The following is a 72,089-nucleotide window of genomic DNA, read 5'->3' as shown; positions in this document are numbered from 1 at the left end:
AGGAAGTTTATAGATGGCCTCAGTTTTCAGCTTCGATTGCTTATTACCAGGGAGAGAGTACCTGGGGCTACCTTTGATGAGGTTGTCGACATTGCTCGATAGATTGAGATGGTTCGAGGTCAGGAGAGGGTTGAGAGGGAGCCTAAGTGGCCTCGTGGTTAGGGTGGTTTCAGTGGTGCTCCTCAGGGAGGTCAGTTTCAGCAGAGTCAGTCATCATTCAGTGCATTGCCAGCGCAGGGTTCTTATTATGCCCCGCACGCTTAGGTATCATCGGGTAATTCTTTTGGCATCAGGAGTAGCAGTTTTGTCAGAGGAGGGGTTGTTTCGAGTGCGGGGATTTTGGTCACATTGCGAGATATTTCCCTAGGTTGTTGGGTGGGACTCCACAGCAGAGTACTCAGCCGACGGCACCAGCACCACCACTCTCCCAGCCAGCTAGGGGAGGAGCCCAGTCAGCTATGGATCGTCTGAGAGGGGGGAGGGGTAGATCAGGGGGTGGTCAGGCCCGTTTCTATGCCCTCCCAGCTAGGCCATACGCTATTTCTTTATATGTTGTGATTTTAGGTATGTTCTTCTGTTAGATTCGTTCGAGGATGAATGTTTGTTTAAGAGGGGGAGAGGGGGGGATGTAACGACCCGGTCGGTCGTTCCGAGAGTTGTAGCCCCATTTTCCTCATTTCTGCTTATTTATGTGTTGTTCAGTTGCGTTGAGTTGCATCGAGTTGGTAGATTTGGGTCCGGAGTAGTTTTGGATTGAAATGAACACTTAGTCTCTTAGTTAGAAAGTTAAGTTAGAAAAGTCAACCATAAGTTGACTTATGAGTAAATGAATTCGGATGTGGATTTTAATGATTCGGTTAGCTTCGTTGGGTGATTTTAGACTTAGGAGTGTATCCGAAATATAAATTGGAGGTCCGTGGTAGAATTAGGCTTGAATTGGCGAACGTTAGAAATTTGGCGATTTTGGTCGGCAGTGAAAATTAGGTATCGGGGTCGGAATAGAATTCCGGAAGTTGTACTAGGTTCATCGTGTCATTTGTGGTGTGTGTGCAAAATTTGAGGTCATTCGGATGAGGTTTGATAGGTTTCAGCGTAGTTGGCTAATTTTGGAAGTTTAGAAGTTCTTAGGCTTGAATCTGGGGTTGATTTGGTGTTTTGGTGTTGTTTTGGGTGTTCTGGAGGTTCGACTAAATTCGAGTAGTGGTATATGACTTGTGGGAAGTCCAATTTGAGAGACCAAACGAAGTCCGATTTTGATGAATTTTACATGGCTAGATTCGGAGCTTTTGGAGATCGAGTCCAGAGACGAGGGCATCCCAGAGTAGAATTTTTCACTGTTAAGGTAAGTAACAGTTTTAACTCTGGCTTTGAGGGTATAAACCTGGAGATTTGACATCACATGATTGTTTGGAAGTGATAGCCACGCTAGGTGACGGGCGTGTGGGTGTGCATCGCGAGAGATTGAGACTTGGTCTGTTCCGTGAGGCTGTGAGGCCTAATGGCTATTATCTGTGGTTATGTGTTTATTTATTGTTGAACTTGTTTGCCTTCATGTTAGAGATCATGCTTAGGCTTTATTCATGCTCACATTATTTGCACTCGGTCATAGATATTATTGTACATGTTTATCTCAGTCCCTATTATTTTTCTGATATGCTGTGATACTTGACGTGGGCTGTGTTTCCCTTATTTGTTGATGATGGTGAGGCTAGAGAGGTACATGACTGAGTGAGGCCGAGGGCCTGTTGTGAGGTATTTGATTGAGGCATGTGAGTTGTCCGTGCGGATCCAGGTATTTATACCATAGCGTGTGAGTTGTCCACGTAGCACGTGAGTTGACCGTGCATATCCAGTGATTGATATTATGGCACGTGAGTTGTCCGTACAGCACGTGAGTTGTCCGTGCTTAGCGCTTGGGCTTTGGGATCCCCTCCGCAGTCTGTACACACCCCTAGTGAACGTAGGTACCTATTGAGTATTGAGGGTTGAGTGCTGAGTGCGAGTGCCGAGAGCCGAGTGCTAAGTGATGGAGTGACATTGCTGTGAGGATTCATTGCTTTTGCTGTTGCTACATTTTACCCGTTAATTTCTTTGTAGCATTTATTGAGTTGATGGAATTTACCTGTTTATTTCTGTTTATTTTAAATTGTGATAAAGAAATAATTGAATTGTTCTACTTAGCTCGTCACTACTACTCAGTTCCTTAGTTATTTCTGTTACTACTGAGTCGGTTGTACTCATACTACACCCTGCACTTTATGTGCAGATCCAGGTGAGTTAGAGCGCGGCGATCGTTGAGTTTAGGCCGGCTATCGTTGGAGACTGCAAGGTAGCTACTAGCGTCCGCATGACCATGTTTGGGGCTCGTTTTCGTATTTTCTATAATTATATTTAGAGTTGATTTAGTTTATGAAAAATTCAAATGTTGGAAATATTTTATTAAATTCTTATAATCGATTTAGTAGTAATATTTTGGGAAATAGGCTTGCCTTGTAACACGATAGGCGCCATCACGACCATGGTTAGATTTTGGGTCATGACAGACCCTTAGCTTTGTGTATCTTTTTATATTTTTTGCAAATTATTTATGTATACATGTAATGTTTGGTAATGATTTTCATTTACCCTCCGTCAATTATTTGGTCAAAAATTACATACAATGTTATCTTTTAGTACCCCGGACTAACGAAAATTTTGTGGTTCCTTTTTAAAGTGCTGGTATCATTTTATTGGAACATGTGGCATCTTTGCCCGGGTTGAATTATATGCGCACCAAATTTAGACCCCCCCCCATCGTATTGAAAATATTTAAAGAAAAAATAAAATAAACAAGAAAGAAAACACCAAATTTTGATGGACTCTTCTTACCCAACCCTATCTTATTCTTTGTCACAACCCAAATTAGCCCTCCGTAAGGTGTCGTGATGGCACCTAGTCTTTACGACTAGGTAAGACTAATATTACGAAAAATATAAAGAAAACACAATATTTTTAAAGATAAACAACATATTGTGAATAGCCAAGAGTAGTACCACTCGACATATACAAAATAATTTCCCAAGACCCGGAATATCACTAAGTCACAAGCTGCTATAATCTATGTAGCTCTATACAAAAGTCTGAAGATAATAAAGAAAGTCTCTAGGCGAGGGAGTAGAAGGGGACTCCGAAGATTTGTGGACGCAAGCAGTAGTACTTTGAAGTCTCCTAGAGTCAGCAACACGCACTAACCCCGAGGCTGATGGCTCGCACATGGATCTGCACACGAACATATGTGCAGGGAAGGGCATGAGTACACCACAATGGTACCCAGTAAGTGCCAAGTCTAACCTCGGTCGAGTAGTGACGAGGTCAGGTCAAGACCCTACTGGAGTAAATATAATAAATTAAAAAGTAAAAGATATAAGTAAAATTTACGGTAACACAATTAAAGAAATTCTCGAAAATTTAATAGTTAAGAGAGTCCTCGACTCAGAACAAGGTAAACACAGTGGGGAATCTCCCGGGATACCGTCCCGTAGTTCCAAATGAATATGCAATATAGGCGGATCTCCCGGAATACGTCCGTAGTCCCAAAGTAAATATGCAGTGCTGAGAGATCTCCCGGAATACGTCCGTAGTCCCAAAGATAAATATGCAGTGTTGGGGGATCTCCCGGAATACGTCCGTAGTTCCAAAGTAAATATGCAGTGCTGGGGGATCTCCCGAAATACGTCCGTAGTCCCAAAGTAAATATGCAGTATATGGGGATCTCCCAGAATATGTCCGTAGTCCCAATTTAAATATGCAACGCAAGATGAAATGGCAGGTATGGCATCGAGTTATACAGTTTATACTGAACACATATAAGAAAAGTAGGGACTTAACTAAGCATGGCACACAGAATGTCAAATAGGCAGTTAAAACACGTAAGCATGCTTTTCTAGTCTGAGTTTAACAATTAAACGTATTCGTGCAATTTAATAAGGAAAAACATTTTATGATTTAGAAAGGAAAAACGAGATTTTTGCAATAATAGCCCGTGTACGTACTCGTCACCTCACGTACACGGCGCCCACACATCAATTAATATCAAACATCTTAAAGAAAAGTCCCGAACACAAGATTAGGCAAGCCACTTACCTCGAACCGCTCAAATCAACTTGATATAACATTCTTGCCATGAGTATCCGACTCCAAATAGCCCGAATCTATTCAAATTAATTGCATAATGTAAATATAACTACAAGTAACTAATTTAGCTAATTAATTCGAAGCTAAAGCGTGAAATTAGGAAAAACGCTCAAAAAGTCTCCCCGGGCCCACGTCTCGGAATCGGGTAAAAATTATAAATTATGAACACCCATTCACTCACGAGTTCAGTTTTACAAAAATCATCTAAATTCGACGTCAAATTCCCATTCAAATCTCAGATTTTCAATTGGGGAACTTCTTCCCCCATTTCCAAACTTCTACCCTCAATTTCCTTAATTAGACGAGGAAAACAACAATAGATTAATGTATTATGATCAAAATAGAGTTAGAATTAGTTACCCAATAGTTCTCCTTCAAAATCCCTCGAGGAATCATCTCCCACCGAGCTCTAAATCGAATTGGTGAAAAATGAGGGATGAACCCTCGAAGCTGCCTCTTCAACCCAGTGATTTCTGCACCTGCGCTCATGGGGCCGCATCTGCGGTCATACACCTGCAGAAAAATCATCGCAGGTGTGATGGTCACTTATCCGGGCTGGGTCCGCATCTGCGGGCAATTCCTCACACCTGCGGATACTGCGGTCCAAATCGGCGCATCTGCTCATTTCACTAAGGCAACCAGGCTCCGCACCTGCGGGGTCGCAGGTTCGTCAAACTTGCGCACCTGCGTTCCATCACCAGCCCCACCATTTCTGCATCTGCGTACTCCCTCCGCACCTGCGGCCTCCTTTCCGCAGGTGCGAAACACCAGAACCAACAAAGGCACCAGATTTTTCCTAAGTCTAAATTCATTCCGTTAAGCATCTGAAACACACTTGAGGCCCCCGGGACCTCAACCAAACATACAAGCCAATCCTAAAACACCATATGAACTTAGTCGAGCCTTCAAACTACATCAAACAACACCAAAATTCAGAATTAAGCACGAATTCTAGCCTAAGAATTTAAAAATTTTCAAATTCTACAAATGACGCCGAACCACATCAAATCTACTCCGAATGACCTCAAATTTTACACACAGGTCACAAATGACACTACGAACCTACAACCACTTTCGGAATTCTATTCCGAGCTCGTTATAAAAATTTCCACTATCGGCCGAAATCGCCAAAAAACTAACTTTCACCAATTCAAGCCTAAATATACTACAGACCTCCAAAACTCATTCCGTACGTTCTCCTAACCCCAAAATCACTCAAAGGAGCTAACAAAGTCGACAAAATTCTATTCCGGATCCGTCTTCATACGGTTCGGACTACGATTCAAACTCTAAGGTTTAAACTCACAACTAGGGACTAAGTGTCCCAAAACTCCCCGAATTCCATAACCAAACACTCTGGCAAATCCCAAAAGTAGAAACAAATATGGGGAAAGCAGATATTAGGGGATCTGGGCTCTAATTCTCAAAATGACCGGCCGGGTCGTTACATCCATCCCCCAACACTGCATATTTACTTTGGGACTACGGACGTATTCAGGGAGTTCCCCCTGTACTGCATATTCATTTGGAACTACGAGACGGTATCCCTGGAGATTCCCTACTGTGTTTACCTTGTTCTGAGCCGAGGACTCCCTTAACTGTTAAATTTTTGAGAATTTCTTTAATTGTGTTACCGTAAATTTTACTTATATCGTTTACTATTTAATTTATTATATTTACTCTGGTAGGGCCTTGACCTGACCTCGTCACTACTCGACCGAGATTAGGCTTATCACTTACTGGGTACCATTGTGGTGTACTCATGCCCTTTCATGCACATGTTTTCGTGTGCAGATCCAAATACGAGCTATCAGGCTTGGGGTTAGTGCGTGTTGCTGATTCTAGGAGACTTCAAGGTACTTCTGCTTGCGTCCGCAGATCTTCGGAGTCCCCTTCTACTCCCTCGCCTAGAGACTTTCTTTATTATTTTCAGACTTTTGTATAGAGCTACATAGATTAGAGTTTGGACCGTAGTCAGAACCGTGTGAAGACGGATCCGAAATAGAATTTTGTCAACACCGTTAGCTACGTTGAGTGATTTTGGGGTTAGGATCACGTCCGGAATGTATTTTGGAGGTTTGTAGTAGATTTAGGCTTGAATTGGCGAAAGTTAGTTTTTCGGAGATTTCGGCCGATAGTGAAAATTTTGCTATCGAGCTCGGAATAGAATTTCAAAAGTGGCTATAGGTTTGTAGTGTCATTTTTGACCTGTTTGTAAAATTTGAGGTCATTCAGACTAGATTCGATGTGGTTCGACGTCGTTTATAGAATTTGAAAAATTTTAAATTCTTAGGCTTGAATCCATGCTTAATTCAGGATTTTGGTTTTGTTCGATGTGGTTTGAAGGCTCGACAAAGTTCGTATGGTATTTTAGGATTGGTTGGTATGTTCGGTTGAGGTCCTGGGGGCCTCGGGTGTGTTTCAGATGCTTAACGGAATGAATTTGGACTTAAGAAAAATCTGGTGCGTTTGCTGGTTCTGGTGTTTCGCTCCTACGGAAGGGAGGGCACCAGTCCTACCAGTTCCGCATCTACGCAATTCCTCCGCACCTGCGGCCTCCTTTCGGTAGCTGCGAAACACCAGAACCAGCAAAGGATCCAGATTTTTCTTAAGTCCAAATTCATTCCGTTAAGCATCCGAAACACACCCGAGGCCCTTGAGACCTCAATAAAATATACCAACCAATCCTAATATACCATACAAACTTAGTCGAGCCTTCAAACTACATCGAACAACACCAAAATTCTGAATTAAGCACGAATTCAAGCCTAAGAATTTAAAATTTTCCAAATTCTACAAACGACGCCGAAGCACATCAAATCTAGTCCGAATGATCTCAAATTTTACACACAGGTCACAAATGACACTACAAACCTACAGCCACTTTCGGAATTCTATTCTGAGCTCGATATCAAAATTTCCACTATCGACCGAAATCGCCAAAAAACTAACTTTCGCCAATTTAAGCCTAAATCAGCTACAGATCTCCAAAACTCATTCCGGACGTGCTCCTAACCCCAAAATCACTTAACGGAGCTAACATAGTCGACAAAATTCCATTCTTGATCCGTCTTCATACAGTTTCAACTACAGTCCAAACTCTAAGACTTAAACTCACAACTAGGGACTAAGTGTCCCAAAACTCCCCGAATTCCATAAACAAACACTCCGAAAAATCCCAAAACCAGAAACAAATATAGGGAAAGCAGATATTAGGGAATCGGGGCTCTAATTCTCAAAACGATCGGCCGGGTTGTTACATCCATCCCCCAGCACTGCATATTTACTTTGGGACTACGAACGTATTCCGGGAGATCCCCCTGTACTGCATATTTATTTGGAACTACGGGACGGTATCCCGGGAGATTCCCCACTATGTTTACCTTATTCTGAGCCGAGGACTCCCTTAACTGTTAAATTTTCGAGAATTTCTTTAATTGTGTTACCGTACATTTTACTTATATCTTTTACTGTTTAATTTATTATATTTACTCTGGTAGGGCCTTGACCTGACCTCGTCACTACTCGACCGAGGTTAGGCTTGGCACTTACTGGGTACCATTGTGGTGTACTCATGCCCTTCCCTACACATGTTTTCGTGTGCAGATCTAGGTGCGAGCCATCAGCCCCGGGGTTAGTGCGTGCTGCTGACTCTAGGAGACTTCAAGGTACTACTGCTTGCGTCCGCAGATCTTCGGAGTCCTATTCTACTCCCTCGCCTAGAGACTTTCTTTATTATCTTCAGACCTTTGTATAGAGCTATATAGATTATAGCAGCTTGTGACTTAGTGATATTTCGGGTCTTGGGAAATTATTTTGTATATGCCGAGTGGTACTACTCTTGGATATTCACAATATGATGTTTATCTTTAAACATGTTGTGTTTTCTTTATATTTTTCATAATATTAGGCTTCCCTAGTCGTAAAGACTAGGTGCCATCACGACACCTTACGAAGGGCTAATTTCGGTCATGACAAGTTGGTATCAGAGAGATTGTCCGCCTTCATGGTATTCCAGTATCCATAATTTCAAACAGAGGTACACAGTTCACATCACGGTTTTGGAGAGCCGTATAGCAGGAGTTGGGTACTAGGGTGGAGTTGAGCACATCCTTTCACCCTCAAACAAACGGGCAGTCCGATTGCACGATTCAGATTCTTGAGGATATGCTCTGTGCCTGTGTGATGGAGTTCGGAGGGTCATGGCACCAATAATTGCCACTTGCAGAGTTTACTTACAACAACAGTTATCAGTCCAGCATTCAGATGGCACCGTATGAGACTTTGTATGGTAGGCGGTGCCGGTCCCCCGTGGGATGGTTTGAGCCGGGCGAGGCCCGATTGTTGGGTACATATTTGGTCCAGGATGCCCTGGATAAGGTGAAGGTGATTCAGGAGAGACTTCGCATAACCCAGTCCAGGCAGAAGAGTTATGCGGACCGTAAGGTTCGTGACTTGGCATTTATGGTTGGTGAGCGGGTCTTGCTTCGGGTATCGCCTGTGAAGGGCGTCATGAGGTTCGGGAAGAAGGGCAAGCTGAGCCCGAGGTTCATTGGTCCTTTTGAGATATTGCGGCGAGTTGGGGAGGTTGCTTATGAGCTTGACTTGCCTCCCAGCCTAGCAAGAGTTCACCCGGTATTCCACGTGTCTATGCTTCGAAAATATCACGGTGATCCGACTCGTGTATTGGATTTCAGCTGAGTCCAGTTGGACAAGGATGTATCTTATGTTGAGGAGCCAGTAGCCATTTTGGACAGGCAGGTCAGAAAGCTCAGGTCAAAGAATATTGCTTCAGTAAAGGTCCAGTGGAGAGGTCAGTCGGTCAAGGAGGCGACTTGGGAGACCGGGCAGGATATGCGCAGCCAGTACCCTCATCTTTTCACAGTTTTAGGTATGTCTTTATACTCGTTCGAGGACGAACGATTATTTTAAGAAAGGGAGGATGTAACGACCCAGCCAGTCGTTTCGAGAATTAAAGCCCCGATCCCCTAATATCTGCTTTCCCCATATTTGTTTCTGCTTTTGGGATTTGCCGGAGTGTTTGGTTATGGAATTCGGGGAGTTTTGGGACACTTAGTTCCTAATTGTGAGTTTAAGCCTTAGAGTTTGGACCGTAGTCAGAACTGTGTGTAGACAGATCCGGAATAGAATTCCTTCAACTCCATTAGCCCCGTTGAGTGATTTTGGGGTTAGAAGCATATCTAGAATGTATTTTGGAGATCTGTAGTAGATTTAGCCTTGAATTGGCGAAAGTTAGTTTTTCGGCGATTTCGGCCGATAGTGGAAATTTTGATATCGAGCTCGGAATGGAATTCCAAAAGTGGTTGTAGGTTCGTAGTGTCATTTGTGATCTGTGTGTAAAATTTGAGGTCATTCGGACTAAATTTGATGTGGTTCGGCGTCGTTTGTAGAATTCGGAAACTTTTAAATTCTTAGGCTTGAGTCTGTGCTTAATTCAGGATTTTGGTATTGTTCGATGTAGTTTGAAGGATCGACTAAGCTCGTATGGTGTTTTAGGATTGGTTGGTATGTTTGGTTCAGGTCCCAGGGGCCTCGGGTGTGTTTCAGATGCTTAACAAAATGAATTTTGACTTAAGAAAAATCTGGTGCCTTTGCTGGTTCTAGTGTTTCGTACCTACGGAAGGGAGGCCGCAGGTGCGAGAGCCGCAGGTGCGGAGGGAGTGCGCAGATGCGGAACTGGTGGGGATGGTGAAGGAGCACAGGTGTGCAAGTTTGACCGCATCTGCGAGCCCGCAGGTGCGAAGCGTTGGCGTAGGTGCGGATCCTGGCTGCCTTAGTGAAATGCACAGATGTGCCGATTTGGACCGTAGGTGCGGTATCAAAGTCCGTGGAAGTCCAACTAATATAAAGTCCATGTTGATACTTTCCCACTTCCACTCTGGGATCTCTAACCTTTGAAGTAATATTCCCGGCCTTTGGTGCTCATATTTGACCTGCTAACAGTTGAGACACTTGGCCACAAACCCAACTATATCCTTCTTCATCCTCCTCCACCAGTAGTGATGTCTCATATCCTGGTACATCTTCGTGGCACCGGGATGAATGGAATACCGCGAGCTGTGGGCCTCCTCGAGAATCAACTCCCGAAGTCCATCTACATTGGGCACACAGATCCGGACCTGCATCCTCATCACACCGTCCTCACCAATAGTCACATCTCTGGCATCACCTTGCCGAACCCTGTCCTAAAGAACTAGAAGATAAAGATCATCATACTGGCGCTCCATGATATAGTCATAAAGAGAAGACCGAGCAACTACACAAGCTAATACCCGGCCACGCTCTGAAATATCCAATCTCATGAACTGACTGGCTAAGGCCTGAACATCCAAGGCTAAGGGCCTTTCAGCTGCCGTAAGATATGCCAAACTCCCCAAACTCTCTGCCCGACGACTCAAGGTATCGGCCACTACATTGGCCTTCCCCGGGTGGTATAATATAGTGATATCATAGTCTTTAAGTATCTCCAACCACCTCCGCTGACACAAATTAAGGTCCTTCTGCCTGAACTAGTGCTGCAAACTCCGGTGATCAGTGTAAATCTCACAGGGAACACCGTACAAATAATGATGCCATATCTTCAGGGCGTGAACAATAGCTGCTAACTCGAGATCATGAAATGGATAATTCTTCTCATGCACCCTCAACTGTCTAGATGCGTAGGCAATCACCCTACCGTCCTGCATCAATACCGCTCCAAGGCCAATTCTCGAGGCATCACAATAGACAGTGTAGGACCCCGAACCTGTAGGCAATACTAATACTGGGGCTGTAGTCAAAGCTGTCTTGAGCTTCTGAAAGCTCTCCTCACACTCCTCGGTCCACCTGAACGGAGCATCCTTGTGGGTCAACCCGGTCATAGGTGCTGCAATGGATGAAAATCTCCCCACAAAGCGACGGTAATACCCCGCCAAACGATACCTTCAACTCCTTCAATTCAGGAAGAGCCAAACGATATGGAGAAATAGAGATGGGCTGAGTACCCAGCAAGAAATCAATGCCAAAATCAATATCTCTGTCGGGCGGCATGCCTGGAAGATCAGCTGGAAACACATCTAGAAAGTCCCTCACTACTGGAACTGACTCAACTATAGGGGTATCAATACTGACATCTCTCACATAGGCCAAATACACATCACACCCCTTCTCAACTATTCGCTGAGCCTTAAGAAATGAAATGACCCTGCGGGAAGTATACTATGAGGTACCTCTCCACTCTAATCTCGGCACGTGTAGCATAGCCAGCGTCACAGTTTTAGCGTGACAATCAAGAATAGCATAATAGGGCGACAACCAGTTCATGCCCAAGATAACATCAAAATCTACCATACTGAATAATAACAAATCGGCTCTGGTCTCAAAACCACTAAGAGCAATCAAACACGACCGATATACGCGGTCCACAACGAGAGAATCTCCCACGGGAGTAGATACATAAACAGGGGAACTCAAAGAATCACATGATATCCCCAAATGTGGAGCAAAATAAAAAGACACATATGAATAGGTAGAGCCTGGGTCAAATAATACTGATGCATCCCTATGACAGACAGGGACGATACCTGTGATGACTGAATCTGAAGCAACAACCTCTGAACGGGCTGGAAGGGCATAGTACCTGGCCTGGCCCCCCCTCTAGGACGACCTCGACCTCCCTAACCTCCACCTCGAGCTGGCTGAGGAGGTGGGGTGGCAGCTGGTGCTGGAAGAATGGCTGGAGGACCCGGTGGAGCACGTGAAGGCTGATAAGTCTGTGAAGGTGCACCCCTCCTGGATCTGGGGCAATATCTAACCAGGTGACGAGTGTCACCACACTCAAAACAACCTCTTGGAGGACGCGATGGCTGAGACTGACTCGGTCCTAGCCTACTAGACTGGCCGGTAATAGCAGCTCGAGTAGGAGGCATGTTGGATACTAGCGGTGCATAATAGGGCTCCTGAGGTCTAGGAGGAGCTGGAACAGCACTGGCTACTAGAAGAGCTGAATGAACAGGGCGACTAACAAAACCCCTACCATAGCGTGTTGCTGGTGCACGAGCTCCTGAATAATGACTAGTCTCTCGAGACCTCTTGGCCTCTCTCTCCTCTCTGTCTCGGGCAAACATGCCCTCCAGTCTCCTGGCAATGCTCACTGCCTGCTGATAAGTGATGTCCATTTCCAACTCCCTGCCCATACTGGTCCGAATACTGGGGTGGAGTCCCTCAATGAAGCGACGAACCCTCTCTCTGACTGTAGCAACCAGAGCCGGTGCATGGCGAGCTAACTCACTGAAATGGACTGCATAGTCCGACACAGTCATAGCACCCTGACGCAGCTGCTCAAACTCTGTGCGCCAAGCGTCCCTGAGGCTCTGAGGAACATACTCACGCAAGAACATCTCGAAAAATTGAGTCCAAGTGAGTGAGGCTGCCTCGTTCGGACTACTCAGCTCATAGGCACGCCACCACTGATATAACACTCCCCTCAGCTGGAAAGCGGTAAAAGAAACCCCACTTGTCTTCACAATGCCCATAGTGCGGAGAATATGATGATACTCCCAGAGCATCATCTGAAGCTAGTCCATTGAAAGTCGGCGGGTGGTACTTCTTGTACCTCTCAAGTCGGAGCTGCTCTGCCTCAGAAGCAGCTACCCTGGTCTCATGCTGAACCGGAGCCACTGGGGGCATATGAATATACTCTAGGGCTTGATAAACTTGGACCATCTACTCAGGAGTTCGGGCTGCGGCAGTCTGTGCCCCTCCCCCGGCCTGAGATGTAGCGGGAGCTATCTGAAATAGTCCAGCCTGAGCCAGAGTGTTGAACATGCTCATGAACTGAGCTAAAGTCTCTTGGAGGGATGGAGTAGCAATAGGGATCTCCGGTGCTGGCCCTCCAGCTGGAGCTGCTGGGGGCTCCTCTAACGCAGCTCTCACAGGTGCTCGGGCTGCACCGCGTGGTCATCCTCTACCCCGACCCCGGCCTCTTGCAGCCCTGGTAGGGGGCTCGGGTGCCTGATCGTCGGTCCTCCCAGTACAGGTCCTCACCATCTGTGAGAAAGAATAGAATAGAATTTTAAAATTTTGGTGTCAATAACTCACACGACAAGGAAATAAAAGAAATATGATTGTTCTTAACAGTTACATAGCCTCCCGAAGATAAGTATGAAGTACTGGGGGATCTACCGGAATACGTCCGTAGTCCCAAAGTAAATATGCAGAGTTGGGGGATCTCCCGAAATACGTCCGTAGTCCCAAAGTAAATATGCAGTACAGGGGGATCTCCCGGAATACGTCTGTAGTCCAATTTAAATATGCAACGCAAGATAAAATAGCAGGCATGGCATCGGGTTATACAGTTTATACTGAACACATATAAGGAAAGTAGGGACTTAACTAAGCATGGCGTACAAAATGTCAAATAGGCAGTTAAAACACTTAAGCATGCTTCTCTAGTCTAAGTTTAACAATTAAACGTATTAGTACAATTTATTAAGGAAAAACAGTTTATGATTTAGAAAGGAAAAATGGGATTTTTGCAATAATAGCCCGTGTACATACTCGTCACCTCATGTACACGGTGTCCACACATCAATTAATATCAAACATCTTAAAGGAAAGTCCGCAACAAAAGATTAGGCAAGTCACTTACCTCGAACCGCTCAAATCAACTCAATATCACGTTCTTGCCACGAGTATCCGACTCCAAATGGCCTGAATCTATTCAAATTAATTGCATAATGTAAATATAAATACAAATAACTAATTTAGCTAATTAATTCGAAGCTAAAGCGTGAAATTAGGAAAAATGCCCAAAAAGTCTCCCCGGGCCCACATCTCGGAATCGGGTAAAAATTATAAATTATGAATACCCATTCACTCACGAGTTCAGTCGAACAAAAATCATCTAAATCCGACGTCAAATTCCCATTCAAATCTCAGATTTTTAATTGGGGAACCTCTTCCCCCATTTCCAAACTTCTACCCTCAATTTCCTTAAACAGATGAGGAAAATAATAATAGATTAATGTATTATGATCAAAATAGAGTTAGAATTAGTTACCCAGTAGTTCTCTTTCAAAATCCCTCGAGGAATCGTCTCCCACCGAGCTCTAAATGGAATTGGTGAAAAATGAGTGATGAACCCTCGAAGCTGCCTCTTAAACCCAACGATTTCCGCACCTGCGCTCATGGGGCCGCATCTGCGGTCACGCACCTGCGGAAAAATCATCGTAGGTGCGATGGTCACTTATCTAGGCTGGGGCCGCATCTGCGGGGAATTCCTCGCACCTGCGGATACCGCACCTGCGGTCCAAATCGGCGCATCTGCGCATTTCACTAAGGCAACCAGGCTCCGCACCTGCGCCCATGCTTTGCTCCTGCGGGCTCGCAGGTGCGTTCAAACTTGCGCACCTGCTCTCCATAACCAGCCCCACCTGTTCCGCATCTGCGCACTCCCTCCGCACCTGCAGCTCTTGCACCTGCGGCCTCCTTTCCGCAGATGCGAAACACCAGAACCAGCAAAGGCACCAGATTTTTCTTAAGTCCAAATTCATTCCGTTAAGCATCCAAAACACACCCGAGGCCCCCTGGACCTCAACCAAACATACCAACCAATCCTTAAATACCATACGAACTTAGTCGAGCCTTCAAACCAGATCGAACAACACCAAAATCCTGAATTAAGCACGGATACAAGCCTAAGAATTTGAAATTTTCCAAATTCTACAAACGACGTCGAACCACATCAAATCTAGTCCGAATGATCTCAACTTTTACACACAGGTCACAAATAACACTACGAACCTACAACCACTTTCAGAATTCTATTCCGAGCTCGATATCAAAATTTCCACTATCAGCCGAAATCGCCGAAAAACTAACTTTCGCCAATTCAAGCCTAAATCTACTACAGACCTCCAAAACACATTCTGAACGCGCTCCTAACCCCAAAATCAGTCAACGGAGCTAACAGAGTCGACAGAATTCCATTCCGGATCCGTCTTCATACAGTTCCGACTACGGTCCAAACTCTAAGGCTTAAACTCACAACTAGGGACTAAGTGTCCCAAAACTCCCCAATTCCATAACCAAACACTCCGGCAAATCCCAAAAGCAGAAACAAATATGGGGAAAGCAGATATTAGGGGATCCGAGCTCTAATTCTCAAAATGATCGGCCGGGTCGTTACATTCTTGAAAATACTATTAAAGAGAATTAAAGCCCGTTTGGACATAAGAATTTTTTCCTTTTTTCTAAAAAAATTTATTTTTTTCGAAATCAGCGTTTGTTCATAAAATTTCCAATTTTCATTTGAAGATGCATTTTGAAAATTTTTGAAAATTTGAAAAAATCCAAAAAGTTATTTTTCAAAATTCACTCATAAAACTTCAAAAAATCCCAAAATTATATTCATGTCCAAACACAATTTTACCATTTTTAAATACCATTTTCACTTGAAGTTTTTTTTTCCTATTTTGGAGTTTTAGAATTCTTATGTCCAAACGCCCACTTAGGACCCGTTTGGCCATAGATGTTTCCAAAATAAACTTGGTTTTTATTTGGCAAACACATATTTGGCCATAGATTTTGCCTACATTTTGACCAAATCCCAAAACCAACTCAATAGCTGATTTTGGGCCAAAATATCACTATTATATTTTTTAAAAATTGACTCAAACTTTTGTATTTTATAAAAGAGCCCACCATTTATTATTTTGTAACGATGTTATTTCGTCTTCTAGGTCATCTAATAGTGTATCATGTAGTTCATTATAAAAATGATAATTTTGTATTAAATTTATTTATGTTCATGACTATGGTTTGCGATAATATAATGAATGTTATTGATAATGGTACTATTGGATATTTGTGATAGGTTCTAGAACTTCTGAGTATAAGTCATGTTTCATGTTTTTCCAAACCAAACCAAACTTCACCCAAAACAGATGTCCAAACACATTTTCATCTTCAAATTAAACTTCACCAAAATCAAAATTTTCATAATAAATTTGGGAATCTATGACCAAACGCTAGCTTAGTATCATATTTTTGAACTCCACTCCCCACTCCTCATGCTTCCCTAAAACTCTTCCTCCACTCATCCTCTTCACCTTCTACCCGAAAATACCGTTAGAAATCCCCCACCCCTATAATCTTCTTTCCTCCAAAAAATATTAGAACTCCCGACCCCAAGAGCTAAATGCTTTAAGGATGAAGAAACAATATAGAAATAGAGCTTTTTTTCAATCGAAAATAAATCTCTACTTTTGACTTGGATTAGAGGTTGAATGGGAACCTCGACTTGGCTGGGTTTGGACGGTAGTTTAGCGTGTTAAGGGATGTTTTAATGGTGAAGTTTTAGCTGATTTTCATGGTATTTAATTTTTAGCTGATTTTGGGTGCTACTTTGGGTGAGTTGTGACTGATTTTTATGGTGTTTTGGGGCTGTTTCGCTAGAGTTTTTGGCTGGATTTAATAGTAGGTATGCAGTGGCGGATCCAAGATTTCAAAGTCATGGGTGCTCACCGGTAAAAATATCAGAAGAAGAGGAAAAATGAATGCTTACTTAATACTTATTCAGATTTTTTGGTAATTACCTATGTAAATCTATTAAGTTTGGCCAAAGACAATGGGTGCTTAAGCACCCATAAGACTCCTTGTGGATCCGCCACTGTAGGTATGTGGTGATTTTTGTTGGCTGTTTCCTAGTGGAGTTGCATTTTTGAGTTGTTTTCTTTTTGTTGTAACTACTGTGAATATTACCATAATTCATAAAAAATAAGCAATAAATACACCTAAGGATTACCTAATCTCACAACCATCTTCTAGGAAGGATGCTGTGAAGAAAAATTAGGCCACTGACATAAAACTCTAATTACAAAGAAGTCTTTGAATAAGACTATTGCTAATGTGAGTTTTCCTAGTCAGCTTAAGAAAATCTAATCTTTCTATAATTTTCTTCATAACCTATGTCAAAACTGTCTCATTATGTAATATCTGGTTCTTGAAGAGTGCCCAATTCGTAGCCTTCCAAGTATGGTAGATGATTGCTCCCCATATAGATGCCACAATCTCCTTGTGACACTGCTTCTAGTATTTTCTTCTAATCCTCTCCTAAATCATTCGTATTTCACCAGCTTGAAGTTGAATAGCCAACCAGCCAATGGCGGATATCTATGGGTGCTGCAACACCCATTACTTCCAACACATATTAGTACTGATAATTGATGAAATATAAGTTAAATAATAGAGTTAGCACCTATGAACTGAAAGTGTAAATGGGTTCTTTGGTTGTATGCACAATAATAAATCTTACAACCAATATCTGATCTGCGGGAGATCGATCCCCCCTTAAACCATATTGTCTCTTCTTCATTTTATTTCTTTTTACTTTTCTTTTTTTTATTTTTATTTTAGTTCCCAATATCAAACCCTCTTTCCTAACAGAGAACCTTCTATTACCTTTTTTCTCTTTTTATTTTATGTTAATTCCCATCAAACCACTCCAAAATAGAAGATATTTCTTCTTTTCCACAACAGATTGAAGTCAATTGAATATAATTTAATACTATAATTTTCTATAAAATTTTCGTTTATTAATTTGTGTAGATAGATAAAATTTATCTTCAATCCAAGGCTAATGTTAGATTAATATTTTGTAAATAATTCTAGGGTAAGAAATGATGTTATTACTAAACAACGAGAATAATTATGAATAAATGGTATTTTTAAATAAAGGTAATAATTATCATAGTTTACATATTAGATATTGTTACCATTTGGTTCAAATAGTTGCACATTTATACTTGGTCCAAATAGTGGTATATTTTGGTAATATCTTACATTCAACATAGCACGTACATGCATGCTCGCACTATGTGTCGAAAAGGCTGGGGTCAATTAGACTCAATAACTGTGTGCTACACACGCTTATATCCACTAATATAGTGGAGCACTCATTATTTTAAAATTCTAGATTTGCCACTGCAACCAACTTGATGTGGTATTATTTCAAAGCTATTATGGACAAATGGCTTATTTTGTCCATGTGTCCTACAAACAACAAAGAGTGGCAATTGATACCATATTCTGGCAAGATGCCTGCAATATTTTTGACAACTAAGACAAATGGCAAGAAAGCTTTCAACTTGTTTCCTATAAAAGGGACTTCCTTCGGCAAACCTCAACATAGAAGAAATATCCATTCTTTCATTTACTTTCACGCCTCTCTTCTTTCTTTGTTGTCTACTATTAAATATTAGTTGTTTCCTTTCTTATTTCCTTTTCCTACTAGCTGGGTTTGTAATTTAATTTTGTCGATTTCTGTATCCTCTTAAATAGAGGTAGGATTGTTTAATCCTCGGGAGACATTTCATACTGCTGGAATAGTTTCTTAGGACAACTCCCAGCACGGCTCAAGTCAATCCGTGTACCCGCTTACAAATAATATTATAGAAGTATTGTTGTCATTTCCCTGTTTTTATTTTCCTACAATCTAAGAAACTATGGCAAACAACACTGATGCTGAAAATACTACTGATACTACCAATATTGGTGCTACCTCCGTTGTATTCCAGCTTCAGTTGCACTGCCATATGCCATGCCATTTTCAGATGTGTCAAATATTGAAAATTTCGCCAATAAAAATTTCAAGCGTTGGCATGAACGTATTTTCTCACTGCTTGATGTCCATGGTGTTGCACATGTACTGTTGCATCCACAACCTAGTGTAGACGCTAATAATAAAATAGTGGAATCATGGCAACATGCTAAAAAGGTATGCCGTCATACTATATTATAAACTATTTCTAATGAACTGTTTGACGTGTATTGCAGTTATAAATAAGCAAAAGCTATCTGGAAAGCCTTAATTAAAAAAATTCACTGCTGAAGATGCTACAAAACAAAAATTTATAGTAGAAAATTTTTATCTATGGCATATGAGAGATGATAAAGAGATGAACGTGCAAATCAACGAATATCAAAAATTGCTAAAAGACTTTAAGGCCGAGGGCATGTCTTTACCAGAAAAGTTTGCTGCTGGAGTGCTAATTGAGAAGCTGCCTGACTCATGGAGTGACTACAAAAATAACTTAAAACACAAACAGAAAAATTTTACCATTGAGAAAATTGTGACCCACATCCTAATTGAAGATTTCAATAGAAAAGAATCTGCCAAAGCTAGGATGACAACTCTTAAAAGCAAAATTAGTGCAAAGCAGCAACAACAACCGCAAAAGGTATGAGAATAAGTCTCAAGGTTACAACCTAAAAATCCTAACCTTAAAAGAAAAAAGGTTCTTATTTTGTTTGTGAAAAACCAAGCCATCATGCCTCACAGTGCAGGTACAAAGCAGGAGATGACAAAGAAAAAACTAATACTCCTAAGGCTAACTTAGCTGAAGGAGGTGATATTATTACAGCTGTCATTTCTCAAGTAAATATTATAGCACCTACAAAAGAATGGGTGGTAAACTCTGGGGCTACTCGGCACATTTGTGCACATCGAGAAGTATTTTCCTCTTATACTGCTGTAGAGGATGATAGAGAAGTGGTCTACCTTGGAGACTCAAGTACTACCAAAGTCTTGGGAAAATTTTTTAGCTCTTGTTGATGTACTGCATGTTCCTACTATGAGGGAAAACATGATCTCTTTATCCTTATTTTGAAGATCCGGAGAAAAAATGTCATTTGAATCTGATAAGATCATAATGACCAAAAATAATGTATTTGTGGGAAAGAGCTAATGTATCTGCTTCTGCTTATATGGTTGAGTCTATTTCTTTATGGCATGCTAGACTAGGATATATTAATATCGCATATATAAAAAAAATGCAGTCACTAGGCTTAATATCTGGTTTAGACTCAAACCATATAGATAAGTGTGAAATATGTGTTGAAACTAAAAGTACGAGAAAGACTTATTTTTCTGTAAATAGAGAAACTAGATTATTATCCTTGATTCACAGTGATTTAGGCGATCTAAAGCAGACTATGACTAAAGGCGGTAAAAGATATTATGTGACTTTTATTGATGATTTTTCTAGATTTACTAAGTTGTATTTGCTTAGAAATAAAAATGATGCCTTTAATGCTTTTATTTCTTATAAAACTGAGGTTGAAAATCAACTTAGTAGAAAAATCAAGAGAATTAGATCTGATAGAGGTGGAGAATATTTATCTTTAAATGATTTTTGTGAAAAGAATAAAATTATTCATGAAGTAACTCCGCCTTATTCACCCGAGTCAAATGGAGTAGCTGAAAGAAAAAATAGAACATTAAAAGAGATGATGAACTCTATGCTAGTTAGCTCTAATGCACCTCACAATTTGTGGGGTGGAGCTATATTATCTGCATGTCACTTACAAAATAGAATCCCACATAGAAGAACTGGCAAAACTCCGTATAAATTGTGGAAGGGTTATAAACCTAACTTGAAATATTTAAAAGTGTAGGGGTGCCTGATCACGTCCAAAGAATACCTCCATAGAGATGTGAAACGGTCGTATGCAATAATAAATACTCAACTTGGAGTCGGGGTCGAATCCACTGGGAACTAGGATGGGAGTTAGGGGTATATATTTCAAATGAGCAATTGGATTATCTAAATTGCACTTTCACAACAAGAATTTATTTTTTATTTCTACTGTTAATCTAATAGTTGCAAGATAAAGAAAGTATATTAGAGATAATTATTTTTATGGTTTTGTCCAAATGGGTAAAAGGCCTAGGGTTGTGACCATAACCTAGGTGTTTGCCTAATAGGATAAAGACGTTAATGTTTGTTTTATTGATTGGGATGTATTATAGCTCTCAACTCTACATTATGCACTCAATACCTCTCGGTCAGAGAGTGATTTTACCCAATTTGACTTTCTCAAGACCAAATGGGTATCACCCAAAATAATTGATAAGAACTCAAGTCAGGTTATTACTATCTCTAGATTGAACCCTTTAATTGGATTAATCAGTCTCTCAATTGACCCAATTCCTTGTTAGCTAAGTTATCCTAGACTAGGTCCCTCTTTCTCAAGTAGAGACTAAGTCAAATAGGCATGGATTAATGTTTTTAATGATTAATTCTACAATTAAAGCATGAACTAAGCTAAATAATCAACACCCAATCATAAACAAGCACTAAATTAGATACTCATAATGTAATGACCCGACCGGTCATTTCGAGCATTTGCACTTCGCTCTGAGGTTTGGGAGCATGAGTAGCTCCGTATGATGTATTATGACTTGCGTGAATCGTCGATTGTTTTTTTCAAGTTATTCGGAATCGATTTGGAAGAATGTATTTCATCGTTGAAGCTTTAAGTTGGAAGAGTTGACCAAGTTTGACTTTTGTGAATTTGACCCCCAAAACAAAGTTTTGAGAGTTCCGTTAGGTCCGGATGGTGATTTTGGACTTGGGAATATGCCCAGATTTGTATTTGGATATTTCTAGAAGGATTCGGCGCTAATTGGCGAAAGTTAAAAATTTGAAGAATTGGAGAGTTCATAAGTTTGACCGGAAGTTGACTTCGATGGTATCGGATTTGGAATTTGGTTCCGAGAATTGAAATAGATTCGTTATGTCATTTGGGACTTGTGTGCAAAATTTGAGTTCATTCCGGGTTGATTTGATATGTTTCGGCACGAGTTTTGGAAGTTGAAAGTTTAAAGTTCATTTAAGTTTGATTTGAGGTGCGATTCATCGTTTCGATGTAGTTATGTGTGATTTGAGGCCTCGAGTAGGTTAGTGTTATGTTATAGGACTTGTTAGTATATTCGGATAGGGTCCCGAGTGAGTTTCGGGCGAGGTTCGGACCATTTCTCAATTTGTGTTTGGTTACTGGTAGCTGCTGGTACTGGTGCTCTGCACCTGCGGTTGAAATTGCGCAGGTGCGATGGTCGCAGAAGCGACAAAGGGATCACAGGAATGAGTATGGAGCTAGAACAGAGCTCCGCAGATGCGTGAGATAGGCCAGACCTGCGGAAGCGCGGAAGCGGTGCCTTGGGCCGCAGGGGCGAGGTATGGCACAGGTGCGATGGCAGAGCCGCACCTGTGGTTGCGATGTGTGAGGTGAGGTTTCGCAGAAGTGATGGCTGCTGAGTTTGGTTTTCTCGCAGAAGCAAGATATGTACCGCAGAAGCGGTGGTCGCAGATGCGACGAATTGATCGCAAATGCGATGAAGCTGGGCAGAATGTTTTAAATTCGAGGGTTGGTCATTTTTATCACATATTGTGCTATAGACTTCGGAATTGGGCGATTTTGGAGGCAAATTTCATCACAAGGATTGGGGGTAAGTGTTCTACACTCGATTTTGATTATATTTTGTGATTTTATCTTCATTTTAGGTAATTGGATTATGAGTTTTAAAGAGAAAATTGGGAATTTTAGCCTAAAGTTTCATAGAGTGAGTTTTTGAGATTTTAATATCGAGTCGGAGTCGGATTTGAGTGAAACTAGTATGGTTGGACTCAAAATTTAATGGGTTGTTGGATTTTGTGAGTTTTGTCGGGTTTCGAGGTGCGGGCCCGAATTTCATTTTTGGTTGATTTTGGGTTTTTGAGTAAAGATTCGACCTCTATCAATTGAAATTGTTTCCTCAAACTTTATTTGATGTATTTGAGTTGTTTTTGACTAGTTCGAGTAGTTCGGAGATCGGTACGTGAGGGATGGCATTTTTGGAGCATCGTTTGGCCTGCTCGATATTGGATTTGACTTGTTCGAGTTAAGTAACAATTCTAAACTTGGAGCTAAGCGTATGAACCCTGATTATACGTGTTATGTGTTTGGTATTGAGGTGACGCACATGCTAGGTGACAGACGTGTGGATGTGCACAGTGTGAAATGTGACTCCGTTATTTTTATGGTACTTTATAGTTACCTGATCTTATCTGAAACCATGAACTCTCTATGTACTAGAGCTTTTGAGCTGTGATTTATGCTAGTAACCATGTCTAGACCACATGTTTATTCTGTTGGGACCCAAACGAGGTCATTGCTGCTGTTGAATTATTTGTTTACATTGCAATTACACACTCAGTCATTTGCATTCATTTGCATATCATATCTTAGTTTCTGTTACCATTTACTGATACATCACATCATCATTTTTGGGCAGATTTTCATGACATTGTGAGCCCGAGAGACTGGAGAAATTGATGGTTGAGTGAGGCTGAGGGCCTGATGGTAAGGATATTTATGGGATCGGGTTGCACGCCGTAACATATTTTATTGATTTATGCCATGATTGGCTTGTTATAGCACTTGGGCTGAAGGAGCCCCTCTAGAGTATGTACATACCCCCAATGAGTGCAGGTACCTACTGAGTGTGAGTGCCGAGTGCGAGTGCCGAGCGATTGGGAGGATTGAGTGATTGTGAGGACTGGAAGGACTGGGAGGACTGAGTGAATTGATACTCTAAGAGTATGCATATGGTTTTATCACTGAGTTGCATCGCATTGACATGCACACTTGACATGTAGGCATAAAGATGTATTTTCCTCGTGCCATATGAAAATGAAACATTTACCTGTTGAAAGATTTTGGGAAAAATTATAGTTTTAACAAACGTACTCATATTTTGGTAATTGCGGTAAAAGATTTGGGTTTTCACTGATATACTTGGAAAGCAGGCCTATTTTTCTGGAACTGTGAACGAGCTGAGAATTTTATCTTTGAGCTACTTCTTTTATTACTTCTATTATGTTTTTATGAACTATTATTGGCTATTGGTATTGGACCCCGACCTGTGTTCCAGCTGGTTACTATTTTCAACATAAGGTTAGGTTTGTTACTTATTGAGTACATGGGGTCGGTTGTACTCATACTTTACTTCTGCACCTTGCGTGCAGATATTGGATGTTGATGTTGCTATGATCGACGAGAGGTGGATTTGAAGACATACATGCATTCCAGTTGTAGCTGCCTCTTGTTCATTATAGCCTTAGATTTATAAAAATTTATTTATGTACATTTCGAACAGATGATGTGTTTATTTCATACAAGCTTTGTAAATTCTAATCTTAGAAGCTCATGATTTGTACTACCAATTCTTGGGAAATTTTCGTATAAAAGTGGTGTATTATCATTTCTTATCTTAATAAATCTCATTAAATTGGATAATTGTTAATTGGCTTACCTGACGGGTTGGGTCAGGTGCCATCACGACTAGGTGGATTTTAGATCGTGACAAGGTGGTATCAGAGCTCTAGGTTCATAAGTTCTACAAGTCATGAGCAAGTGTCTAGTAGAGTCTTGCGGATCGGTATGATGACGTCCATACCTATCTTCGAGAGGCTACAAGGCATTTAGGATAAACTTCACATCTTTCTTTCCTTATCGTGCGACATTGATTCAGATTGAAACATAGCTCTTTGAATTCCCTCCACGCATTCATGTGCGCATATGAGCGCTTGGTATCAGCCGTGCATCACCGGCTTGTGATTTCATGGATGAGGTGGGAGATGTGATTTCTGTGTGATGATGATGGGCTAGTCTGGAGGACTTAAGGCCAGGTTATGACTGTAGCTTGAGCACGAGGATTTCGGTTGTGTGAGCACCTGTTTTTGGACTTATATGTCCGGTAGCGTCCCTATGAGTGGAACTTGTGGCTCGATGAGTGGCTGGATGGCTATATGATGAGCATGATGTGACTGTGGAATGTGTTCAAATGGTTTGATTGTGACGAGAATAACTTGCTTGAGATGTAAAAAGGACTATTGGGTACAAGATTGTTGTCTTGATGTGATGTATGGTCTCGAGTTATGAGAGTGTTGAAATATTTTTCATGTTGTTTAATTGTGGAACGAAGTAGATTTTCATGCCTTGTTGTGAGTTCAGACTCAGGAAGATTAAGTCACAGCATAGTAATCGTGGCTGCGAAAGGTATATCAAGATGTCAATTTGAGGCTAAGCAGGTGGGTTATCTCTTGCGGAGCAATCTACAGAGGTGTGATCCTTATAATGTTGTGTGGAGAGTTTCCTTTATAATGTGTTGAGATTTGAATTTGAATTATGGTCGAGAAAGTTGACATGATCGTCATGTGGATGTATGTGAGCTTAGTAGATGATTTGAGGTACTATATAGTTTGTGTTATGTGAGCTTATGAAGGATTTATTTGAATCTCCTTATGGTATTATGGCAGTAACAGAGTATGGGTATGGTGAGTTATCAAATGTTCTATTCTATGGCATTGAGCTAAGTGGGGGATTCTGCTATCGATGATTGGATTGCATGGTTGCGTATTGTGTTGGTTTCGGTTTGAGGCATACTTATGTATCGATTATGACTTGCAAAGGTTGGGATCGAGGATGACTCGAGTAAAGGAATTTCTGGATACGGGGTATGTTACACTTTATGGATATATGAGAATCATGGCATGATTGAGTTATTACTCGTGAAGGATGTAGTGCGCGTGGAGTAGGAAATTGCTCGGTTGCTTAAAGGTATGGATTACTTCTTTGGGTGTTGTTGTGCTAATGGAGCACATATCATTTAGCTCGTATGGTTAGTGCAATTGAGATTTGAGTAGAGTAGATGACTCTCGAGAAGGTTCTAATGGATTCAAGACTTATATGTAGCAATTGAAAATTTTGCAGATCTGTATATGGCTTGACTATGAGATTTAAGTTGGATGGTATCGAGACTTGTGGCATTTCTATATCATTATGGATTCTGTATTTCAGCATTAAGAAGGTGAACGAAACGGCTTTAGATTCACAGAAGGTCTCTTCAGAGTGAATGTCTCGGTTGTGGTACTTTTGGGGTTCTTAAGAGGGAATACAACGGCTTATGGGCCTTAGGGTGGTGTGGTTTTATCCTAGGATCTCCGGTGGTGAGTGTTTGGGTAAGGATCGTGGTATTCTGGCAAGGAGAAGTGTCAACTTGAGGGTAATTAGGAAGGAACTCGGAGAAATATGACAACCTGGTAGTAGGTTGGATCAACATGGTAATGGATATAATCAGTTCTTTGGGTACTTATGATGTGGTGAGTCTCTACAGGTGTTTTGTGGCAATACTCTTGAGTTTGGCGACTTGCGTGGCTTGGTTGAGTTAGAGAGACTCAGTTCTGATTGTTTGGTTATGGGCAAATGGGTTTCGAAGAGTTCTCGATGGTTTCTATCATAGCTTGAGATGGATATTTTCTACCGGCGTGAGGAGCATGTTATGTATTGTGATTTTCTCCTGGATGGGACCAAATGGAAGGTTTCCGACTGATCGAGTATGTATTCTGCCTGTGACTTAGAGTTGATTATGAGATTCTCGTACATTTCATATGATGACATGATAGATGCGGTGTGTTGTGTAGGATTGAGTTTTGCATGTGCAAGGTCACAGTTCACATTTGGAGGGAAGGTCATGAATTTTGGACAACATGGATAGTTTCAGATATATAGATGCATGTTATAAATGTTTGGTAATTCCTGAGAAGGGTGCGTATTTCAGAAGGCGCACTGAGTGTTGATTTACGGATGCTTCATTGGTTTTGCAGTCCTCGGATGGTTGACCGACTGCTGATATTCAGATTTTGCTATGTGGCACGGAAGAATTATGGGAGTATTCCTCTTGGGATGGTCATGTATGGGAGATGTGTTAGACATTCGGGCGGCGGAGTTGGGAGCAGATATGGTGATTCGTGTGTTCTATGAATTTGGAGACTGGGAGTTCTCAGAAGCAGAGTGTTTCGTGGTTGTGGATTGTGAAGTTGTGGCCAAAGCTAGCCAAATGAGAGTATGTGTTATGATTCAGTCATTGTAGACTTTCAAAGGGTTATTTATCTATTTGTGGGTGACCAGAGTTGATTTGGGGTCCATTGGTAAGCCCAATAAAGATGTGTATTCTACACTGAGTCAGATTGGTTGACTTTATAATGCTATTGTTTAGGGATGTGCCATTCGGTCAGAGTTGAGCATATTCGTGTTCTGATATGTTCTATGAGTTACCCTTCTATGCCACGAGGGGTTCTGATTTGTTGGTTATAAGCACATATGGTGCGGTTCTGTTTGGGTCTTGTAGCAGGATTTGGGCGAGATGGTTATTGGGGTGTCGAATGGTTGATTGCGCCTTGGTTATGTTCTCTCCGGACTTTGGTATATTGTTTTATTTGCTTCTCCATGATTATGGTCATGCACTTTTGGTACTAGACGTCAAATTGCGCGAGGTTGTTGATTTTGAGCATTGTGACCTGAGACCTTTCATGTGGACCAGTGTCTGGATGGGGTCACGCATTGCAACTGGGCTATGTCGGGATATGATCCTTTGTGTTAGATTCGTGTGTCTTGGTTCTACTATGTATGATGGGTTCATAGCATTTTGGTCGTGGTGGTACTTGTTGAACTTGCGGGATGGTTTTCTCGTTTGAGTCATTTTTCCATGATTGAGTACATCTGGGTTATTGCTTATTGGTGCACGGATTTCATGAGTTGTGGCTTTAGGTTGTATTGATGTGGCAAGTCACTAGAGTGGTTGTGTTTGATGAGTTGAAGTCATTGGACCTAGAACAGATACTATCGGATTTGATTACGGAAGAATAATATTGGAAGATAACCCAGGATTTGGCTTTGGTTCTTGTCGGACGAGAGGGAGCTCCAAGACTTGTTGATCTGATAAAGGGGTTATGTGTTTCTGTGCGTTTCTTTCATCATCGGCGGTGTACTAAGGTTTTGAACGAAGTTTTATTTGATATGAGGTTTGTTACCAGTGTCGAGTTGGTTATCGAGCATATATTGCGGTCGAAATTATTTCTATGAGTATTTGAGTTATGTGGTATATCACGTGATTGCATCTTGGGTGATGGTTATGGCTTGATACATCTTGTTCACACTTATACAGTGTGTAGGTGCGAGATTCAGATCTTTTAGGAAATTCTGGATATGGGGAATTGGATTTTGTGGTTTACGGGTTGAAGTAATGATTTTAAGTCATGTTGCATTGCCAGGCCTATATGGAATAGGGTGAAATGGGATCATCCCCGGGTATGTGCATAGTAAGGTTACACGGCGGTTTGATGGCTTTGTAACAACTCTCGGCACGTTTGAGGACGAACGTATGTTTAAGTGAGGGAGGATGTAACGACCCGACTGGTCGTTTCAAGCATTTTCACTTCGCTCGGAGGTTTGGAGGCATGAGTAACTCCGTATGATGTATTATGACTTGTGTGAATCATCAGTTGTGGTTTTCAAGTTATTCGGAATCGATTTGGAAGAATGCATTTCATCGTTGAAGCTTTAAATTGGAAGAGTTGACCAAGTTTGACTTTTGTGAATTTGACCCCTGCAACGAAGTTTTAAGGGCTCCGTTAGGTCCGGATGGTGATTTTGGACTTGGGCATATGCCCAGATTTGCATTTGGATACTTTTTTAGGATTCGGCGCTAATTTGCAAAAGTTGGAAATTTAAAGAATTGGAAAGTTCATAAGTTTGACCGGAAGTTGACTTCGATGGTATCAGATTCGGATTTCGGTTCCAGAAATTAGAATAGCTTCATTATGTCATTTGGGACTTATGTACAAAATTTAAGTTCATTTCGGTTGATTTAATTTGTTTCGGCGCGAGTTTTGGAAGTTGAAAGTTCAAAGTTCATTTAAGTTTGATTTGAGGTGCGATTCATCGTTTTGATGTTGTTATGTGTGATTTGAGGCCTCGAGTAGGTCTGTGTTATGTTACAGGACTTGTTAGTATATTTGGACGGGGTCCCGAGGGGCCCGGGTGAGTTCCGGGCGAGGTTCAGACCATTTCTCAATTTGTGTTTGGTTGCTGGTAACTGCAAGTACTGGTGTTCCGCACCTGTGACTGAAATTGCGTAGGTGCGATAGTCGTAGAAGATGCGACAAAGGGATCACAGGAGCGGGTATGGAGCTGGAACAGAGCTCCACAGATGCGTGAGATGGGCCGCACCTACGGAAGCGCGGAAGTGGTGCCTTTGGCCGCAAGGGCGAGGTATGGCGCAAGTGCGATGGCAGAGCCGCACCTGCGGGCGTGCAGGTGCGAAGTGAGGTTCCGTAGAAGCAATGGCTGCTGAGTTTGGTTTGCTCACAGCAGCGAGATATGTATCGCATAAGTGGTGGTCGCAAATGCGGCGAGTTGATCGCAAATGCGATGAAACTGGGCAGAATGTTTTAAATTCGAGGGTTGGTCATTTTTATCACATATTGTGCTATAGAATTCGGAATGGGGGATTTTGGAGGCAAATTTAATCACAAGGATTGGGGTAAGTGTTCTACACTTGGTTTTGATTATATTTCGTGATTTTATCTCCATTTTTGGTAATTGGATTATGAGTTTTAAAGAGAAAATTGGGAATTTTAGCCTAAAGTTTCATAGAGTGAGTTTTTGAGTTTTGAATATCGAGTCGGAGTCGAATTTGAGTGAAACTAGTATGGTTGGACTCGAAATTTAATAAGTTGTCGGATTTTGTGAGTTTTGTCGGGTTCCGAGGTGCGGTCCCGGGTTTGAGGTTTGGTTGAGTTTGGGCTTTTGAGTAAAGATTCGACCTCTATCAATTGGAATTGTTTCCTTAGACTTTATTTGATGTATTTGAGTTGCTTTTTGCTAGTTCGAGCTGTTCGGAGATCGGTACGCACGGGATGGCATTTTTGGAGCATCGCTTGGCCTGCTTGGATTTGGCTTGTTCAAGGTAAGTAAAACTTCTAAACTTGGAGCTGAGGGTATGAACCCTGATTATATGTGTTATGTGTTTGGTGTTGAGGTGGCGCACATGCGAGGTGACGGACGTGTGGGCATGCACCGTATGAAATGTGACTGCGTTATTTCTGTGGTACTGTGTAGTTAAGTGATCTTATCTGGAACCATGAAATCTCTACGTATTAGAGATTTTGAGCTGTGATTCATGCTAGAAACCATGTTTATACCACATGTTTATTCTGTTGGAGCCACCGAGGTCATTACTAGTGTTGAATTTTTTGCTTACATTGCAATTACATACTCAGTCATATGCATTCATTTGCATATCATATCTCAGTATCTGTCACTATTTACTAATTTTCGTGACATTGTGAGCCCGAGAGACTGGAGAGATTGATGACTGAGTGAGGCCGAGGGCCTGATGGTGAGGATATTTATGGGATCGGGTTGCGCGCCGCAGCATGTTTTATTGATTTATGCCATGATTGGATTGTTATAGCACTTGGGCTGAAGGAGCCCCTCTGGAGTCTATATACCCCCCAGTAAGCGTAGGTACCTACTGAGTGCGAGTGCCGAGCGATTGGGAGGATTGAGTGATTGTGAGGACTGAGTGACTGATAGGACTGAGTGACCGGGAGGACTGAGTGAATTGATACTCTGAGAGTATGCATATGGTTTTATCACCGAGTTGCATCGCATTCGACATGCACACTTGACATGTAGGCATAGAGATGTATTTTCCTCATGCCATTTGAAAATGAAACATTTACCTGTTGAAAGATTTTGGGAAAAATCACAGTTTTACAAAACGTACTCATATTTTGGTGATTTCGGTAAAAGATTTGGATTTTCACCGATATACTTGGAAAGCAAGCCTATTTTTCTGGAACTGTTAACGAGCTGAGATTTTTATCTCTGAGCTACTTCTTTTATTACTTCCATTACATTGTTATGAACTGTTGTTGGCTATTAGTGTTGGACCCCGACCTGTGTTCCAGCTCGTCACTACTTTCAACCTAAGGTTAGATTTGTTACTTATTGAGTACATTGTGAGCCGGTTGTACTCATACTATATTTCTGCACCTTGCATGCAGATATTGGATGTTGATGTTACTGTGATCGACGGGAGCTGGATTTGAAGACGTACCTGCGTTCTGGTTGTAGCTGCCTCTTGTTCATGATAGCCTTAGATTTATAAAAAATTATTTATGTACATTTCGAACAGATGTTGTGTTTATTTCATACCAGCTTTGTAAATTCTAATCTTAGATGTTCATAATTTGTACTACCAATCCTTGAAAAAGTTTTGTATAAAAGCGGTGTATTATCATTTCTTATCTTAATAAATCTCATTAAATTAGATAGTTGTTAATGGGCTTACCTGACTTCACGACTAGGTGTATTTTGGGTCGTGACACATAAGGTTTACATACTAGGGTTGGGTCATAACCCTAGTAAAGGTCTAGCTACTCATAATGGGATTTGAAGAAAATAAGGAAGTAAAACTAATTAAACTCATAATGGAAACTTAAAATGATTAAATCTAATATAAATACACCAAAGCAATGTAAAACTTTCTAAAGTAGTAAAGAAAAACGGCTACAGCAACTTCATATGTTCAAACTTGACCTAATTTTGTGAAACTCATCTATTTATACAAGGCTAAAAATCTCAGACAAAAATGCCCCTTGGGAGATTCTACGGCCGCACAATTTCATGTACGGTCGGCAGATTTCTTCATCTGGCTGGAAGTGGAGTTCTACGACCGCACATTTCTGAATAGCGGCCGCACATTTCTGGGTTGCAGCCGCAAGGCAACTCTTTTGCGGCCGCACAATTCTTGTGCGGTCCGTAATTCACAGAGGATCCTCGACTTCGACTCTTAGCCCAGTTTTGCGGCCGCAAGGCAACTCTTTTTGCATACTCTTTGATCTTTGACTCTTAGCCCAGTTTTGCGGCCACACAATTCATGTGCGGTCCGCAATTTGCGCAAAGTTTTGCTAAACTTTTCTCCTTGGGTTGCGGCCTCAGATGGAATTTTGCGTTCTGCAATTTCTTATGCGACCGCAGAATTCCTTCTGTGGACCGCACATTTGTGCTTTTGCGCCCTTTGTTGTCTTATGCTTCGGAACACTCATTTTTTAGTCGGATTTCCATCTCAGGAGACTAAACTTCCAGCATACCTGCAATTTTGTACAATTTCATTAGTTTCGGGAACACAATTCAATGCTTTTGGACTAAAACAAAAGCTAAAAGGCACTAATAAGCAGTCAAAATCCCCACTTATCAACTCCCCCAAACTTAAGTCTTTGCTTGTCCTCAAGAAAATAAATTAGTTCCCACCTCCAAAAGTTAAGGGTCATTTCAATGAGTCAAAGGTGAGCCATCCACACATCAGTTGTGACCAACAATTACCCACACTACTCATGTATTATCAACAAGGTGACAAGGTAAACATTCATGCACATATAGCTCTAATGCGATATTTGAGCTTCAAAAATTGACTTTACTCATTAAGGACTCTTGCCTTATCATGTAGGTCATGGTGGACTCCAAACTCTTCCTGCTATACTTTCCATTTTCCTAGCTCACTTAAGAACTTTAGCACTCAATCCAAAGATTTGTGAAAGGTTCACTCATCTCTCTCAAGAGAATGTCGCAAGTACGGCTTCAAGTACCATAGGCTAGACCCTCATGTAGATCGCCACTAATGTAAGATCACTCAGCTTAAAATCAAGTAGGACTTCTTTCGGGATGTAATGAAGGCTTTTGGATTAGGGTTGGATACAATATGGGTAAGTGGTTACACCTTTCCTTAAGCACTCCATTTTCCATTTCTCGGCTTACACTTTGCCAATTCTTTGAGGCACTTTCTTTTCCTTGGGGGAATAGAGAGACTTAACATCACTCTTTCTTTATCCTTATATTCTTTTTCTCCCTCTTTGATTTTTCCATGTTTGGTATCATTACCACTCTTTGAATCCCTTCAACTCTTCCACTTATTCACTTTTTGTTTTTGTATTTTTCTTTTTGTTCTTTTCTTTTCTTGCCCTTCCTTCTCATCATTTCTTTTGTATTATCTACTAAAACATTAAAAGACGCTACTAAATCAAACAAAGAAGATACTAAATTAAACTAAGAACTAACAAAGAAACAAAAATAAAGAGGCTAATAAACAAAAACTACTGAATACATATAATGAGAGACAAAGAAAATACACAATAAGAAAAAAAGAAAATAATATCAAGTTATTAAAGGTCAAATGTCTCAGAATGTACCAAATATGATCAATAAACTCCACCCCCGAATAAATATAAGCATTGTCCCCAATGCTTAACAAAATAAGAGTAAAATATAGGAAAAGTGAAGAAAACTCCCTATGGTTCCTTAGACATCTCTGTGTCCCTAGCAATGTCACCGCCCTCAGTATCATCCAACTGAATCTCATCATCCTCAACTCTGGCTGTGGTTGGGTTGGTGAACATCTGATGCACTGCCTCGGCAGTGTCGGCAGCAAAGTATGGCTCCTCAGATTGGACAGCTGGTGCCACCGTTGCTGTTGGTGTTGTAGGATCTAGGCCTGAATGGTGTGGGTCAATCAGCATGTCAAAGGGGAGATCTCTGGCTGCAGCAAGCTTGGTCACCTGTCTCCGGAGCTTGTCCACTGACTTCTTACTGGCCTGAGACTTTCTCATCTTCTTTACTTCCTTTCCCAGCTCTTCGATCACTGACCTGTGCTGCACCAAGGTAGCTGTTAGGGGAAACTGAAGTGCCCGAGCAGTAAATTGTGCTGCAATAGTACTAGATAAGACAGACAGCATTGCAGTTGTTGTCTACATCTAGTTGTTTAGGCTCACAATTGTCTGGGAGACTCACAACACAGAAAGTGCGGCAGTAGGCATGGGCATTGGCTTCAAAGCTGAAGTAGAAGTTGTGGTAGGAGCTGCAGAAAGGGGCTGTGGACGATGGCAGAGGCATAGCTGCGGCACTGGAGGAAGGCTCGGTTGAAGTGGGTGGAACAACAACTGCCTCAGCAGCTACCATAGCTGGCTCATCAGGCTGGACTGCAGTGGTAGGAGGCTGAACTTTCTTCTTCGGATTGTTCGCATCCATCAGTGAATACCAAGTAAAAGGCTTCTTTGGCTTCACCTTTATGTCATAATCCCTCGGCTCTACCCTTGCATCTGTGACGTATTTTGTGACAGTGTTGGGATACGGATAAGATGAGTCATCTTGCCGAGCAATCATTGATATGTTGGTCGATATCATGGCCCCCACATTGATAAGGTACCCGTCCATAATAGAAGCAACCAAGACTGCCCGAGGAATCGGAAGGCAAGTCTCATTCTGGCACGAGTCCAGTCTGCTGCAGACAAAGGTTTTCCATCCCTTCGCCTCAAAACTCAGCGTGCTCCTGTAGATAGGAACCCTAGCGGCAATCCATGGTGGTAGTGGCCCTGGTGCTGCTAGAATCTCCGCTAACTAAGGCCGGGTTGCATCTCCCATTTCAAGCTTCTCCAAATATTCCTTGGGCTCAACATCTTCAAAACCTAAGTATGTGTTGAGTGTATGCTAATCAAATCTCACTTTAAGGTTATGCACTTTGGTGACCTTTGTCCCTTTTTTTATATGCGCCACATTAGCGTAGAATTCACGGACAAGGTACTCTTTGGCATCCACGACACTCTGGGTGAACCACATACACCCCTTGCGTTCCTTGAACTGTCTCAACACGGCTGGGTTGTATCTCTCCAAAATCTTTCAACTGAAATTGTCGCTCAAGAGTAAGCGACCTCACTGGCCACCATGTATGAAAGATGGTGAAGGCAGCCAAGCTGACAAAACGGTCCTCCTAGACTTCTTTTTTCTTCGAGCCTTTCAAGGTCGGCAGCTGTAGCATCTCCCCCTATGCCATCATCGGGGATATCTTAAACTGGTGTATCTTGTGAACAAGTGTAGTTGATAGCTCAGAAGCCTGACTAGCACTTTTCGATCCCTCGGAAGTGCTATGAGATGAGGACGACTCGTCCCTGAGTTGGTATCTCCCCTGCGGCCTTGACTGTACGGCCGACTGCTCTTGAACAAAGGCTGAGTTGCCCTCTGATGCTTCCCAAGAAGGGACATAGGAGCTCATCTCGGAGAGATATGCACCTCTCACTTTGTTGGTGGTAGCTTTCTTTGTTATTGTCCTTTGTTGGTCGAGGGGTAAGGCACTCTTGCCTTGACCCCTAGAAGGTTCATCCCCCCCCCCCACACACACACTTTAGAAGTGTCACCTCTGCCTCTAGATCAAACCATTATCTGTATTCAAGCAAATGCGATTATTATTTGAAATTCAATGTTCAGACGTACAAGGAGATATGCAAATATACACCAAGAAACACAGTGAGGTTCACAGCTTAAACATGCTTGCAGGATAAGGATCTGCGGTCTGCACAATTTTCTTGCGGCCGCAGATAAGGCCTTGCGGATCGTACATTTTTGTTTTGCGGTCACAAAAAGTGAAATGCGGTCCGCACAAATTCATTTGCGGCCGCAACTCAGAAACCCAAAATATGCCAAACCTCTGATGACAGTGAATTGGCTAATGTGTGTCCGCAACATGATTTCTTTAGTCCGCACAATTAGACCTCCGGCCGCACATTTGAGTCACAGAGTGAAGATTCTCTGATGACAGTAAAAGGGATGTTCTACGGCCACAATCGGAATTCTGTGGTCCGCACATTTTACCTTGCGGCCATAAACCCCTCCTACACTAATAAAGCCCTAGAAAGCATTTCTGCGGATCGCACAATTAGACCTGCGGCCGAAGAATTCAAAAACTTCGAACAGTTCAGTTGGGTCATTCTAGGTTTTGCAATTTTTGTGCACAATTCGACATGGTAACATCATAGAGGCAAGAAAATGTGTTGACCCAGTCCCCAATGAGCTTGTATTAGTTAACCCACTACAGATTTACCCCCACATGGATGTATAATTGAGTTCTTCTGACAAATGGCCTAAGAAAAAATTAAACTAAAAAAATGAAAAATTCTAACAAGGAATTTAAGCATACCAGATATGAATGAGTGTAAGGAATGAGTGATCCAAATTGTTGGGTGTGTGGATAGATGAAATCACCAAGAAATTTAATAGAGGACTATTTTTTTTTATGCAATGAGAGTGAAAAATCTTAAGAAATTCCCTAATTCCTCTATTTATACCCTTTGGTCGGCTAAGGGGGAAGAAGGTCAAGTGCGGCCGCACAATTTTAAGTCCGGTCCGCACTCTGTTACCTAGGTCTTCTGTTTTGATTCTTCATCTGCGGTCGCGCATCGACCTTTTTTATGACAGACTAAAATTCAGAGAGTTCGCATTTTCACCCCTTTATTTGTGCGGTCCGCAAGATAATTCTGCGACTGCAGTGCAATTTTGCTGCCGCAACTACCAATGTGCGGTCCACAATTTCGGTAAGTCACACTCAGCCCTGTAGCACACTTTAAATCAAGTTAGCACAAAAATAACACCTAACTACAAAATGGAAAGAAAAAAAAGATGAAAGGAAACATGGGTTGCCTCCCAAGAAGCGCATGATTTAACGTCGCAAGACGACGCAAAATACCATCAATTGAAATGAATGACTGCCACAACGTGGCTATCTCCAAGTTTTCCCAAATAGTGTTTCACCCGATAACCATTGACTCGGAATACTTCATTGTTTTTGTTCTTCAAGTCCAATGCACCAAAATATGTCACACCCAAATTTCAAAAGGACCTTTCCATTTAGACTTTAGCTTCCCGGGAAACATCCTCAACCTTGAGTTGAATAACAATACAAGATCGCCCACCTTGAACTCTTTGTTGCAAATGTATTTGTTATTGAAGATATTTTATCTTTTCTTTATACAGGGACAAACTTGCATAAGCATGGTACTAGAACTCATCCAATTCATTCAAATGTGCAACTCTCAAGTTAGCGCCTATATCCCAATCAAGTTTCAACTTCTTTAGAGCCCACATGGCCTTGTGCTCTAGTTCCACTTCTTTAGATCCCACACGGCCTTGTGCTCTAGTTCCACTGGAAGATGATAAAATTTTCCGATTCCGATTAGCATTCACCGTTTTAGACAAAATAGTCTTTATCTCCTGGTTGGAGACTTCCACTTGCCGCTAGCTTGTGGATGATAGGGAGTTTTGACCTTATGAGTAACACCATACGTGAGATTCCACCGGCCCATTGACATTCATCACATCTTTTCACTAGCTCACTAGCATCCTTGCAAAGAGTGGGCCAATAGAAACTGCAACTTAGCACTTTGGCCGCCGTTCTTGCTCCACCATGATGACCACCATATGAAGAATGACAAGCCCCAAGAATTTCACCTTGCTCTTCTTCCGGTACACATCTTCTAATCACCCCATCCGTACAAATCCGAAAAAGGTATGGTTCATCCCAATAATATTCTTGACAGTCTCGTTTCAGCTTCTTCCTTTAGTTTGAAGAGATCTCATCCGGATGATTCCACACACAAAAATATTTGCTAGTTCCGTGAACCATGGAACCTCTTTCATTGAAATATCCAAGAGTTACTCATCGGGAAATGAGTTATTAATTTCAAGGCCATCATGCGGCCTCCTCTCCTCCTCCAAATGAGACAAGTGGTCTGCCACTTGGTTTTTACTCCCTTTTCTATCTTGGATGTCAATATCAAACTCTTGAAACAAAAGCACCAATCTCCTCAACCGAGCTTAGGAATATTTCTTGCTCATAAGATAACGAAGTGCCACATGATCCGTGTGGACAATGACCTTTGCACCCATCAAGTACGAGCGGAACTTCTCAATTGCAAACACAATAGCAAGGAACTCTTTCTCTGTAACGGTGTAGTTGACTTGGGCACTATTCATGGTCTTACTATCATAGTAGACCGGGTGAAAATCTTGTTGATACGTTGCCCCAAAATAGCCCCAACCGCTATGTCACTTGCATCACACATGAGTTCAAAAGGGACACTCCAATTTGGAGCGATGATGATGGGAGTAGTGGAAAATGATCTTTCCTTGTGACTTTGTTGAGCATGAGATAGTCCATACACACCCTCCATCCTATCATCGTTCTTGTAGGAATCAACTTATTTTTGTCGTTCGTGACCACCGTAATGCCCCGCTTCTTCGGGACACATTGAACAGGAGAAGTCCACGAACTATCGGAGATGGGGTACACAACACCGGCATCCAACCACTTGATAATCTCTTTTTTGACAACTTCTTGCATAGCCTCATTGAGTCTCCTTTGATGTTCAATAGATAGTTTGGCGCCTTCCTCCAAGTTAATCTTATGCATGAAAAATACGGGGCTTATTCCCCGAATATCCACAAATATCCACCTAATAGCCTTCTTCCTCTTGTGTAGCACCGCCAATGTAGAATCTACCTGCACGTTAGTCAAACAAGAGGAAAGAATAACTGTTAAAGTAGAACAAGGGCCAGGAAATTCTTACTGAATATGTAGAGGCAATGGCTTCAAATCCAAGGTAGGAGGCTCTTCAATGAAAAGTTTTGTTGGAGGAGTTTTTCTATTTTCAAAATCCAAAGATAATTTTCGGGGTGCATAATTGTACGACCCCATTCCTTGCAAAGAGTTCACACATTCTATGAAGCCATCCATCTCGTCATCATCAAAGTTGAGCAAGACGGCCTCCAACATATCACCAACATTGGTTGCGGCACTCATATCATCAACAATAACATCGGTCACCAAGTCCACAAAAGAGCACACCTCGCTGCTATTTGGTTGCCGCATGGACTTACACACATGGAAAACCACTTATTCATCACCCACCCAAAAGGTGAGTTCTCCGGCTTCAACATAACAAATAGCCTTCCCCATAGCAAGGAAAGGTCTTCTAAGAATAATCGACACCTCATAATCAACTTCACAATCTAGAATGACAAAATCCGTCGGAAGAATGAATTTATCAACACGAACCAAGATATATTCAATCACTCCCAAAGGTCTCTTCAAAGTATGATGGGCCTTTTGCAATCTCATAGAGGTGGGTCTTGGTTGCCCAATTCCCAAGGTCTTGAAAGGGCATCAAATTGATACTTACCTCAAGATCACAAAGAGCTTTAGCAAACTCGGCACTTCCAATCGTACAAGGAATCGTGAAAGCATCAGGATCCTCTAACTTAGGAGCCATTTAATGCATAATTGCACTCACTTTATGAGTGACTTTGATAGTTTCAAAATTCATTGACCGCTTCTTTGTCATGAGATCCTTCATAAACTTTGCATAATCGGGCATTTGTTCCAAAGCTTCAATTAATGGCACATTGATTGGGAGACTCTTCATCATTTGAATGAACTTCTTGAATTGATTCTCATCATTTTGCTTGGCAAGTCTTTGGCAGTATGGAGGTGGAGGTTTAGGCAATGGTGCCTTAGCCTTTTGTACTACCGACTCTGGTATGTCAATAATGTGATCCCTAGACGGGTTCACCTCCTCTTGAGTCTCTTCCACACTATCATCAATATCAATCCGAACTTCATCATTTGATTGCACCACATTGTTCGGGACCTCTTCTTCTTGTACCACTTGTTCATCATCCACAAGTTGCTTTTGACTTGAGGTGGGTGCATTCCCACCTCTTCCACTTCTTGTAGTAACGGTCGTGGCATGTCCCGCGTTGTTTCCACCCTTTGGGTTTACCACCGTGTCACTTGGTAGTGCCCCCTTAGGACGAGAATTTAGAGCTTGAGATATTTGCCCTATTTGAACTTCTAAGTTGTGGATCGATGTGTTGTGTGAGGAAAGTTGGGCATCCGAATCGGGCATTATTTTCCATCACTTTCTTGAACATGTTCTCAATACGCCTCATCTCATTGTTTGAAGAACTTTGACCATGGGAAGGACAAGGAGGCGGGTTGTTCGGTTGTTGATACATCTTGGGCCTTTAAAAATCTGACCCCCAATTTCCTTGATTATTGTTCCATCCGCCTTGAGTGTTACCCCCCCCCCAATTTCTTTGATTATTTCCACTCCAATTTCTTTGATTATTTTTATTATACCAATTCTCTTGATTGTTTCCACCACTCCAATTTACTTTGGTTGTTCGAATTCCAATTGCCTTGATTGTTTTGAGGTCGCCAATGTTGTTGGTTTGGGCCTTGGAAGTTGTTTTGTTGCCCATGAAAGTTGTTCACATATTGCACCTCCTCTTCTTGTTCATTGTAAGAATCATCTTGATCAAAACAACTATCCTCTTGCACAAAATTCTCCACTCGATGTTGCACTTGTGGACCCTTGGTCCTTCTTTTGTTTACCATCATGCTCACTCCCTCCATGGCATTGACTTGCTTAGGATTTTGCACTTGTTGAAGTTGAGCCTTTGCTAATTGATTCATGGTGGTAGTCAATTCGGCAATGGCTTGCCCATGGTCATGCAACGCTTTGTGAAAGTGGATCACATTCGGATCACCTTATGGAACATTAGCCTGGGGTTGCCACGCCGATGATGTTTCCGCCATTTCATCTAAAATCTCACAGGCCTCCGCATAAGGTGTAGTCATGAAGTTCCCACTGGCAAGTTGATTCACTACACATTGGTTGGTTGTGTTAATCCCACGATAGAAAGTTTGTTGAATCATATTCTTCGTCATATCGATGTTGGGACATTCCTTAACCATTGTTCTATAACGTTCCCATATCTCGTGTAGTGGTTCATTTGGCTCTTGCTTGAATGCCAAAATCTCATCTCGAAGTGTAGACATATGCCCCGGAGAGAAGAACTTAGAAATAAATATTTCTGCCAACTCATCCCAAGTGTGAATGGAATGGTCCGGCAAATGTTCCAACCAATATGAAGCTTTCCCTCGTAGAGAGAAGGGAAAAGCCTTAGCCTCAATGTATTCTCGGAGATGTTTGTTTGTTTTCTCCCCCAACAAGTGTCCACAAACCCCTTCAAATATTTGTATGCATTTTGACTTGGAGCACCGGTGAAGAAACCTTGTTGTTCTAGCAAAGTGAGCATCACATTTGTGATTTGAAAGTTGCCCGCCCTAATACGGGGAGGGACAATTTCACTAACATATCCTTCATTGACTAACACCTCTTCATGGAGCCGCTCGTGGTGGAGGTGGGGGTGGAGCGGGGATATTGTCATGAGGCACTCCACCTCTTCTATTGGCTTGAGGTTTTAAGAGGAACTCATCAACTTGCTCATCCTCGATGCCCACATCCCCTAAAGGCAAATTTTCGAGCTCATTGTTCGCCATGGTTGGACCTGCAATTTCTCAAACAAGTTAGTAATACGGAAGAAAAAGAAGATATTCCAAAAATATATCCAAATATATAGCCGACATCGTTTTTAACTCCCCGACAACAGCACCAAAAATTGATCACATCTAAAGCATACCTCAATAGAGAAGTGAAATAGTCATATGCAATAATAAATACCCAACTATGAGTCGGGGTCGAATCCGCTGGGAGTTAGGATGTGAGTTAGGGGTATATATTTCAAATGAGCAATTGGATTATCTAAAATGCACTTCCACAACAAGGATTTATTTTCTATTTCTACTGTTAATCAAATGATTGCAAGATAAGAAAAGTAGACTAGAGATAATTATTTTTAAGGTTTTGTCCAAATGGGTAAAAGGCCTAGGGCTGTGACCATAACCTAGGTGTTTGCCTAATGGGATAAAAACGTTAATGCTTGTTTTGTTGATTGAGGTGTATTATAGCTCTCAACTCCACATTACCCACTCAATACCTCTCGGTCAGAGAGTGTTTTTGTCCAATTTGGCTTTCTCAAGACCAAATGGGTATCACCCAAAACAGTTGATAAGAGCTCAAGTCGGGTTATTACTATCTCTAGGTTGAACCCTTTAATTGGGTTAATCAATCTCTCAATCGACCTAATTCCTTGTTAGCTAAGTTATCCAAGACTAGGTCCCTCTTTCTCAAGTAGAGACTAAGTCAAATAGGCATGAATTAATATTTGCAATCATTATTTCTACAATTAAAGCATGAATTAAGCTAAATAATCAACACTCAATCATAAACAAGCACTAAATTAGATACCCATAAGGCTTACACACTAGGGTTGGGTCACAACCCTAGTAAAAGTCTAGCTACTCATAATGGGATTTGAAGAAAATAAGAAAGAAAAACTAATTAAACTCATAATAGAAGCTTAAAATGATTGAATCTAATGTAAATACACCAAAGCAATGTAAAACTTCCTAAAGTAGTAAAGAAAAACGGCTACAACAACTTAAAATGTTCAAACTTGACCTAAATTTGTGAAACTCGTCTATTTATACAAGGCTAAAAATCTCTGACAAAAATGCCCCTCAGAAGGTTCTACGGCCGCACAATTCCATGTGCGGTCAACAGATTTCTTCATATGACAGGAAGTGGAGTTCCGTAGCTGCACATTTCTGAACTGCGACCGCGAGGCAATCATATGCGGCCGCACATTTTTGGGCTGCGGCCGCAAGGCAACTCTTCTGAGGTCGCACAATTGTAGTGAGGTCCGCAATTCACAGAGGTTCTTGGACTTGGTCGTTTTTCATACTCTCTGATCTTCGACTCTTAGCCCAGTTTTGTAGCCGCACAATTCATGTATCGTCCGCACTTTGCGCAAAGTTCTGCTAAACTTTTCTCCTTGGTTTGTGGCCGCAGATGGAATTCTGTGGTCCGCAATTTCTTCTGCGGCCGCAGAATTCCTTATGCGGACCGCACATTCGTGCTTCCGCGCCCTTTATTGCCTTGTGCTTCGGAACACTCCTTTTTGAGTCGGATTTCATCTCGGGATACCAAACTTCCAGCATACCTGCAATATTGCACAATTTCATTAGTTTCAGGAACACAATTCAATACTTTTGGACTTAAACAAAAGCTAAAAGGTGCTAATAAGCAGTCAAAATCCCCACTTATCAGTGCCTTGCTAAGGTTCTTTTGCCTGAACATAAAAAGAGAAAAAAAAGGTTTTAAAACTGCTGATTGCATGCTTATTGGATATGCTGAACATAGTGCTTCACTTAGATTTCTTGTTTTACAAAGTGATGTGCTTGATTACAATACTACAATTGAGACAAGAATATTGAGTTCTTTGAATATATTTATCCACTATATGATAAAATTTCTCATACACCTGGAAAAATAAATAATGAGATTACTTCTAACGAGGAACTGAGAAGGAGCAAAAGGCCTAGGAAATAATATTTTTCTTATGGAAATGATTTTCAAACTTTTCTTGTCGATAATGAACCATCAAATTATTTTGAAGTTATATCTTCTTCAGAAGCTAATTATTGGAAAGAGGCAAAAAAAAAAAAGTTGAAATCAATTCTATTTTGAAAAATAAAACATGAATTTTAACATATTTACCTCCCGGTGAAAAGCTACATTATTTTGATACATTTGCACTAGTGACTAGAATTTCTTCTATTCGAGTTTTAATTGCCCTAGCTTCAATCCATAAGCTTTTTATCCATCAAATGAATATAAAAATAGCTTTTTAAAATGGTGATTTAGAAGAAGAAATTTATATGGTTCAACCCGAAGGCTGTGTCATTCCTAGACAAAAAAATAAAGTTTGTAAATTAATTAAATCTCTTTTTGGCCTTAAACAAGCTTCTAAGCAATGGTATGAGAAATTTGAATAAGTCTTACTGAGAGAAGGTTTTTCTTCAGTTGAGGTTGATAAATGTGTTTATACTAAAGTGGTAGACACTGATTATGTGATAATATATCTATATGTTGATGACATGCTTATATTTGGTACAAGTTTAAATATTGTGCAAAGTACTAAATTATTTTTGTCTGCTAATTTTGACATGAAAGATCTAGGTGAAGTAAATACAATATTGGGAGTTAAATTTATAAGGAGTGAAGATGGAATAATATTGTCACAAGAACATTATGTTGAAAGACTTCTTAAGAAGTTTGAATATTTTAATGTCACGTCTGTGAGCACTCCTTTTGATGCTAACTCTCAGTTGAAAAAGAATAATGGTGATCCAGTTGCTCAGTCTAAATATGCTCAGATTATTGGGAGTCTGATGTATTTAATGAATTTTACAAGGCCTGATATAGCCTATGTTGTGTGTAGACTGAGTAGATATACTCATAATCCTAACAGAGAGCATTGGTATGCATTAGCTAGACTAATGAAATATTTGAGAGGAACCATGAATTATGGTATCCTATATAGTGGATTTCCTTCTACTTTAGAAGGGTACAGTGATGCAAACTGGATCTCTAATTCACATGAAACAAAATCCACTAGTGGTTATGTATTCACCATTGGTGGTGGTGCAATATCGTGAAAATCAGCTAAACAGACGATCATAGCTAGATCGACTATGGAATCAGAGTTTGTAGCTCTAGAGTTAGGTGGTTCTGAGGCTGAGTGGCTGAGAAACTTCTTAGCTAATATCCCTTTAATAAAGGACGTATTGCCTCATGTCTCTATGCATTGTGATTTTCAAGCGGCAATAGCTATTGCAAAGAATAAATCTTATAATTGTAAAAGTAGACACATGAAATTGAGACATGATGTCATAAAACAGTTGTTAAGAGATGAAATAATTTTCATTGACTATGTGAAGTTAGAGATAAATTTGGCCGATCCTCTGATTAAACCTGTGGGAAGAAAATTAATTCTTCAAACCTCAAAAGAGATAGGGTTAAGGCCGACATGTTGTCAATAATGATGGTAAACCAACCTATGTGATTGGAGACCACATGAAGTAGGTTCATATGGGTAATAACAAGTTGATATTGGTACTGGAGAACTAAAAGAGAGTTCTTGACTACTACTAATTGAGAGGTTGAGTTATCAACTCTTAATGAATTTATATTCCTTATGGATGGTGTATTTAAAAGTAATATATACTTGATGAATTCACCTATATGAGAGTGGAGTGGGGTCGCTCCTATGAGATTTTGGCTTATGTGTCGAAAAGGCTGGGGTAAATTAAACTCAATAAATGTATGCTACACACGCTTATATCTACTAATATGGTGGAGCACCTATTATTTTGAAATCCTAGATTTGCCACTGCAACCAACTTGATGTGACAGTATTTCAAAGCTATTATGGACAAATGACTTATTCTGTCCATGTGTCCTACAAACAAAAAAGAGTGGCAATTGATACCATGTTCTGGCAAGATGCATGCAACATTTTTAACAACTAAGCTTCATAAATGGCAAGAAATCTTTCAACTTGTTTTTCTATAAAAGGACTTCCTTCGACAAACCTCTAACATAGAAGAAACATCCATTCTTTCATTTACTTTCACGCCTCTCTTCTTACTTTGTTGTCTACTATTAAATATTAGTTGTTTCCTTTCTTATTTCCTTTTCCTACTAGCTGGGTTTGTAATTTAATTTTGTTGATTCATGTATCCTCTTAAATAGAGGTAGTCTTGTTTAATCATGGGGAGACATTTCACACTGCTGAAATAGTTTCTTAGGACAGTGCCCAACATGACTCAAGTCAATCTGTGTACCCGCTTACAAATAATATTATAGCAGTATTGTTATCATTTCCCCATTGCCCTTTCCCTACACTTGAGAGGTCACTTCTTAGTTATTTAGTTCAGGCACATTCTGCAAACAGATGCTGGGAAGTTTCTATAGTCGGTGCAACATATAAGCAACATTCATCAGTATCAACAAGGAAGTTCAGGTGTCTGAGTCACTCCTTTATTAGTTGCCTTCTCTGCACAGCTAGTCAGAGAATGATCTATGTCTTGGCTGGGCTACTCTAGTCCAAATTAAATCATCCATCCTCCAACAAGCACAAGTGCCCTTAAGTACATTGTAGCTTTTGGTAATAGATTACTTGCATCTCGAAGTCAGAATATACCTACCATGAGAGTACCAGTTAATCATGTCATTTTTTAGTGAGTTGAGCTTCTTCAAGTACCAGATGCAATCAGTATGAGTATTATGCATCCATATATTGTTATCAGTCTTCATATACAGGTCATGGACCAATTTAACCCATAAAAATCTTGTTTCTCTGAAATATCCACAACAATTTACCAATTGTTTTTGCAGTTGTTTTAATGAAGTTGTTATGGCTTCGATAGTAGAGATGACGCATGAATTTATAGGAGGGGGCAGAGAGTTTTAGTGCAACTACCTTCAATCTGGTATAATATTGGGGCAGGTCTAAATCTGGGGTGGGCATAATTCAAACTGGGGCACAGAGTTTTTATTCGTTAAGTTATTTTACATTTTTTCATAATGTCCGAAGAGCGAAAAATTAGAATTTTATTATATCGGGGGTGAGGTTGTGGTAGAGAATAACTCAGTACACTATAGTTTTTCTCCACAGTATCATGTTAAGTTGTCACTTACAATGGAGTACGATAGATTGGTATCGTTGTTATGTAAAAAAAAAAGGAGTGTGAGAAAACGTTCGGTGAATATTAAAGTAACCGAAAAATATCTGTATTATGTTACTCGGCAAGGGATTGTATTATGCTGAGTTTAATATCGACAACGATAAAACTCTAACATATTTTTTGAGGACTCCGAATGAACACCGGAAATTTCTTGTGATAAAAATGTTGGAAATGTACGTCAAGGCTGAAGACGTTCGCAATAATGATGTTCTGCAAAATAGGGATATTCCTCAATTATCGGGTGGTGTTTTTGGAGCAGTTTTATCCGAACAGGTTCCGGGTGAAAGAGTTTGGTCAGATTTAAACTTATCTCCACGGGCGAATGCAGAGCGAGGACATAATTTCTCCCCAAGTTTACATAATCCACAAGCCGAGTGGTAAACATCAATTTTTTTTTGTGTTACGATATTTATTTTTATGTATTGAATGTGTATTAACACTCATATATTCCACAAGGGGTACCGGCCAAATATGAATTTTACAAGTTATGAACTAACGGACAGTTGGAATATGCCTAATTTTGGTGTGTTGGATCATGGTGGTCCATCCGGGAGTCATCATCAACAGGATAATGTGCATCGTGGGATATCAACACATTATGATTTGTAAGTGAAGTGATAAAGTTTATATGTAATTTTTGGATGAATTTGAGAAACTCATTATTTAATTGGTTGTGTAGTGAAAACGAGCAACTAGAAGGTCATGTCCTTACTCAATTGCCCGAAGCCGACATATTAAATCGGGATCTAGCAGATGCGCAGAGTCAGAAAATTGAACAATATTAATTAGAGTATTTTTCTTTTTGATTGCTTAAGATCTTTAAACATATTGCAATATCTTTTATATTAATATTTAATCGATATTTTTACTATAATATTACTTAGGTTGATACGTTTTTTATATTATTATTTTATATGTTAGTTTATTATTTTACATGTTTATTTCTTATTTTATATGTTAGTTTATTATTTTATATATTTTTTTCATACTCAGCTATTTTAGGGTATAATAGAATTAAATAATTAATTTTTATAACTATACATGATATAATTAATAAGTATTCATATAAAAATACTTAGTTTGACAATTATTATTATTTTTATGTTATTTTCTTACATTTGTTGACTAAAATACGAGAGAGTTTGTGTTTGAACTATTATCTTTTTTCAGATATTTTTGGTGTTAACAGATAATTAAATAATTAATTTCAATAATTACAAAGATAATTTAGTAATTATTCATATAATAGATACTTAGATTGATAAATTTTCTATATTAATATTTCATATGTTAGTTTCCAATATTTTTCCACTAAAGTAACACTACTCAAAATGGCCATGAACAAAGTCAACTATAGCTCAAATTTATTATCAGTTTTACTATGCTAAAGGGCATTACATTATAATTACGGGCACTACATTATAATTACGGACACAACATAACACTAAAGGGTACTAAACAACAATAAAGTCACATATTAATATACGTATAACAATAAAATCCAAATAACATTAATTATTCATAAAATAATAATTTATCTATTTTACTAATTTTTAAGCACATAAATATTCTAATTCGGATAAAAAAAATAACAAATTAATTAAATCACAAAACAATTACGAAAAACATAGACCACAGTAAAAAATAACTAATACGCATTTTCTATACATGAGTTTTACCAAAATAAGTCAGAATACCTCGATTTAAAAATTTTTGAAAGGTGAAAATTTGATGATTTGGGGGACGAAACGAGCAATCCACTACCCAATAACCACTTAGATTCGGTGTTAACTTGCTACAATACGGAAAAGATACACTTTTTATGGAGCGAGTGGGCTCCAATGGATTTTTTTTCTTTAAAAATGGAGGGGGGGAGGGGGGGGGGAGGGTGGTGGAATGAGGATAGGGGGACTCCACTGGTTTTCTGATCGGGGAAGATGGAGGCCCGCTTTTTTAAGTAGGTATAACGCATATATAGGATGCGCTATACTATAGCGCGTCCTATATGTGCACTATACCTCCCGCCCTTTTTGAGTTCAAATATAGCGCAGTTATTATCTTAACGGACAAACGTGCAGTTAAGATATAGCGCGGTGAATAACCACGCTATATATAAAATGATACACAGTTATTTTTGGTATTCTATGATACGGCTCAAAGGATTCCGTAGCTTCTCTATGCATGCGAAACATGCGCGCTCACATATAAGCACCCACGCGCACACACGAACTATGCACTACGCCCATGTACACGTATTTTTTTCTGCTTCAAAAAGAATGATCGGTCATGAAGTTTAAAATGAACACAAATACGTATATTTGTATGATTATAAATTATTTCATTATGGGTAAAATGAGAAACTTAATTAAATCACATTCTTTTCAAATTTAAAAATAGTCATTCTTTTTTAAATGGATTAAAAAGGAAATAGGTTCACTATGTGATTTTTTAATTTTTGAGAGTCAATTTGACTAACTTTTAAAATTAAATTGGATTAGATTAATTAAATATTTTAAATTTAAATATTTAAAAGCTATACGAAAAGTACTATAAGTTACAATTATTTTTATGAAAAAATGATGGAAAAAAATATATTTTCAAAATATCATTTTGTTGATATAGTTTGAATCTAGAAAAGTGAAAAGATTCACCTAAGGAGTAAGTATTTATATGGGATGTAACGAGTAAATAATTTACATGACATATACAATCGAAATAGACCTCTAAATCTTTAGTCAGCAGAGGTTTTGGTAGAATTTCTTGCCAGTAAGGTACGAGGTCCTAATTCCTAACAAACTTACGGATTGTTTAGCCAGCGACGAAGCTAGAAAATATTTTAAGGGTGTTTAAACTTGAACAAGAAAAATAAAAATTATAGAGAGTGAAGCTCGAACCCGCGACCATGAGGCACTCTTGACCACCCTTTGCCACTGAACTATGATTCTTCATTGTTGTAAGGGTGTTCAATATGTATTACATGCATGTAAATTCAAAATTTTATCTATATACACAGTGTTAATTTTCCGACATTTTCCGACGAAGGGTGGTGACCACCCTTGCTACACTGTAGCTTCACCCCTGCGTTGAGCCATAAGAAATTCACATTTAGGAATTTGTTTTTGTACTTTTTTCGGAATTAGTGTTTGGTCATGAAAATTTTAAATTTTATTTGAAGTTGAATTTTGATTTTTTTCGAAAACGCGAAAATCTCCAAAAAGTTATTTTTCAAAATTGTCATTTCAACTCACTCAAAAATTCAAAAATAACTCCAAATTGTATTCATGTCCAAACAAAACTTTAATTTTAAAATATTAATTTCACTTGAATATTTTATTTTTATTTTTTTTCTAGAATTTCACAATCTTATGTCCAAAAACGTCCACTTGACATTACGAATAGAACCCCTTTTTTCTTTTTGCTTCTTATTTTAAAAGTCTTCAGTACCACTATTATTCAACTTCTTTATTTTTAAAACAATAGTTACAAATGAGGAGCTGCCGCCGCCATTTCCACTTCCCAGGGGAATCTTTTAAGTTTTAACCAATAAAACCCAAAAGCATGTGTCTATGTGTCATGTTTAGGGGCAGAAAAGTAACAGAGAAAAAGGAATTATTACTGAAAAGTAATAAAGTTCCCTCACCATGCTGACACCACCTCCAAATTCGTACTACTATAGTATACGAATTTTGTTTTGTTTTTTGAAGTCTCATCTCAAAAGTCTAAAATCACCGAACTTAGCCTTTCTTTGTGATCAAATACGTATAGACATAGTCATATGCTTAGTCGAAGAAATTATCGTATATTATTGTAAAATATGCGGGAATAATTCATATAATCATAGCACTTATTATATACTTTTATATAACTTTTTCATAAAAAATAATTTGTGATCATATAGAAATAATATTAACTTACTATCACATATTAAAGTTTACTTATAGTATAAAAGAAAATTTTTACACTATCACTTATATAACTTAAACACCAAATATTATGAGATGGAACTTTTAAAAAATGGATAAGGGTCTGATTTGCCCATCTACTATAATAAATAGGCCTTACTTACCCTCTGTTTATGTTTTCTATCAAAAATATCCATACGGTTATACATTAGGTTCATATTTACCCTTACGCGTTAAAATGGGTTACATTTGTCCTTCGTTATACTTTAAGATCATATTTACCCCTCTACTCTTCAAAAATGGTTACATTTGCCATTCGTTATACTTTCTTGACATATTTATCCTTACAATTATACCCTACATTTACCCTCATCCGGTAGATCGCCATATCCTACCTTTATTTTCCTACATGGCGCCTATGTGGTTTTTTTTTCTTCCAATTTAAATATGGTCACTTATTTAAGATAATTTAACCCGCCCACCCAATTTAAATAAGACTTCATTAACTCCATTATCGTGCAACTTCTTGTAATTTACTTTGGTTACTACAATAATTATGAGTTGTATTAGATTAGTGATTTTGAGTTCAAAGTTATTGTTTGTGGGGGTGGGGGGGGTGGGGGGGGGGGATTGGGAATTATGATTTGCATTTATTTTAGTTAGTGTGTCTTATTTAAATTGGGTGGGCGGGTTAAATTATCTTAAATAAATTACCATATTTAAATTTGAAGAAAAAGAAATCTATATAGGACCCATGTAGGAAAACAAAGGTGGGACATGGCAATCTACCGGATGAGGGTAAATGTAGGGTATAATTATAAGGATAAATATGTCAAGAAAGTATAACGAATGGCAAATGTAACCTTTTTTGAAGAGTTGAGGGGTAAATATGATCATAAAGTATAACGAAGGGTAAATGTAACTCTTTTAAATGTTTAAGGGGTAAATATGAACCTAATGTATAACGATAAGGATATTTTTGATAGAAAAATTAAACGGATGGTAAATAAGGCATATTTACGATAGTAGAAGGGCAAATCAAACCCTTATCCGTTAACGAAAGACATTACACTCCTCTGACATGTATGCACAGTGTGTTTTTAATTAATTAAATTTATTATTAAAGGTCCAACTAAACTTGTTATTAAAAAAGGTCGTATAAGGAAAATAATGTAATTGAGAACACCTTAGGAGCCGCTTTCTTACTGTAGTAATTATGTGTTCTTGTATATCCCTAAAGAAATCCTAACTTAAGAAATTAATTACCACTAATTACCACTAGGATGGAAGACTACTTGAAGATTAAAAGAAATGATAAAAAAAGAAAAAGAAAAAAGGAAGAATAAAAGAATTAGTTGCATAGTACGTAGCTCCTTGTAACTAAATTTTTAAGCCTATAATTCTTGTTTTTTTCCTTCTAGATGTTATATATCATGTCTATAAAGCAAGTCGTTCAAATCACAATTTGTATGAGTGACTTTAACTTCTTTTTTGTATTATATCACTATATATATATTCTCGACAGAGGATTCGAGAAATGCCATGATATTAGATCTCAAACGAAGTTACTTTATTCTCTAGTTGATACAACTGGATCAGGCCTGAATCAAATAAATATATAGTACAGTATGATCATATGAAATGTACCAAAAAAATGAAATAAAAAATAAAAGGAAAGATGGAAAAAGGAACTTCATGAATGGAAACCGAAATTATGAACTTAGGTGGAAAGTAAAGGTTTTGAATACTATAGTCTATAGAACGTACATGTCAGTTCGCCGCATTGCTCCCCCCTATCTTTGCTATAAATAATTTAATTTTTAATTTATAAATTAATGTTTGTGATACTCCTTTCTTCCATTTTTAGTCCAAAATTTAAACTACTGAGTGTCAAATTATTTAATTTATTTACGTGAATTCGGACATAGATTCTTAAATTTTTAAAATAAAATTTATATATTCGTAAATTACATCAAAGTATAAAGTAAAAATCACAACCAAAGAATTATTTTGTTAACTCTCTAAAATATTATATAAATTAAAACATAGGGACTACCATCAATGTTCTTAATTACTTATTCCACTTCCCTAATATGCTGAAACTTCCGTCAAAATCTTCTTTCTCGCTTTTTTCTACCTTAAAATTTTGCTGAATAAATGTTCTTTTTTGCATTCTTTCATTATTGTTTACTCTTAGGACATGACATGTTACAATATATCAAATGTTTACATCAATTCTTTAATATGTTATTCGGCTCTAATGACGACTACTTTATTTTAAGAGTGTGAAAGCTTTTCTTTTACTAAATTAAATGAGGAAATAATTTTGTCGTTTATTACACTATTGGTATAAGGAATCACTTGAACTCTTCGTATTGCAACTTTTATTTAGTTTATCGGCGCACTTTTGTATATTAAGTAAGTAAGAGTATAACTGCTGATTCGAAGGGTAAATCATTCTAAGAAATTCCAAGGATCACCTTTCCATTATTCTCATTCAGCAATTCGTCTCTGCAATTTTAATTACTTATTTTGGGCATTTTCAGGTTCACTTTTTCTCTTTTCGTCACTTCAAGGGGGGAATTGTATTCTGTCTTGGAAGAGTGTTCTCCATTCAAAGTCTTGACTTTTTTTTTTTTTTTTTTTTTTTTTTTTTAATATGTCACCAAGATTTGATATCTGCATAAATGTATTTAAATGGTTACACATGATAAATAAGTAACGAACACACCTCCTTTGCTTTTATTTATTTATTTATATCGTGTTATACTTATTTGAACTTAGTTTAGATTAGTCATATTAGTGAATAAAAAATTAGTTCGTTGGAATAAAGTAAAAACCTCTTTTATTTAATAGGCAAGTGGGATTTCCTTTATTTTTCCTACAAGGTATGGATAACTCCAAAATCATATTGATTCTAATTCTAATGTAAGTCATAAGGTTGGTCTACAACAGGACCAAGTCTAATAAAGCTTTTAACCCAGTCCTATAAAATACCTCATGTGTTTAATGTCTTAGCAAACAAGGCCTCCTAGCTGGGTGAACGAGGCTCTAAAGAAATATTATAGTATGTAGATTATTTTTAAGCTATCAATGTAAATCAATCAAACAATTTTACAAAAATTGAAGTTAATTTTGTTTTTTTGGAAAATGGTGTTTGATAAAAAAAATTAAAATTTGAACAAAACTTTTGCCACAGAGTTGTTAATCAAAAGATTTTTTTTGAAAGAGACAAGATAATCATCAAGGAGAAGATAGTTAAGTTTAATTTATTTTTCCCTAGGGAAAAGGCCCAAAAATGACCTTGTGGTATTCGAAATGGATCAATTATAACCCTCGTTTAAATTTGAATCCAAAAATGACCCTGCCATTATAAAATGGGTCTAATAATGCCCTTGTGTTATTCAAAATGGATCAATAATGTCCTGAATTTTTATTTTTTTAAAAAAAATGCTTTTAAAAACTGAAAAATATATATTCTGTAAAAACTAGAAAAAGAAAGAAATTTGCAAAATATATATTTTTAAGTCTTTTAAGTTTTTTTAAAGTATTTGTTTTGTAAAAACTGGAAAAATTTTTTTAAAAAAAACTGGAAAAAAAAACTCTCCTAAAGCAGTGGACTACATATGCATTAGTTTTAAAAAAATAAAAATATTTTGCAAAATCTTTTTTTTTTTCAATTTGACGGTTCAATATTTTTTCGGTTTATATTTATAAAATAAAAAATCTACCATAATTATCGGTACAGTTATATATTTATATAAAAATATACGGTTTTATTAAAAAAAACCTAAAAATTGGTTCGGCACGGTACGATTATGTCGGTTTAGTCGGTTTTTAAATATTCATTTACAGTTATATGTCGGTTTTTTAAAAATAAATTTTCAGTTTTTTAAATATTTTTTTTTCCAGTTTTTACAAAACAAATACTTTAAAAAAACTGAAAAAACTTAAAAATATATATTTTGCAAATTTCTTTCTTTTTTTAGTTTTTACAGAATATATATTTTCCAGTTTTTAAAAGCATTTTTTTAAAAAAAAATTCAGGGTATTATTGATCCATTTTGAATAACACAAGGGCATTATTAGACCCATTTTATAATGGTAGGGTCATTTTTGGATTCAAATTTAAACGAGGGTTATAATTAATCCATTTCGAATACCACAGATCATTTTTGGACCTTTTCCCTTTTCCCTAACACAAAGAATCAAATGCCTCGTTGTAAAGTGAAAATTAAGGAGAGAAAGGTTCAAAATATTTGGCAAGAGACTTAACACTGGCCTACAAATCGTAGTGGGGCTCCTGTTCATCTTAGCTAGGAGAAAATGAAGTTAAAAAGTTGGTTTCAAAAGCAACAAAATGAACAGATACTTTAAGAACACTAAGCAATATTAAAGTCATCTTACGTAAATGCTTGCCCGTTTGCGCGCGAGAGTATATGACATGTCATTTCTATGCTATAAAAGAATGTCATTAAAAATAAAATGAAAAAAATCTCAAATTAAGAATTTTCAAATAATAAGATTTAATATTTTAGAAGATATTTTTTAAGTCGAAAACAAATGTTAGTTTAGTTGTATGACGTTTTTTTTTACAGGAAATCACTAAAAAGTAGATTAAGAAAATATGCAAATAAAACATAAGAAATCTTTGTAGGGTTATGTTACATTTATTAAATTTGTGAGTTAGTATAACATATCATTTACCTCTCATATTTTAGGACAAAGTAAAAAGGAATAAAAATATCCAATAATATAAAATCAAGAAAGTTTTTCTCCTGTTGGTAATGTAGGGAAGATAAATACTTATCGGTATCATGTGTTCTATATCAAATCAAAACAAATTAATTTTAACATTTAAAAGTTAAAGTGAGGTAGAATGCATATCAATTAACAATAATAAAGTTAGAAATATGTACTATATGAAAGTCAAATATTTTATGCTTAGTAATGTGGTATAAACATGGCAATTTTATAGCGCAGGGAATGAGTCAGAAAATCTTATGGAGTTGCAGGAGCTGTTTGTGGGCTGGGATTGGCCATTTTTGTAAAGGCAAGTCTAATCAAAATTTGACCTAATTAATAGGCTAGACCTACCACTCAGGCAGTTCCGCAGGGACAGGATTTCCTTAAACGAAAAAGTGCTATCTTTGATGTTGACTGAAGTGTTTTCAAAGTGGAATCATCTCTTTATTGTCGTCTTTTAGAACTATTTTTATAAATAAACTTAAGGAGGAAAACGTGCATAAAAGTAAGCAAATTGGTAAAGGCATATGCACACGATCGAGGACCTCTTTCTCTTTCTCTTTCTCTGTGATCTCCTGTGATTGGTTGCAAGACTATCGCTTATTTGGTAAAATCCGGAACCAAGTAGGGCTCTTTTGGACTCAAAAGATACAAATGGATAAAAACAAAACTGTGTAGCATTATATATATAGCGTGATTATTCATCGCGGTATAACTTAATGGTACGTTTGTCCGTTAAGATATAGCGCGGTGAATAACCGTGCTATATATAAAATGTCTTACCCCACCAATAATTCTTCTCCACTTAACTAATCACCAATAATTCATATGGGTATAGTGCATATTAGGTATGCGCTAAATATATAGCATCTACTATGCATGCGCTATACATCAATTATTGTACCCCCTGATTTGGTTCTTTTCGCATTTAAGGAGTTCCAGAATTAGGTAAAAATTCATTCTGAATCCTTGAGGTCTTCTAAAATATTTGTTTGTTAAGTTATTTTGTATTTTGTCATAATACCCGAAGAGCGAAAAAATAGAGTTTCATTATATTGGAGGGGGAGGGTGAGGTTGTGGTGGAGAATAACTCAATACGCTATAGTTGTTCTCCACAGTGTCATGCTAAGTTGCCACTTACAATGGAGTATGATAGATTGGTATCGTTGTTATATAAAAAAATGAGTGTGAGCAAATGTTCAGTGAATATTAAAGTAACCGGAAGATATTCGTATTCTGTTACTCCGCAAGGGTTTGCTTGTTATGCTATGTTTAACATCGAAGACGATGAAACTCTAACAGATTTTTTGAGGACTCCAGATGAACACCAAAAACTTCTTGTGATAAAATATTGGAAATGTACGTCAAGGCTGAAGACATTTGCAATAATAAGATTCGGTAAAATAGGGATATCCCTTAATCATCGGGTAGTTTTTTTGGAGCAGTTTTATCCGAACAGGTTCCGGGTAAAAGAGTTTGGCCAGATCTAAACTTATCTCCACGGGCGAATGCGGAGCGAGGACATAATTTCTCCCCAAGTTTATATAATCCACAAGTCGAGTGGTAAACTTTAATTTTTCTTTGTGTTACGATGTTTATTTTTATGTATTGAATGTGTATTAACACTCATATATTCCACAGGGAGTACCGGTCATATATGAATTTAACAAGTTATGAACCAACAAACAGTTGGAATATGCCTAGTTTTGGTGTGTTGGATCATGCTGGTCCATCCGGGAGTCATCATCAACAGGATAATGTGCATCATGGGATATCAACACATTATGATTTGTAAGTGAAGTGATAAAGTTTATATGTAATGTTTGGATGAATTTGAGAAACTCATTATTTTATTGGTTGTGCAGTGAAAACGAGCAACTTGAAGGTCTTATCCTTACTCAATTGCCCGAAGACGACATATTTAATCGGGATCTGGCAGATGCACAGAGTCAGAAAGATGATAGTTATTATGACAACAATGCTGACGAGTTTGGAGATGACACATCCGTCCCTGATGAGGGTGACGATGATGAGAACGAGAATGATGAACATGATTTGACGAGGGAACATGCTCCACCTCCCGTTAGACCAAGAGTGTACGAGTCCCATGTGCTGTTTCATTCAAGGGAGATTCCCTACCTTGATCAGTTGTCAAGTATGCCGAATATTGATGCCCTCATAAGGGATCTTGACGAAATTAGGACAGCAATGTGGGAGGAATCTAGAGCAAAGGTGTTGTCAAATGGCATGCTTTTTGCTGATAAAGCGCGCCTAAGCAGGGCGGTGTGAATGTACAGTATAAAAGAGTGTCGTGAGATCGTGATTCATGAGTCATCTCCGGAAGTATACAAGGTTATTTGTCGTAGATAGTTTCAAGGTTGTAATTGAATGATGTGTGCGAGAAAGTTGAAAACAAATATGTGGATTTTGGGGAAATACATTGGCACCCACAATTGTGAAATGGACACATTTAGTAGGAATCATTTTAACTTGAATGCTCGCTTGATTTCTCTTATCTTGATTTCACACATTGAAGCGTCCATAAGGTACAAGATCAAAGAGTGTATAACATCTGTCCACCAGGTATATGGATGTACCATTACTAAAAGAAAGGCATTTCTCGGGCGTAAACGTGTATTCTAAACTGTTTATGGTAACTGGGATAAGTCATTTTTGAATGGAAGCTTTAGCGGAGTCTGGGAATACCAAAATACATATTCAGATATGTGTTCTGGTATTTAAACCAGCCATTTATGATTTTTGTGCATTACTGGGCGGTAATATCCATAGACGACACTCATATCTATGGAAAGTATGATATTAAGTTGTTGATCGTTGTTGCAGTAGCTACTAATGGAAGTATATTTCCCCCAGCATTTGCTATTTGTGCCAATGAAAGCCAAGAGACATGGACATTATTTTTGAACCACTTGAAGGACCACATTGTCAAACATCGTTAAGGTATTTGTCTAATATCTGATCGGCATGGCAGTATTTTAAGTTATGTACAAAATTTGCGTGCATGGCAGGAACCGTATGCCTACCACCGTTACTGTGTTAGGCACTTGAAGGCCAACTTCTAGAGGGCTTATCCGAACAAGGACTTGCATAATTTAATGTGGATGGTTGCAACAGATCACCAAGAGTGTAAAGTCAGGAGGCGAATGGAATTGATTAGGCAAGAAGACCTAGAAACCTATTATTGGTTGATGCGACATGAGCTTGACATATGGACTTTCCATGCGGATGGTGGTAGAAGATGAGGAATTCTGACTATAAATGTGTCATAGTCTTTCAATGGGTTATTGAAGTCTACACGTGAATTTTCTGTCACTGCCATGGTGCGGATGCCATTCAAGCAGATGGCGGAGAGGTTTGTTGAAAGATCTAGAAGTGCATCGTCATTGATGTAAATGGGTGTTGAATTTATGCCACAACTAATGAAACGATTTGAGAAATATAGGAAGCGAGTATAGTGGCATTTATTTTTGTAGTATTGTAGCGAGCAAAATATTTTTGAAGTTCGCACTAGTCTGCATCACAACCGTGGAAATAATACACACACTGTCAATGAAGCCAGAAGATTATGCTCATGTGGAAAATGGTCAATCTATCACTTTCCATGCTCACATGCCATGAAGTGCTTTCAACATACAGGTTTCGCGGCAACGAGGTATGTTGATAAAGATATAATATTGCTGCATACTTAAACATCTATAGTGGACAGTTGCAGCCAATGGGTGCTGAGCATTATTAGCTGCCAGAACCATTTAAAATGATGTGTAATAAGGATTATGTGCGTAACGGCAAGTGAAAAAAAGAACACGTATAAAGAACCAAATGAATGTTGGTGATACCGTTTATGCGCGTAAATGTGGCATATGTTCCAAAACAGAACATGACCGCCATAAATGTCCTTCAGCTAGTTTGGGAAGCGGTGGTAATTCAGCTCCAGGTGACAGTTCATCCAATGTGCTCAATTATCAAGGATAAACATAGTATTTTATTGGAGTAATTTTGTTGTACTAAATTTATGTAAATGTTCAGGTTGCAAAATGTATGAAATAAATTTATGTTTCCAATGGGGTTAAATCTAATTGATATTTAGCATTAAATATTCAATGCATCAATTTAACATACACCCCAAGAAATAAAAAATAATTGTCATTCGCCATTATCATCGCTGTCTGGCACTAGTTCATTGTCACCGTCTTCATCTTCTTCGTCAACATCTTGTATGCACCCTTCGGGACCAAGGGCATCGTAATCTAGGCCCAGTTGACACATAGACCACTTGCTTAATTTCGACAACAATATGGGACTCATACGTCCAACGTCTGTGGTAGAAACTTAGGTAGTCCCTCCCACTCGACATCTATTGGGAAAATAGGATAATCATTGTCTCTATGCAATTTTTCATTTTCTAATAATTTCAGTACTGATCCTCCATTCCTTCCAAGTAGTTAAGATCATCTATTGAATGATCAACAACTAGTGCCTTTTCCATATCTAGAATCTCCTTCATCAAATGCCGAATCACTTCTGGTTGATCTTTGTGTGTGTTTGTTTAGAAGATTGCAGACAGTGCTTATGGTACAACAAGCCCATGCCAGTGACATAGTGCTTCATAATCACATTGTTTTGAGTAAAGGGGAACCCATTGTAGTTTTTCGCCCCAAATGCGCATACCTTCAGGCTTTGTAGAATGTGCTTCGCCCTCAATAATGTGCCCTGCAACTTTGAGATAGGTGTGTATATTGATAGACTTATTTTTCAAGGGACGCAGAACACCATACCACTTGTCATCAAACAAATTAGTATAACAACCTAGCATATTTTTTTCAAGGTAGGGATCGATTGTGTTATGACGTGTTCCATGTGGATCTTTTGAACTACCTTCACCTTTTTGACTCTTCGTAAACCACTTATTAAATGTTAGTGGCATTTCTGAATTGGATGATGTAATGGTTTTTCAAATGGTATTTGAATACTGATCTCTTGGTTCAACTTAAGAAGAACTAAGTTGCACGAACTTGTATATTAAACGTAGCGCATCACCAATATGCGTTAAGTGTATTGTTATATCGACCTGAAAAAGCTGTCGGCCTGAAAAAGCTATTGACTTGAAATGCTGGACCCACTTGTACCCGAAAGAATCATTATCACCCGAAATATAGTGCTTCCCCAATATGCGCTATGTGTATTGTCATGTCGACCTGAAAAACTGTCGGCCCGAAATAATTACTAAATAATCAATTAGATAAAAATAAATAGAAATAATAGTAATACAAACAAACCTGCACTTGAGTAGCGTCGCAAGGCTCTGTCGGATAGAGGTGCACTGGAGTAGATGAAGTATGTGAAAGATCCTCAACATCCCTCGGTGATGAGCCATAACTCAGTCATCGCCCACTATGCACCTCTCGTGTCAGACGATCATCAGCAACTGTCGATGGCTCTAGGGGATCAGGAAAATACTGATCCCACTCCTGTCGCATAATGGCTGTGCCCGCGATTAACAATGGAGCTGACAGGGTCACCTGCGAAGTCCCTGGTGACAGCTGAAGGCTGAATGATGGCATATCATTATGAGCATCGTGTGGCTCAAGGTCGTCACCCGGCTGATCATCTCTAATATCCTCCACGGGTGCCTCAACGCCCCTTGCTGGGGACCCCGTCCTCGCAGACTACCACGACCTCGTGGGACACCCCTTCCTCTCTGGCCACGCCTGCCACGTCTACCACGTTTAGCTCCACTGGTGACCCATGATGGTACTCCTCTGGCGGAACATAATCAGCCTCGTATCCTAAGCGCTCATCATCTTGGGCACGTCTCAATGTCTCGGCAATAAGATCAGTAACCCGACGGACAAACACGTGCAAAACTGCCGCTCCCTTGCCGGTATGCTGCAACATCTACATGCCAACTGGTAGAGCTGATTTAAGCCAATAGCCTGCATAACATGTAAAATATTAACTACGGAAGGATAATGTAATGTTATAAGTAAGTAAAACAAATAACATACCAGTGTCTCATGCCTCCCGGCGTATGGTATGTACCGACCACCAGTGCGATGAATGGGATTCCCAACGAGAAGTCGGGTAACGTTGAGATACCAACCCATATACTCATGCTCGCCATCCATACGCTCAGGTGGAGGGTGTGGCAGAATCAGGTCATACCTCTGCTCCCAAACCTCAATCTGGGCCTCTAGCCAGGCCAAGTATGTCTCGTCAACCTTGCAACGATCATCCCATTGGTAATGTGTCCTAACCTAAGTGGGCGGAATAGGTACAAGTTGCGGTCGACCAAACTGGCGAAGGACTCGCTCGGTGGCATGATGCTCGACTATATCGAGACATATCAGTGGGACGGAAGAGCTCCACATAGCTTGGTCGCGAGAGCAATAATCGGGCAAACTAGCTATGGGCGCGTTGCTATATGGCCTCCATATGAACTATTTATTAAACACAAGAATCGTGAGTAAACACAACACATATAAAGCCAAGCCAAGTAAACTTAAGTATATATGTACCTGCACGCCTTCAAGCAAATCCAACAAAATCCTGTAATAGATGAGATGATGTCGAGCCTCGACCTCGTGTCCATAGCGTCGCGTATCAACCCAACTCCAAGCTAAAGGGAGAAACGGTGGAGGTGGTGCATCCGGAGCGATCGGTGGTTGGAACTGCAGGAACCACTCCCAGGCCCAAACCTAATATAGATTGTGGACGTAAAATTTAAGGTATTTGTTTTACTATGTATGTTATAATCATGAAAAGAATTGACTATGTTTTCACTTGCAGCAACAGTAAAAATCCGGCTACATCTCTCTAGGTGCCCATGCACGCCCGACACATCTGCCTATACAGGTAACCTAGAACAGTTGCACCCCAGCTGTAACCAGGTAAATCATCTAGCCGCTCCAGATGATGTAGAAAATCTCAAGCTAACTAGGTTTCCCAAAGTGTTCGGGAACAATACACTACCAAATATCAACAGCAACAACAATCACGTGTACCGGTCGATATCCTCCGATAGTGAATCATCCGTAATCTCCGCATCCATCACCGCCAGATGCTGCTGGACGGGCGTCAGCTGCAATCGACTGGCCCCACTCAATGCAATCGGCTCCGCTGGATGGAAACCGGTGAGTCGCTGCAATATATGCAAGTAATGCACTCCCCTATAGTTTCTAAGAGCAAGCGGGTAAGCTAAAGGTAATCCATCGACAAGTAGCCCGAAAAGAACCTCCATATCCTCAAGTGTGATGGTAGCCTCGCCGATGGGTTGATAAAACTTGTGCGTCTCTGGTCGCCACCGCTCTATCATAGCCATGATCAACGCCCAGTCGAACTGCAACCGGACGATCTTTATGATCCAGTAGAAACACGAATCCTGAAGGCGTCTAACTATACGAGGATGGAGTGGGTGGTCCCTAATGAATGGTCCCTAATGAACTCTTACATATCATCTGGGGCGGAATGTCTGGGCCAGACACTGCCCATCCCAGATGTATGAAGACCTATGGTTGCCCTGTAACAATAGTAGCTCTCGAGATGCAGGTTCGAGATGCACAGGGGGAACCTCCATAACGATGTTTGTAAATTGAACAATATTAATTAAAGTATTTTTCTTTTTGATTGCTTAACATCTTTAAACATATTGCAATATCTTTTATATTAATATTTAATCGATATTTTAATTTTAATATATTATTACTTAGGTTGATACATTTTCTGTATTATTATTTTATATGTTAGTTTATTACATTATTTTATATGTTAGTTTATTATTTTATATGTTTATTTCTTATTTTATATGTTAGTTTATTATTTCATATGTTAGTTTCTTACTCAGCTATTTTTGGGTATAATAAAATTAAATAATTAATTTTTATAACTATACATGATATAATTAATAAGTATTCATATAAAAATATTTAATTTGACAAATATTATTATTTTTATGTTATTTTCTTACATTTGTTGACTAAAATTAGAGAGAGTTTGTGTTTGAACTATCATCTTTTTTCAGATATTTTTGGTGTTATCAGATAATTAAATAATTAATTTCAATAACTACAAAGATAATTTAGTAATTATTCATATAACAGATACTTAGGTTGATAAATTTTCTATATTAATATTTCATATGTTAGTTTTCAACATTTTTCTACTAAAGTAACACTACTCAAAATGGCCATGAACAAAGTCAACTACCATTAGCTAAAATTTATTATCAGTTTTAATACGTTAAAGGGCAATACATTACAATTACGGGCACAACATAACACAAAAGGGCACTAAATAACAATAAAGTCACATATTAATATACGTACAACAATAAAATCCAAATAACATTAATTATTCATAAAATAATAATTTATCTATTTTACTAATTTTTAAGCACATAAATAATCTAATCCGGATAAAAAATAACAAATTAATTAAATCACAAAACAATCACAAAAAATATAGACCATAGTAAAAAACAACTAATAAGTATTTTTTATAACAACTAATAACATTAAGTATTTATAAAATAACAATTTATCTATTTTACTAATTTTATAGAACATAAATAATCTAATCCGGATAAAAAATAATAATTAAATCACAAAACAATCACGAAAAAATATAGACCGCAGTAAAAATAACTAATATGCATTTTTTATACATGGTTTTACCAAAAACTAAGGCGGAATACCTCGATTTAATTTTTTTTGAAAGGTGAAGATTTGATGATTTGGGGGCCGAAACGAGCAATCCACTACGCGATAACTACTTAGATCCGGTGTTAGCTTGTTACAATACAGAGAAGATACACTTTTTGTGGGATGGGTGGGCTCCAATGGGATTTTTTTTTCTTTAAAAAAGGGGGGGGGGGGGGGGCGCTTGGGGGGGGAAGGTGGAGGGGTCTGGTTTTCTGGCCGGGGAAGATGGAAGCCCGCTTTTTAAGTAGGTATAGCGCATATATAGGATGCGCTATACTGTAGCGCGTCATATATGTGCGCTATATCTCCCGCCCTTTTTGAGTTCAAATATAGCGCGGTTATTCACCGCGCTATACCTTAACGAACAAACGTGCCGCCGTTAAGATAGAGCGCGTTGAATAACCGCGCTATATATAAAATGGTACACAATTTCTTTTTTACCTATTTGTGTCTTTTGAGTCCAAAAGAACCACACTTTGATTCCGGACTCCTTGATGATGCCATATTCTCACCGGAGACAGATGTAGTTCTAGAATTTAATTTTTATGAGTTTAACTTTTTGTCTTCTTGAGTCGAGGATCTTTCGAAAACAACATCTCTACTTCCTCAGGGTAGGGGTAAGGTCTGCGTACTCACTACCCTCCCAGACCCCACTTGTGGGATTTCACTGGGTTGTTGAGTTCAACTTTTAAAGTTCTTAGCATTGAACACATTGTATTTTTAAAATTATTGATTCATATTTATTATCTATAATAATTTTAATGAATTTTTACATATAAATTTATGCTCTGGTTCGAAAGTATTGGATTCAGTTGAACATAGTAATCCGATGTTGCATCCGCCCTTGATTAGAGGTTGAAATTCTTCTTTAGTGTGAAGAAAACGGAAATATAGAAATGCTTCTTTAGTGTGAAGAAAACGGAAATATAGATGAAATGAGATGCCACACCAATAGATGTGGTGGAAGAGATGTGATGCAATCTCTTCATATTATCTTGGCTTCTCTTGAGAATGAATTTTTTTTTTGTAAAGCGTTTCCCCCTTAAATGTATCATATGTGATGCGGATTGGAATTAGATGAACTAGTGAGTTTCATATGCTCGATTGTTAAACCCCGATATAATTAAATGAAACTCTATCAACTTAGCAGTGGAAGCCTTATTATTTTCCTTTCCGATCATCAATGGAATTTGTTTGATCAGGAGAAAGGGATTTGACGAATATTACTAGATTAAGTTACAACATACATAAAAAGTAAAACTATATGTAGTTAGTTTCAACCCCATATAATATTTCCTCACATAATGAGGTTGACATGAATTACAGGATGGGATGAGATACTTTGCCAAAGGAAAAAGTTTTGAAGAAAACCAAAATGTCTTAAATATTCGGCAGAATACCTAAAATCCCCTAAACTTGGGTCACATTATTAGTTCCCTTCTCAAACTGTGCCCAGACTTTTACACCCATCTCCCCCCCCCCCCCAGACGATCTCATGTTACAAAAGTGGTATACACTCGCCTGGTATGCAGAGGCGGATGCAATATATCGGCACCAGATTCAACTGACCCAGTACTTTTAGTGTGGAGTATAAATTTATGTGTAAAAATTCACTAATATTGTAATATATAGCAATGTGAACCCGTAACTTTAAAAATACAATAAGTTTAATGCTAACATTTTAAAAGTTGAACCCATAAAACTTAAATTTTAGATCCAACTCTGCTGCTATGTGTATTTTTTATCCACCAGGCAATTTTTAAAAATAAAATATACTATTGTACCTTTTTAATTTGCCTAATTTTTTAAATCATCTTTTTCGGGTCAAATTTGTGAAACAATTGGCCGAAACTCCATTATTTAGGCTGAGTTTTTTTTATTTGGCTAAAAATGATAGCATGCAATATTTTTAATAACTTTGGCCCCAAAGAAAAACACAGTTGAAATAAATAATGATTTCATTTAAAAAAGATATAAAATAAATACCCAATTGAAACTTTTTAAAATTGGCTAAAACTTTTTCTTTGGATAAATATAATAGAGCTCTAGCAAAGTTTTTATTATTGTGTCACGACCCAATTTCCCCTCCGTATGACGTCGTGACGGCACCTAGTCTCTATGACTAGGTAAGCCTAACATTTGCGGAATAATGAAATGAAAACAAGAATTAAACAACTAACTATTCAAAATACACATTAATCCCAAAATCCGGAACATCATAAGTCACAAGCTACAGAAAGAAACTAGTATCTCTATACACCAGAGTCTAATAACAGAAGTAAGGAAGGAAAATGACATAGGAGAGAATAGAGGGGGACTCCGAGGTCTGCAGACGCGACAGATATACCTTGAAGTCTCTGTACAGCAGCAAACACTCTCAGCTAGTAGCGGGGCTGATAAGAAGTATCTGGATCTGCACACAAAATATGTGCAGAAGAGTAGCATGAGTACACTACAATCGGTACCCAGTAAGTGCCAAGCCTAACCTCGGTAGAGTAGTGACGAGGTCAGGTCCAGGCCCTACTAGAATATGATAATAAAGCAAGGCAAAAATAAAATATCACAGTAAAATAAAGATTGAAATTTAACAAGAAAGAATTTATAGAAGGTAACAACTCAATACACAGATATACAACGGGGATCTCACGAGATACCGTCTCATAGTCCCGAACGTAAATGTGCAGGGGGATCTCCCAAAATACCGTTCCGTAGTCCCAAAGTAAATATGTAAGACATGGGGATCTCCCGGAATACCGTTCCGTAGTCCCAAAGTAAATATGCAGTACAGGGGGATCTCCCGAAATACCGTTTCGTAGTCCCAAAGTAAATATGCAGCGCAAACAAAAGAAATACAACTACATCACGAAATCTTACGATTTAGACTAAGTACCAGTCAAGGAAAAAGCAGGAAATTCACTAAGCATGTTGCACAGAGTTAACATAAGAAGTTAAGAAACGTAGACATGATGTATTAGACTAAACATGATAGCTACACATATTGGAATAACTCAATTAAGAATGAAAATAGATTAATACTCATTAAAATAGTATAACTCAAAATAAAAGGAAAACAGGTTGCTGCTCAGTAAGAAAATTAGTTTTTTTTTCACAACTAGCCCGTGTACGTACTCGTCACCTCACGTGCACGGCACTCACATATCACAATAGTTTCAAATCTTAAGGGAATTTCCCCCATACAAAGTTAGGCTAGCCACTTACCTCGAACCAAGCTCAATCAATCGGTCATAATGCCTTTCCCACGAATATCCGGTTCCGAATGGCCCAAATCTAGCCAAAAGTAATTACATATCATAAATACAACCATAATAGACTCATCTAATTAATGAAATCAATACTTTAACAAAAATTTTAAAATTAACTCAAATATCCTCCGTGGGGCCCACATCTCGGAATCGGATAAAAATTACAAAATACGAACACTCATTCATTCACGAGTCTAACCATATAAAAATTACTCAAATCCGACCACAAATCCCCTTTCAAAACTCGAAATCTTTGTTGAAGAAGTTCTTCCACTTTTTTCCCAATTTCAACCCCAAAATCCGAAATTAAAGAGTAAATTAATGATAGATTAGTGGAATATAATCAAAATGGAGTGTAGAATCATTACCCAATCGATATCTGTAAAACTCCCTCAAACGCTCGTCCAAATTCGAGCTCCCAACTCAAGTTTTTGATAAAATGAAAAAATCACCGTTTTTGGAATGTTTAAGTACTTCTCAGGTAATCCTTCTTCGCGAACGCGGCCATCTCCTCGCGTTCGCGTAGAACAAAAATCCACCGATCGAAATTCCTCTTTCGCGAACGCGTAGCTTCACCTGCTAGACCCTTCGCGAACACGTTCACCTCTACGCAAACGTGTAGAACAAATCCTTGGGGTCCCAGCTGTTCCATTTTTCCTCTATGCAAACACGTCCTACTCCTCGCGTTCGCGATGCTTCCACTGGCCACACCTTCGCGAACGCGAAGAACAAACTTCTGCAACAAAAACCAAAAAAATCTGCTATCTTTCCAAAGTCCAAAATGATCCGCTGAGCATCCGAAACACACCTGAGGCCCCCGGGACCTCAACCAAATATACCAACAAGTCCTAAAATACCATATGAACTTAGTCGTGCCCTCAAATCACATCAAACAACGTTAAAATCACGAATCACCCTCCAATCAAACTTAAAGAAACTTGAAACTTTCAAATTCAACAACCGATGCCGAAACTAACCAAACCACGTCCGATTGACTTCAAATTCTGCACACAAGTCATATTCAACACTACGGACCTACTCCAACTTTTGGAATCGAAATTCGACCCCGATATAAAAAATTTCACTATCGGCCCAACACTCAAAAAATTCGACTTTTGCCATTTCAAGCTTAAATGAGCTACGGACCTCCAAAACACAATCCTGAGACGCCCCTAAGCCCAAAATCATACAACGAAGCTAACGAAATCGACGAAATTCCATTCCGGAGTCGTCTTCACATAGTTCAGACTACGGTGATAATCCTAAGGCTTAAACCTCCATTTAGGGACTAAGTGTCCCAAACACTTCCAAAAACCAAAATGAAACCTCCCAGCAAGTCACAATAGCAGAAACAGATACGGGGAAGCAGTTAATAGGGGATCGGGGCTCTAACTCTCAAAACGACCGGCCAGGTCATTACATCCTCCCCCTCTTCAAATAATCATTCGTCCTCGAACAAGTATAGAGACATACCTGAAGTGGTGAAAAGATGAGGATAACGGATGCACATATCTTGCTCGGTCTCCCAAGTCGCCTCCTCGACCGGCTCACCCCTCCACTGAACCTTTACTGATGCAATGTTCTTTGACCTCAGCTTCCGAACCTGCTTGTCCAAAATAGCCATTGGCTCCTCAACATAGGATAGATCCTTGTCCAACTGGACTGAGCTAAAATCCAATACATGAGATGGATAGCTGTGATACCTCTGAAGCATCGAAACATAAAATACCGGATGAACTCCTGCTAGGCTGGGAGGTAAGGCAAGCTCATAAGCAACCTCCCCAACTCGCCGTAACACCTCAAAAGGGCCAATAAACCTTGGGCTCAGCTTTCCCCTCTTTCCGAACCTCATAACGCCCTTCATAGGCGAAACCCGAAGCAAGACCCGTTCTCCAACCATGAATGCAACATCGCGAACCTTCCGGTCCGCATAGCTCTTCTGTCTGGACTGGGCTGTGTGAAGTCTGTCCTGAATCACCTTCACCTTCTCCAAGGCATCCTGAACCAAGTCTGTATCCAATAATCTGGCATCACCCGGCTCGAACCAACCTACTGGGGACTAACACTGCCTACCATACAAAGCCTCATACGGTGCCATGTGAATGATGGAATGATAACTGTTGTTGTAGGCAAACTCCGCAAGTGGTAAGAACTGATCCCAAGCACCCCCAAAATCTATCACATAAGCGCGGAGCATATCCTCCAGTATCTGAATAGTGCGCTCGGACTGTCCGTCCGTCTGAGGATGAAATGTTGTGCTCAACTCAACCTGAGTACCCAACTCATGCTGTACAACTCTCCAAAACCATGATGTAAACTGCGTACCCCGGTCAGAGATGATAGATACTGGTACGCCATGAAGCCTGATAATCTCACTGATGTAGATTTGAGCTAGTTGCTCGGAAGAATAGGTAGTCATCACATTAATGAAATGAGCCAACTTAGTTAGCCTATCCACAATCACCCAAACTGCATCACACCTCCGCTGAGTTCGTGGGAGTCCAACAACAAAATTCATAGTGATCCGCTTCCCTTTCCATTCCGGAATCTCCAACTTCTGAAGCAATCCACATGGCCACTAATGCTCATACTTCACCTGCTGGCAATTTAGACATCGGGCCACATACTCTACTATGTCCTTCTTCATCCTCCTCCACCAGAAATGTTGTTTCAAGTCTTGATACATCTTTGCGGCACCTGAATGAATAGAGTACCGCGAACTGTGAGCCTCATGGAGAATCAACTCACGCAAATCATCTATATTGGGTACACATAGCCTGCCATGCATCCTCAATGCACCATCATCTCCAATAATGACCTCCTTAGCATCACTGTGTTGGACCGTGTCCTTAAGGATAAGCAGATGGGGGTCATCATACTGACGCTCCCTGATACGATCATAAAGAGAAGACCGAGAGACCACACAAGCCAATACTTGACTCGGCTCAGAAATATCCAATCTCACAAACTGGCTGGCCAAGGCCTGAACATCCAACGCCATGGGCCTCTCTGCTACTGGTAGATATGCTAAGCTCCCCAAACTCTCTGCTCGGTGACTCAAAGCATCGGCCACCACATTGGCCTTCCCAGGGTGGTACAAAATGGTAATATCATAATCCTTAAGTAGATCCAACCACCTCCTCTGACGCAAATTAAGATCCTTCTGCTTGAACAAATACTGCAGACTCCGGTGATCGGTGTAAATCTCATAAGGAACACCGTACAAATAATGCCGCCAAATCTTCAAGGCATGAACAATAGCTGCTAACTCAAGGTCGTGGACATGATAGTTCTTTTCATGCACCTTCAGTTATTTGGACGCGTAGGCAATCACCCTACCGTCCTATATCAACATCACGCCGAGACCAATCTGCGATGCATCACAATATACATTATAAGACCCCGAACCTGTAGGCAATACCAATACTGGGGCTGTAGTCAAAGCTGTCTTGAGATTCTGAAAGCTCTCCTAACATTCCTCTGTCCACCTGAACGGAGCTCCCTTCTGGGTCAGCCTGGTCATATATGAGAAACCCTCTACAAATTAACGGTATAACCCCGCCAAACCAATAAAACTCTGGATCTCTGTAGCTGAGGACGGTCTGGGCCAACTATGTACTACTTCAATCTTCTTCGGATCCACCTGGATCCCCTCACTCGATACTATATGACCCAAGAATGCCATTGAGTCTAGGCAAAACTCACACTTTGAAAATTTTGCATATAACTTCTTTTCTCTCAAGGTATGAAGCGCAGTCCTCAGGTGCTGCTCATGATCCTCACGACTCCGGGAGTACACCAGAATGACGTCAATAAACACAATGACGAATAAGTCAAGATAAGTCTGGAACACACTGTGCATCAAGTACATAAAAGATGCTGGGGCATTGGTCAGCCCAAAAGACATAACAAGAAACTCGTAGTGACCATACCGAGTCCTGAAAGCAGTCTTCGGGATATCTGGCTCCAGAATCTTCATCTGATGATAGCCTGAATGTAAGTCAATCTTGGAAAACACTCTGGCACCCTGTAACTGATCAAATAAGTCATCAATACGAGGCAATGGATACATGTTCTTCACTGTGACTTTGTTCAACTGGCGGTAATCAATACACATCTACATAGAACTATCCTTCTTCTTCACAAATAAGACAGGAGCACCCCAAGGTGACACACTGGGCCGAATGAAGCCCTTATCAAGCAACTCCTATAACTGCTCCTTCAACTCCTTCAACTCAGGAGGAGCCATATGATATGGAGGAATAGAGATGGGTTGAGTGCCCGGCAACAAATCAATGAATCAATATCTCTGTCGGGCGGCATACCCAGAAGATCAGCTGGAAATATATCTGGAAAGTCCCTCACTACTGGAACTGACTCAACTGTAGGGGTATCAATACTGACATCTCTCACATAAGCTAGATACGCATCACACCCCTTCTCAACCATTCGTTGAGCTTTAAGAAATAAAATAACTCTACTGGGAGTATACTCTAAGGTACCTCTCCACTATAATCACAAAAATCCTAGCATAGCCATCATCACGTTTTTAGCGTGACAATCAAGAATAGCATAATGGGGCGACAACCAGCCCATGCCCAAAATAATATCAAAGTCCACCATGCTGAGCAATAATAAATCGGCTCTGGTCTTAAAACCACTAAGAGCAATCAAACACGACTGATACACGTGGTCCACAACAAGAGAATCTCCAACAAGAGTAGACATATAAACAAGAGAACTCAAAGAATCTCGAGATACGCCCAAATACGGGTCAAAATAAGAGGACACATAAGAATATGTAGAGCCTGGGTCAAATAATACCGACGCATATTTATGACAGACCGGAACAATATATGTAATGACAGAATCAGAAGCGACTGCCTCTGTACGAGCAGGAAGGGCATAATATCTGGCCTGGCCTCCCCCTCTAGGGTGACCTCTACCTCCCCGACCTCCACCCCGGGCTGGCTGAGCAGGTGGGGCGGTAGCTGGTGCTGTAATCATAACCTGAGGATTCGATGGAGCACGCTGTGGCTGAGAAGTCTGTAGAGGTGCACCCCTCCTAAATCTGGGGCAATCCCTCACCATATGGAGAGTGTCGCCACACTCAAAACAAGCTCTGGGAGGGCGTGGCTGTTGTGGCTGGCTCAGGCCAGGTCTGCTGGACTGGCCATTAGGAACACCCAGTGCATGAGGCACACTAGATACTGGTGGTGCATAATAAGGCTCCTAGGGCCTA

The sequence above is a fragment of the Nicotiana tabacum genome, chromosome 15, assembly GCF_000715075.1.
Source record: "Nicotiana tabacum cultivar K326 chromosome 15, ASM71507v2, whole genome shotgun sequence".
Classification (NCBI taxonomy): Eukaryota; Viridiplantae; Streptophyta; class Magnoliopsida; order Solanales; family Solanaceae; genus Nicotiana; species Nicotiana tabacum.
Note: the sequence above shows the minus strand (reverse complement) of the source record.